At 33.0% G+C, this 69,383-nt stretch overlaps 7 protein-coding genes and 1 long non-coding RNA gene across 10 annotated transcripts in view; 4 read left to right on the top strand and 4 right to left on the bottom strand.

Annotated features, from left to right (window-relative positions):
* The first annotated feature begins 9,239 nt into the window (after positions 1-9,239).
* LOC122589118 (desmethylxanthohumol 6'-O-methyltransferase-like) lies at positions 9,240-12,207 on the top strand. The gene is made up of 2 exons (XM_043761365.1): positions 9,240-10,022; positions 11,908-12,207. The coding sequence occupies exons 1-2, from the start codon at positions 9,240-9,242 to the stop codon at positions 12,205-12,207; spliced, it is 1,083 nt and encodes a 360-aa protein (XP_043617300.1).
* Positions 12,208-13,460: 1,253 nt separating this feature from the next.
* Positions 13,461-15,139, top strand: LOC122589107 ((R,S)-reticuline 7-O-methyltransferase-like). Its single transcript, XM_043761354.1, has 2 exons — positions 13,461-14,231; positions 14,840-15,139. The coding sequence occupies exons 1-2, from the start codon at positions 13,461-13,463 to the stop codon at positions 15,137-15,139; spliced, it is 1,071 nt and encodes a 356-aa protein (XP_043617289.1).
* A 6,899-nt stretch (positions 15,140-22,038) lies between these two features.
* LOC122586143 lies at positions 22,039-22,504 on the bottom strand. Its single transcript, XR_006321880.1, has 2 exons — positions 22,428-22,504; positions 22,039-22,292 (listed from the first exon to the last, which is right to left on the bottom strand). It is a non-coding gene; the product is annotated as an uncharacterized LOC122586143 (long non-coding RNA).
* Positions 22,505-22,844: 340 nt separating this feature from the next.
* Positions 22,845-28,912, top strand: LOC122585713 (phosphoinositide phospholipase C 6-like). Its single transcript, XM_043757837.1, has 9 exons — positions 22,845-23,285; positions 24,094-24,290; positions 24,735-24,870; positions 24,956-25,150; positions 25,881-27,160; positions 27,720-27,837; positions 27,931-28,086; positions 28,160-28,246; positions 28,518-28,912. The coding sequence occupies exons 1-9, from the start codon at positions 22,920-22,922 to the stop codon at positions 28,806-28,808; spliced, it is 2,826 nt and encodes a 941-aa protein (XP_043613772.1). The 5' UTR covers positions 22,845-22,919; the 3' UTR covers positions 28,809-28,912.
* An 11,841-nt stretch (positions 28,913-40,753) lies between these two features.
* Positions 40,754-47,217, top strand: LOC122597113 (phosphoinositide phospholipase C 2-like). Of its 2 annotated transcripts, none has more exons than XM_043769746.1 (9): positions 40,754-41,163; positions 42,021-42,217; positions 42,366-42,501; positions 43,064-43,306; positions 43,393-43,604; positions 43,736-43,853; positions 45,817-45,960; positions 46,184-46,270; positions 46,675-47,217. In XM_043769746.1, exons 1-9 carry the CDS (start codon positions 40,855-40,857, stop codon positions 46,966-46,968), a joined length of 1,740 nt encoding a protein of 579 aa, XP_043625681.1. In that variant the 5' UTR covers positions 40,754-40,854; the 3' UTR covers positions 46,969-47,217. The 2 variants fall into 2 exon arrangements, with proteins under 2 accessions (XP_043625681.1, XP_043625686.1); XM_043769751.1 differs by lacking the exon at positions 40,754-41,163 and adding an exon at positions 41,584-41,663.
* A 1,375-nt stretch (positions 47,218-48,592) lies between these two features.
* Positions 48,593-51,230, bottom strand: LOC122587419 (putative serine/threonine-protein kinase-like protein CCR3). Its single transcript, XM_043759619.1, has one exon. The coding sequence runs from the start codon at positions 51,092-51,094 to the stop codon at positions 48,749-48,751; it is 2,346 nt and encodes a 781-aa protein (XP_043615554.1). The 5' UTR covers positions 51,095-51,230; the 3' UTR covers positions 48,593-48,748.
* A 9,366-nt stretch (positions 51,231-60,596) lies between these two features.
* LOC122585355 (CTD nuclear envelope phosphatase 1A-like) lies at positions 60,597-64,520 on the bottom strand. Of its 2 annotated transcripts, XM_043757482.1 has the most exons (7): positions 64,022-64,520; positions 63,163-63,222; positions 62,543-62,671; positions 62,315-62,435; positions 62,138-62,219; positions 61,778-61,931; positions 60,597-61,114 (listed from the first exon to the last, which is right to left on the bottom strand). In XM_043757482.1, exons 1-7 carry the CDS (start codon positions 64,337-64,339, stop codon positions 60,974-60,976), a joined length of 1,005 nt encoding a protein of 334 aa, XP_043613417.1. In that variant the 5' UTR covers positions 64,340-64,520; the 3' UTR covers positions 60,597-60,973. The 2 variants fall into 2 exon arrangements, with proteins under 2 accessions (XP_043613417.1, XP_043613418.1); XM_043757483.1 differs by lacking the exon at positions 63,163-63,222 and having other exon boundaries at positions 64,022-64,519.
* Positions 64,521-69,183: 4,663 nt separating this feature from the next.
* LOC122585511 (dual specificity protein kinase CLK1-like) overlaps positions 69,184-69,383 on the bottom strand; it is a 6,376-nt gene continuing 6,176 nt past the window's right edge. Inside the window, exon 7 of the mRNA XM_043757636.1 lies at positions 69,184-69,383. This exon is cut by the window's right edge and continues 373 nt beyond it. The gene's annotated coding sequence lies outside the window, so the exon portion shown is untranslated.

Raw genomic sequence — 69,383 nt, 5'->3', positions numbered from 1 at the left:
AATTCTCTGCTGCTCGTACCCCGCACAAATGGTGTCGTTGAAAGGAGAAACCGTACGCTGGTGGAAGCAGCAAGGACAATGCTTGCTTATTCCAAGTTACCATCAAATATGTGGGCTGAAGTTGTTGACACTGCCTGTCACACACAAATCGGTCCATCATCAATCAGCGTCATGAGAAGACTCCTTATGAGGTTATTAACAAACGCAAACCCAACATCAATTACTTCCATATTTTTGGGTGTGTGTGTTATACCTTGAATGATCGGGAAAATGTTGGAAAGTTTGAAAGGAAAGGTGACGAAGGTTACTTTGTTGGTTACTCAAAGACATCGATTGCATATCGCATCTTTAATCGTCGAACAAACACGATTCAAGAAACCATGAATGTTTGGTTTGACGAGATGTCTGGCATGATATTTGAACAAGAAAGTTTGCTACCAACAATTAGTGATCCAAGTACTTCAAGTGCTTCTTCAAGGACGTCTACCTTAGCTTCAAAGTTCAAGAAATATCCAACTCCAACAAGTGAAGAGCTAGATATTCTTTTCGAAGAATTCTACAATTCAAAACCGATTCAAGAAAAGGAACCTCAAGTCATCAATGAACCAATTCCGAACAATGATCGTATTCAAACAAATGAACCAGTTCCTGACAACAATCATGAATCATCTTCAAATTCTTCAGAGCAAGAAGAATCATCTTCAAGTGATATTTATTCTCAAAAGAATGTTCAAGAACAACCTTCTCAAATCACCCAAACAACAAATCCATCAAATACTCCAAATGTGTATGTACCACTGGATTTTGATCATTCAAATTTTGAGGAAAGAGTTCTTCCGAGCTATGATTCCATTTCTCAACAGAATTCTGGATTTAATGATGATAATGTTGACATTCATCAACAAGATCCTCTTCCTCATGACAACAAGTGGTCGCGTATGCGCAAAGATCATCCTACAGAACAGATCATCGGAGATCCACAAGCTGGTGTTTCTACCCGTACTACAGTCAATGAGTGTCTTGTTGCACTTTCGCTGAGTAACATCGAACCCAAAACAGTCTCTGAAGCTCTTAGTGATCCAGAGTGGGTTAAAGCAATGCAAGATGAATTAGCTCAGTTTGTGAGACTGAAGGTATGGAGATTGGTTCCAAATCCAAGGAAAGAAGAACCAATTCGCACCAAGTGGATTTTCAAGAACAAGAAAGATGAAAATGGAGTTGTAGTAAGGAACAAAGCTAGATTGGTTGCAAAGGGTTACTGCCAACAACCTGGTGTGGATTTCGACGAAACTTTCGCTCCTGTTGCAAGAATGGAGGCCATTCGTATATTCTTAGCTTATGCCGCATTCAGAAACTTCACAGTGTTTCAAATGGATGTGAAGACAGCATTCTTGAATGGAGAACTCAAAGAAGAAGTTTACGTGGAGCAACCTGAAGGTTTTGTTGATCCTAAGAAGCCAAACCATGTCTACAAGTTAGACAAGGCTCTCTATGGTTTGAAGCAGGCACCCCGAGCATGGTATGATTCCTTAACTACTTTCTTACTCAAATGAGGCTTTACCAAAGGCACTATTGACCCTACCCTGTTTATTCGTAAGCAAGGTAAGCATGTTTTACTTGTTCAAATATATGTTGATGACATTATTTTTGGGTCAACCAGTCAAACTTTTTGCCGAAACTTTTCATCTCTACTGGTCAATCATTTTTAAATGAGCATGATTGGGGAAATGAATTACTTTTTGGGTTTACAAATCAAACAATTACCAACTGGTATTTTTATATCACAAGGTAAGTACAAAAAGGATATGTTGAAAAAGTTTGATATGACTACATGTTCTTCAATTTCAACCCCAATGGCTGCTGGTACAAACATTAATGCTGATAAAAATGGGAAACCATTTGACCAAAAGAGGTATAGAAGCATGATTGGTTCGTTGTTGTATCTTACAGCATCTCGCCCAGATATAATGTTTGCAACATGTATGTGTGCTAGGTATCAAGCCGCTCCGACTGATTTACATTACCAAGCTGTGAAACGAATTTTTCGTTATCTGAAGGGTACACCCAATCTTGGTCTCTGGTATCCAAGGGATACTGGATTCAATTTAACTGCCTATTCAGATGCAGATCATGCAGGTTGTAAGCTTGATCGCAAGAGCACATCTGGTACTTTACAATTCTTAGGGGATAAGATTGTAAGTTGGTCATCCAAGAAGCAAAATTGTGTATCACTGTCAACAGTGGAGGCTGAATATGTGGTTGCTGCTAGTTGTTGTGCTCAAGTGTTATGGATGAAGACACAACTTACCGATTATGGTCTGAAATATAATCGTGTCCCTATCTATTGTGATTCACAAAGTGCCATTGCAATTGTTGTCAACTCAGTCAACCACTCACGCTCAAAGCACATTGATGTGAGATATCATTTTCTCAAAGATCATGTTGAGAAAGGTGACATCGAACTCTACTTTGTGGGAACTGACTACCAACTCGCTGATTTGTTCACAAAACCACTTGACGAAAAGAGGTTTAATTTCTTAATCTTTAAACTTGGTATGCTAAATCTTGATTCTTGATTCACTTTACCATGGAAGGAATTCTTGATTCATTTTTCAAAAATTATAAAAAGTTGAAAAACAAAAATCAAATACAAAAATATAAAATTTTGAAAAATAACAAAGATTTTCTTTATTTTTTTAAAAGTGGCTTACATATGCTATGTATGTAACCCGTGCTTAAATGATGTATTTATTACTTCGTGGCTTATGCACACTCAGTGTATAACCCGTGCTTATTTGTGTTATTTATTTCATAATGGCTTGCATATACTCTGTATGCAACCAGTTTTTAAAAGGAAAAATTATTTATGTTTCAAAGTTGGAATTAATTCATGTTGTTATACATATAAATTGATATAAGATAACGCGGAATTGAACGCCTTTGTGTACTTCCAAATGGTCTTATATGAATGTATATGTGTAATATATTGGATTTTCGTCATGATAACCTGAGTATCACAAGATGTTGATTGCCATTTTGTTGCACATGTTTCAAAAACTCTCAATTGTTGATATGAGAAGCAAAGGATTGAACGCCTTTGTGTACTCCTGGGTTGTCTCATCTTGAACAATTGATTGAGTACACTTTTAATAAAACCTGTTTTGATTTCACACAAATCATTTTTGCTCCACCTTTTCTATGAAAATCTTTTTGATCTATCTTTGCATAGATTAAGGGAGAGTTTGTGATTTCAAATCTCTTTCAAACTTCAAATGTGTTTTTAAACATTTTTTTCACATTTGATGATTTTTTCCAAAATATTTTCTTCAAAGGAAGTTCGGTGTTTAGTTTGCACATCGCCGATGAGTTCTAACCCAGGAATGTTCACTTCTTTCATTAGATAGTGAGGGTATTTTTGAGTGATGATGAATTCGTGCAACTAAGTTGGAGGGAGTACAGTCGAAAAGTGAATGGTTATGGTGATAATGTTGTGAGAAAAGGGTTAAAAGACTTGATACCCTTCTCTAAAATTCTCAAATCGCCGGGTAAAACACATTTCTATCGAATGTCATTTGTTGATATCTCGGTATTGAAGAAGCCTTCATGGACCCAGTGAAGCGATGCACATCTTTACCTAACCACTCAAGTGTTTCTTAACAAATGCTTGTTTTATTTCTCACGGAGATTTTCTCATTTCTATTGACTCTTCATCTGGAAGACGTTAATATTGAAAAAGGGTGACACTCTGCTCCAGTCCCCGACTTCATTTGATCACTTTGTGTCTAGAGCTCTCATGATTGATCATTAATTTGATCGTTATTCATTCTTTAGGACACATTTGCGTCATATCTTTGTGATATACATGCTTATCTTTGTGATATAGCCGGAACATTTGTAGTGATATCTTAATTGATATTTCATGATGATCAAATGGAAATCCTACCATTGCTAACATCATTCCCCGCTTTGAACGTAGGTCTCATAATTGCATTTGTGTAATTATTGAGTTAACAAGAAGTCTATTGTGACCTTGGATTTTTTTTCCTAAAAGTCTTTAAGGATAGTAGAACATGGTTATCGAACGCTTAGGTGACACTGACCATGGTTTACATTCTTTGAAGCAATCTTGAGGTTGGAAAGCCAAAAGACCAAACTATGTTAGAGGTTTGCTTTGTGCATTTCTCAATGATACATAGGAAATCCGATAAATGGTATACATTTCTTTCGGTCATTTCATTAATCCTTTCGATTTTTGAATGCAAACGGATCATTCTTATCCGGTTTCTTTTCTCATCACCCCAACACAGAAAACACCAACACCATAATAAAATGCTTATACCAACAACTTCAACCTTACATTTTAGTCACCCATAGGGTTATTTGGGTTGGATTAATAGTTTGGGTTGATGAGTTGTTGTTCATATATCTTTGTGTAAACACCATTGAGCTATGGTTCTTTTGATTTCTTTTGACATTCTATTCAATCAATGTTTGCATAATGACATTGGTTCCTAACATTGTCATTATGAGGGGGAGAAAATAGTATGATTGATTTTTGATTGAGGAAGAAATTAGAATGATTTTAAGGATAAGAAGATCAAGATCAATAATGAAAGGATGCTCACTCAAGATGTTACAAAAAGTTCAAAAATGCTCCAATCAAAGACTGTGATTACTCATGAATTGAGGAGGAGCATGATTACTTTCATAAAAGAATTTCCAAAACTTTTTGAAATGTTTACTCTCAAAAGTGTTCAAGACGATGTGACAAAGGTCAAAGCTTCAAAGGACAAAAGGCTGAAGATTCAAGACAAAAGAAGAAAAGCTTCAAAAAGAGTCTTCATCAAATTAAAGATCTTCAAGTCATACAACAACACTTTACCAAAAGCTACATTGCACATATCAAGGGGGAGAGTACATATTTCTGAAAATTCATTCCAAGACTTCAAAGAAAAGACTTCAAGATTCGAAGATTGAAGAATTCAAGATAAGTTCATACCTTCCGCATTTCAAAAGACAACTCTGATCTTTGATTCAACAATCCTCGAAGATTTAATACACACACACTCATCATTCTCTGTTCAAAAAAAAAAAAGACATTGAGAATCAACAAATGATTTAACTTCAAGAAGTCCAAGACCAAGACTGAATCAAGTTCTCCAAAGACAATGAGAAAGCTTTGAAGACTTGTTTCAACACACCAATTGTCTTCACCACCGGGCTCATCAAATTCATTCCTACAAGACAAAACAACACGTACTTCAGACCTTACAATATATCACTAAGGGAGAGAATGTTAGAAATCCAAAAATAGTGATACATTGTAATTTAAGTTATGGACTTACTTGTTGTTAAGTCATGTGTTGATGATTTCTAAGGTTGAGGGGCTAATTGTGATAATTATCATAGTTAGTTAGTTTAAACTATAAATAGCCCTCAATTCCTTAGAAATCATAACTTCGACATAACCTGATCATAACCTTGACACATTTTCATACCATTACATCTGAATAACACACACTTGATCTCAATTCTCTCTCAACATACACACAAACACTAAGAACACACACTAAACCGCCATTGTTGATGTGAATTCGAGTGATAAAATCGTGTTGACAAGCACTTTAATTTGGTAACCAAATCGTTATCTAATGTTCAACAATATATATGATCGCATCTTTTGAAAGTGATTGTAGCGGAATGCATTGTCGATCTGCAATAAGTACAAATTTTGAAATTCTTATGCATGTTTTTTTTAATACTATATGCCATGATTTATCAATAATATTTTGCCAGACATGTGATTAGCTCACATTTTCAAACCATCATTGCTTATAATTTGGATATGGTTGGTAGATGAAATAAAGTAATTAGAGAACTGGAAATGCTTTAATTTCCATCCTTCGTAATTTGGCAATACATGAGAATTAAGAACATGGGATTATGGGAAATCAATATCATGTAAAGAAAAGCTATATATTTTCTAACTTTAGGTTACATTTGGAATGGATAAATTCAAATGGCATCCGAGACCTCCAATGAAAGTTTGTTTTTTGGACAACCAGAACTCGAATCTAAAGGGCGTATGTTTTACCCCAAATGACATTCAATGCCGTAAATGTTGTACCATTTGCAGGGGCGGATGTACTTCATTAGAAACGGGGGAACTGCCCCCGGTAATTCTCCTATAACTTTGGAATGTTTAATGTAAATGTTTAGCTTTTAAGAATATATTGGCCCAAAAACTAGACATGGCCCCAAGCCCAAAATGACTATGCCCTCGTTTAATTTAAGATGTGATGAACCAGGGAGGCAAGGATAAACAAACATGTTTATGTGTTGGGCTTTTTTTCTTTTATCTATACTCCATTAATAACCAAACTACCTCACCCCTTTTAACACCTCTACCTTTAAAATATCTTTTATGCCCTCCTAATTTACACTACCCTATTTTTTCTCCATCACGCTCATTACAAACACATACGTTCATCCGATTTCCGATTTTCTCTCCCTCCCCCCTTCTCTGATTTTCTCCCCCCATAAACACCATCCACCATCGCCCCAAATACCACCATCCACCGCCGCAATCCACCTTCTATGTACGCTATCCCCCATAAACACCATCCACCACCGCCCCAAAAACCACCATCAAACCACCATCCACTGCCGCCGACTTATTTTTTTTTCCTTTTTCATCTTCGCCGCCCCACAAACCACCATCAAACCACCAGCGTTTTTTTTCTTATTCCCCGCTGCATCGCACGGGTACAACGCTAATAATCTAATATCTATATCTCTCTAATATATTTTCATCATTCAATGTGGGATTTAAAGAACTTTCAAACGAGACGCTAGCTTTATTTATGTTTAGAGCACAGACAAAACAAATAAAAGTAGTCAAATGTTGATTAAACTAAACTTAACATACTTCATTTAAGATTAAAATTGTGTTACATTTTTTTTCCTTTACACTTTACTTTGAAACATACAAGCTATAATATGTTTAGATTATACAACCAACTTCAGTCCACTAAGTTTACTTTTGTGAATTATGAAACTTTTATTACTAATTTGTAGTTCAAAACTTAAAAAACCAATTATTTTATTCATTATTTGTTCTTTGATTGTTAATTTTCGATTAATAGTACTACCATAGTTGTTAAACTCTTACGGGTCACGAGTCGAGTCAATTTATACTGAATAAGAGGGGACTCGATTTACCATAATTGTAGTAATATTGTATTACTATGTAGTACTACAATTAGTAATGTGGTTAATAACCTCTAATTCATTGATAACGTATGAACATTGTTTTAAGTAGTGGTTATATTTGTTGATAGAATTGAAAGTCCCAAGTTTGCAACGATTGTATGATAAAATGATTAAAGTAGATTAAACTAGAAATGTAAGACAAGAACGTAAACACGTTTAATCATATGTATTTATTAATTAAACAGTGAATACATGGTCGGTTTACAAAGAAGAAGAAGAGAAAAATACTTGTTAAGTTTTTGAACATACAAAAACTTAACTGTTCTACAATAAATGAAAGAACACACAAAGTGACAGTTGTAGAACAAAATCAACAAGAGTTGCGGCTAGGTCAAGTGATCCCTTATATAGGCAGAGATGAGAATCACATGACAACCCAATAGATGTTGACACATGAAGGTTGTCAATCATCTATTGGAGGATGGTTCAGATCTGCAGGGTTCTTCTTTCTTCATCTTGTTTGTTTCCCAAAACGGCATGAAAGAGAAACTCCATAGTACTAAATTTGTACAAGGTCACATGGCTTCATCTTGATCATGCACCACGTGTCCTTGGGACCATCCTTCTTATCTTCATTTTTCCTCCCATATTTGACTTACAAAATATGACGGTGAGTCATTGAACTTATCCTTTAACTCAAAGGTAATATAAGTCGCTGAGAGCTCGTTGATAAAGTGTCTCGCTGAGTCTCTCAGCGAATCCATGACTCAACTAGAATATTTAAGAGTTTATAAATCACAATAATACCCGTACTAAATTTTTTTAGTCAAGTTACAAAAATAATTCATTATATATTGTGTAAGTTATTTATAATATTTTTCAGAATATAAGATACTCTTAATATACTTTATAGTTTATAGAAAGTATATTGATTCCAAGATAAATAATTAACATAACTTTTGTTTTTTCCCTTGGTCGTTTGAATAGGAGTAAACTGGTAAAAAGTAACTTTGATCTACTTGCAAAGCTTCAACCATATTCGATGGGCTCAATTGCCGAACCATATCCCATGAATCTTTTATGCGTAGATCCTCAGAAAAACATTTCAACAAGCCCAGCCCAATATTGCATCAAACCCACTCTTTGTTTCTATGTTTTCTTCAAGTTTCAACTTTTAGTTCGGCTTTAAGTTCTAAGTTCTAATCTATAGTAAATCTAACTACTAACAGTTATATATATTTCAGTTTTTTGGACGCTTGTACCAAAAATGTAGCTTGAGCTAAAATATCATCCCGTCAGCTATTAGGCGAATAAGGCTTTGCCCTGCTCTAAGTTCTAACGATGTGCCTAAATGTGTATCCGTAATCCATTTAAATCTTGATACACAGTTTGCATAGTTTTTTTTTTCTTAACATGTGCTCACTATTAGACACATTTTTATGCCGGAAAATGATTAATCCTCTTAAAAATTAGCCTAAAAAATCCTCCTAAAAGCTTTAAAACATAACAAGTGTTATCCACTAAATCTCTTTCCTAATCTTACCCCTGATTTTGCCACATGTTTCAATCTAATTGTTAGGAGGATTTTTAGGTTATTGTTTTAGGAGGATTAATCACCTCCCAGCAAGAATGTAGGGCGCCGGCAAAGACAAAAGCAGTTAATTAGGAGAAGTTGTTGCTGCCAGTGCTTGTTGAGATATCTCCAAAGGGGATATGCTAGCTAGGCGAACAAGAAATTGTGGGTAGCTGCATAAAAACGCAGCAAAAAAGAAAGGATATTCTATATGTTAACTATTAACAACTATTTAATTTTCTAATTAAGATGTGGCCGGAAGGGCACATAATCAAAATCCCTTGTTATAATTATTATTAATACTAGGCCGAACGGGCACATAATCGAAATGCCTTGTTATTATTATAATTATTGTTATTATTATTACTACTAGTGTTTGTATAGTATAAGTATGTGTGCTTTCTTAAGATAATTCCATCAAACGGTGCAAACTTTTGAGCTAGCTAGTATAGCCATGAACACGTACCAAAATGGAATAGATGACCAAAGTCGTCATGCAATGTTGAAAGGCCAGGCCCAAATCTTGCAGTACATATACAGTGTTCTAGATGGCATGGCGATACGATGTTGTGTGGAGCTACGTATCGCTGACATAATCAAACATCGTGGCCGTCCTGCCACACTCTCTGAAATCGCTACTGATATTGACTCCCCGTCAATCAACATTGATGGGCTAGGGCGCCTCATGAGGTTCTTGGTTAGTAGAAAGGTCTTTGATCAATATTCGGATGGCAACGGGGATAAAGAAATGGTTTACTCATTGAACCATTGCTCCAAGTGGCTGTTATGTGACACTGATATGACACTGGCGCCACTAGTCATGATGCGGACAGACCCAGTGTTTGTTTCGCCTCTTCATCTAATGAGCCAATCAATTAGACAAGGTGGTTCGACGTTTAAGAAGACACATGGAAAAGAGTTGTTTGATTTTTGTAGGTTTAACTCGGAGTTTAATAAGGTTTTTAACGAAGGTATGGCGTGCACTGCAAAGATTACGACAGATGCAATTATGTCGAGTTACAAGAATGGATTTCTTGAGTTGAAAGGAAGGATGGTGGATGTCGGAGGTGGTATTGGGATGGCAATGTCCGAGATTGTCAAGGCGTATCCACATCTAGATGGGATCAATTTCGATTTGCCCCATGTTATTTCGACCGCACCAACATATGAAGGGGTTACTCATGTTGCCGGGGACATGTTTAAGGCCATTCCTCCTGCAGAAACTATCTTTATGAAGGTAATTAACCTTAACTAATCTCATATATATACATATGATGATCATAAAATATATAATGATTCTCGTTATATAACAAAGCAATCTGTGTAGTACTATATATTGAAAGAGAGGTGATAAACACACACTTAATTGTTGCATAGATAATAGACCTGGCAATATGAGCGGGTCGGGTGGATTTGGGTAACGGGTAAAAACGAGTGCGGGTCGGCTGTGGGTCAACCTACAAATTGGTTTAAATAAGATAAATTCATGTTACAAACTCATAATGTTTCATATAACTTTTGATTTAAAGGGTTAAGAAAAGAAAAGGTAAGAAAACTTTTGATTTTGTATTCTTGAGTTTTTTTAGTAAAGGAAGGAAGTTGAAGAAAAGAAAAGTGGAGCTTTTTTGAGCTAAAAATTTTCCAACCACTTTTGTCAAGATTTGGAAGGAAAAATTGTGAATTTACCAATATATCCCTCAAAGTTATGTATGAGATTTAATGACTATAAGGTTATAAATGTAAAATTATATCTTTTAGCTTTTCTTTTCCTTTCCTTTTAACTTAAGAATACATTTAACTATCCACTTTATTTTTTTTTCTTTGATTTTTATTTAAAATCAAGAATGCCATTATACATGTATATATTTTTTTTCTTTTCTTACCCAATCCTATCTTACCTTATTTTTTCTTATCTATAAAACTCGAGAATACATGTGTTACAAATATTACATTTATCATACTGTATATTGAATGTTACAAACAGAATATAAAATAAAAAGGAAAATATTATATTATTGTCCCTTTAATATTACCCTCTTAACTAAACAAAAGAATAAAATACTATATTATTATTATCCTTCCACTCTCTTTCAATCTAATCCCTTTTTAACTTTCCTTTTCACAAGTCACAACACACACAAAAAGAAAAAAAAAATGAAGATAAACCTTTCATATCCTTCATAGACCATAGCCCCACGTGTAAACCACTAAACCTATTTATGTTTATATATATACACGAGAGATAATGTTTGCGCTTTGCGGCGGTGAGATGGTGGGGTCATAGGTCAAGTCATAGAGTGTGATAGCTAAATGCCTTAGCCGTACGGGTTCCGCCATCAGATTTAAAAATCCGTCGAAAGTATATCGAATGATATCTCTAATGAAAGAGCATGAAATTTTAAGAACACTCATACAATTTTTATAATTCATCGACATGCGGTTTTTGAGATAAAAGATTTTGAATGAATTAGAGGAATAAAATGATTTATGGATGAGAGATAAAAAAAATTAGTTGTTGAGATTTGAGGAGAGAGAAAAAAATGTGTGGTTGAGATTCAAGGGTATTATAGATATATTAAGTAGAGTTGTTTAAATTAGTGAATAAAAAAGAGAGGTATTTTCGCCAATTCAAATCATATTTTCTTAAAAAAAATGAGCAAAATGTTTTATAAGATAATATTAGATATATATACACATACACACACAACAAACCTTGTTGGATCGATAGTCGGCAGCGGATCTTGGTGGTGGTAGGGTCGTGGGTGACGGACTGATGGTGGTGAAGAGATGCTAAATTCCCAACAGCCATCCACAACACATGCTCTTTCCTTTCGTTGTTTAATGTATATGTATATATAGATATATATAGATCTATATATCTATATCTATATATGTACTCCATCTTTATATATGTAAAAATTTATATATATACAAATTCATACAAAGTTTTCTCATACGGGATGAAAGTTTGAAGGATAGTACCCAAATCTACCCAATAGGTGATAAAATTTACCCAAATTGACCCGCGGGCTTGGATTGTCAGGCCTATTAGATATCAACAAGCAAATACAATGTTTAGCTTTATATATTTCTAACTAGTGCATAATGTATAATTATTGTAGTGGATATTACATGATTGGGGCGACAATGATTGTATCAAGATACTAAAAAATTGTCGAAAAGCCTTGGCTTCTAAAACCGGAAAGCTCATTATTGTCGAGATTGTTCAAATGCCGATGGGAGATGATATTTTTGACGATACACGACTTACATATGATCTGGTGATGTTTTCGCATTTTTCAAGTGGAAGAGAACGAAGTGAAAGTGAATGGACGAAACTACTCGTTGAAGGAGGCTTTCGTCGTCATAATGTGATCAAGACTCAAGCTCTTCAGTCGATTATTGAAGCCTTTCCACAATAGATTTCGATTTGACATATTACTTGATGATCATTTCTTTGCTAGCACTTTTCTAACTAAAGCTATATAATGTTCTACTATACACAGATTGGATCTTTTGAAAATGTATTTTGTTTGCAATAAGTTCACATTTTGTAAACCAATTTTTCTCTTGATGATCATTATTTTCTCAAAATTAACAATAAAAAAGTGTTTTCAAATTTCACATAGAAGAAAGTAGAAAACATTCTATTCTTTTTTCTTGTAAAACATTTTTGAAAAACTATGATTTAAACATTGTAGTTGTAGTTAGAAGGTTTTTAGAATGATTAGTTAGGATGATTTATAATTTCCCTAAACATAATTAAATACACCTATTCCTAGTTATTTTACTTGAACACACTTAAAGTAAATAGCTTGAAATTAGCTTGCTGTGCGAGTTCATGAGTAAATGCAACACTATCTTTGATCAACTTGATAATACAACGAACATATTTATAATACATAATTACTTTATAAGATTTTCCATCCCAACAACCAACAGGATTAAAATTAGGAAATTCTATTGGTGTTCCTAATTAAAGTATACCTTTTCGAGGTCTTAGGGATCGAGGAAGATACAACTTGAAAGGTCAGAATAGATAACTTTTAAAGAATCATTAAATGTTGAATAAATGAATCATATAATCTATTGTACATTATTTAAGACGAGGAGGTAAAATGATTAGGGTGATAGGTTATAAAGTGTGATAGGTCATAGGAGGTTACATGTCATAGAATGTCATAGTTAAATGCTTTAGTCGTACGGGCTTCACACTTGGATTTAAAAATTCGTCGAAAATATATCGAATGACGTCTCTAATGAACGAGCATGAAATTTTAAGAACACCTATAAAATTTTTATAATTTATCGATGTACGGTTTTTAAGATAAAAGATTTTGAAAGAATTAGAGGAATAATAAAATGATTTATAGAGGAAAGAGAAAGTTGTATGCATTGATGTGTGGTACATTATGCATTAATATGTGTATATTATTGAATTGAATGTTGAAAGTTGAAAAGTGAATTTATTATAATATAGTATAGATAGATAATACGAGTAACGGAACTATTTAATTTATAAGATGTGCCATTGAGGCGCATAATATAAAATAGAACACATACCAGAAATGATCCCTTATTTTATTATTACTGTCTCATTATAAGAGTATGTGTCTCTGGATGCTTTCCTGATTAAGATAATTCAATCAAAAGGTGCAAACTTTTGAGCATGACCATGAACACCCAAAATGGAATAGATGACCATGCAATGTTGAAAGGCCAGTCACAAATCTTGCGGTACATATACGGTGCTCTCGATGGCATGGCGATACGATGTTGTGTCGAGCTACGTATCGCTGACATAATAAACAATCGTGGCCGTCCTGCCACACTCTCTGAAATCGCTACTGATATTGACTCCTCAACGATCAACGTTGATGGGCTAGGGCGCCTCATGAGGTTCTTGGTTGGTAAAAAGGTGTTCGATCAATCAAACCAGCATCATGAGGAAAGAGAAATGGTTTACTCATTGAACCACTGCTCCAAGTGGCTGTTATGTGACACTGATATGACACTGGCACCACTGGTCATGATGCGGACAGACCCAGTTTTTGTTTCGCCTCTACATGTAATGAGCCAATCAATTAAAGAAGGCGGTTCCACGTTTAAGAAGACACATGGAAAAGAGTTGTTTGATTTCTGTACGTTTAACTCGGAGTTTAATAGGGTTTTTAACGAGGGTATGGCGTGCACTGCAAAGATTGCGACCGAGGCCATCATGTCGAGTTACAAGAACGGATTTCTTGAGTTGAAAGGAAGGATGGTGGATGTCGGAGGTGGTACTGGGGTGGCAATATCCGAGATTGTCAAGGCATATCCGCATCTAACAGGGATCAATTTTGATTTGCCCCATGTTATTTCGACCGCACCAACATATGAAGGGGTTACTCATGTTACCGGGGACATGTTTAAGGCCATTCCTCCTGCAGAAACTATCTTTATGAAGGTATGTAATTAAGCTTAATCTCATATTTATATACATATATATGATGATGATAAAAGTATATGCTTCCGTACAGTCATAATAAACCAAAGGGAGGTGATACATGTACTATAAAATTTGATATATCTACCACCAGTATGCATTACTGACTTATATAGTCAGTTATAAGACTTGTACAATGTAGTAGATTAATAAAAAACGATAGTACATTTATCATTTCCTAAAACGAAATGTGTATATTACGGATAGAGAGGTGATATACATACACATTAATTATTGTTCCATATAATATATATGCACGAGAGGTGATATACAAACACAACGTTCAAAGTGTGTGAATATTGACATTTAATTTAGTAGATTTACACAATTAAAAATGTGTATTAATATAAAAGTTCACACTTAAGCTAAGATGGAAAGAAAAAAAAAAGGTGTTGCAAAATCAACATAATTCTTAACACTTTAAATTTGAAGATGTTTAAACAAGTTTTTACAATTTCTAAGTGTGAAAATAGTTAAAAACTTATTCTCACATATTTGTTGTAGTGCGTTGCATGTATTGGTTTAACTACTAATAATAATGTATCACTCTTTGCATTATATATATGTAGTGGATATTGCACGATTGGGGCGACAATGATTGTATTAAGATACTAAAAAACTGCCGAAAAGTCTTGGCATCTGAAACCGGGAAGCTCATAATTGTCGAGATTGTCCAAATGCCGGCCGGAGATGATATCTTTGATGACACACGCCTTACATATGATCTAGTGATGTTTTCACATTTTTCAAGTGGAAGAGAAAGAAGTGAAAGCGAATGGACGAAACTCCTTGTTGAAGGAGGCTTTCTTCGTCATAATGTGATCAAGACTCAAGCACTTCAGTCGATTATTGAAGCCTTTCCACAATAATTTTTAATTTTACATACTACTTGATCATTTTCTTTACTAAGACTTTGATAACCAAAGCGTTATGTAATGTTTCATAACTATCATATCTTTTGAAAGTGATAACAAAATGAATTTTGTTTGCAATAAGTTCACATTTTTAAACCCTTATGCCTTTGTGTATGCCACAATAAGTTGTTTTGTTTTATCATAACAATCATATATATTGGGAGAGATGCGGATATTTAGAGTGAAATGACGAACGTGAGGCAGCTTAACCATGGATAATATCAATTGAGGCGAAAAATCCATCACAATGATAAAATGTTAATTTTTTTAAATTACTTCAGGGTTGTATTTAACGTGCATAAAAAAACTTTTACCTTTCGTATTAAAAGCCTGCTCAATGATTCTCATGTTAAATGTACAAACAATTTATGTACCTTAAACACAGTCCTAAGGGCTGTATTTAGCAAACCCCAAATAATTTTTGCACTTTACCCTATTAATTTAGGATGGAGATTTCCAAGTTAGTTCTCTAACTTAAGGCAAGCTAAAGAAATCTTAACCTTTGGATTAAAATCTAGGGTCGAGATTCAATGATTATCTTTGAATCTTGTCCCTTAATTATAATCCAAGGGCTACGATTTTTCTAACTTGATCCCTCAAGTTGTTTTTAACTTGAAGGAATAATGGATTATGTTTAGGTCTTTTTATCTTATAAAATAATAACAGAAACAACAAATTTTCTTTAACCACCTTTTAGATTTTAGTTTAGATTTATCTGAGCTTTTTTTCTTTTTTGTTTCAAAATATTATTATTAAATTTTTTTGATTGGTCTGGAACATTTGCTCGTAACAAGGGATCTAGTTTACGTTGTTTTAACCAAGTGCGTTAGAGAGCCCTCTCACCCTCAATACCTAGTAGGAAGAGAAACTCCCAGCATTTAATTGGGGTAAAACCATGCTCCCTCTGTAGGACTCAAACTTGCTTCACTGGAGAACTTTATTTGTGAAATTGCTTTAAATGTATTTAACATATCTCAAACTCGAAACCTCCTGTAAAGTTGGTGCTCAAGCACTGAACTATAATGAGAAATAATGACTGACGATAAACATTAACAGAGAAATAATATCCAAGTCTTCTTATCAACAATGATACTATCCAAGTCTTCTTATCAACAATGATACTCAATTCCAACATAAACGGAATATGAGAAGGTGAAAATCTTACCTCTTACACCAAAAATTGAAAAGTTATGTTTCCAAAAATACCTCTCACCAAAAAATAAAAGTAATAGTAGATATGTATGGTAAATGAGTACTCAACATAAACAATAGAGTTATTTGCAAAATTGGTCCATGTGGTTTGTACATTTTAGTAAGGAAGGATTTTTTTCGATAATCGTTGCAATGGGGACACTATTTTGATAAATTTTTGCAAAATTGGTCCAATCTTGATAGATCCGTTAAAAGTGGCTATCAAGTGTGCACGTGTGGGGGTATTAATGTACTTTTCACCTCACAAGGACTCCATTGCTAAAATAAAAAAACCACAGGGACCAATCTTGCAACTAACACCTTAATATCTTTTTTGATTTAATTCAAAAGATTGTAATGTACAATTATCTGCTCGTTAGGTCTCTAATAATAAATTTATGTACACTTTAAAGTTTTAATGATGGAGATATACCTTATATAAATATTTTTATTTTGAAAACTGATTTATTTAAAAACTTTTGTTATTATATAAGCTTAAATAAATAAAATATTGGATGTTAAGAATTTAATATTTATTAAAAAAAAAACAAATAGGTTCGAATAATATAAGTGTCATATATGGTATTTTAGTTATCGTATCAAATACACTGAAAGTCAGCAACACTTTTTAAAATAAAATAAATTATTAAATAAATGCAAATAAAAAAACTAATAAATTCTAGATTACAAGTATAAAAAAAGAGCAAATTAGTATTTAATACTTGCCTTAAAAAACAAAATCTTTGATGTATTCTTAGAATGTAGATATAACTTAGATATAACTTATTGAAGTATTTATATGTTTTAGAATTTTCAGTGAAAATATATTTTTAGTAATTTAACTATAAATAATCATGAAAAGCTAAAAAGTGTTAAAGATTATACTTAAATTAATTATTAATTAGATTTATTATTTTATGAAAAAGTTAAAGAGTATTAATTAGTGATGGATTTTTAAAAATTATAAGCTAATTAAACTTTTTCTACAACTAGTAATATAATTAATAATTAAAATTTTTTTAGTTCCATTTGTTTTGATTTATAATTTTAATTATGATACATGTAAATTTAATTTTTAAATCAACTAAATTTTTTAAATTGTTAAGCAGCGGTTAGGTCAATAGTCTTTTATTATAGGGGAGTGATATTGCTACAACATAAATTCCATCGACAACAATTGTACAAATTTCATTGTATAGTGTACAACTGTATAATGCAGTTATTCTTCTAGATGGTTAAATGTTTTTATAACAATATCATTCTCCTTTATTATATATAAAGAAGAGTTAGTTGCAAGATTGGTCCCTGTGGTTTTTCTATTTTAGTAATGGGGTTCTTGTGGGGTGAAAAGTACATAGATACTCCCACACGTGCTGCACACATGAACACTTGACGACCACATTTAACTGATTCGTCAAAATCGGACCAATTTTACAAAAACTTCTCAAAATAAGGACCCACATTGCAATGATTTTCAAACAAAGACCCTCCTTGCTAAAATTTACAAACCACAGAAACCAATCTTGCAATTAACTCTAAACAATAATATAAAAGATAGCAGCGCATAAAACATAAATATCACATAATACAGAAGTACATATACGTACGTATAATAAAAAGAAACGTATGAAATAGTTTAATCTTCTCGTAAGCTATAATTTTTATTTTATTGTTTAATAGTTTAAAAAAATATATAATATAAACATTTAAAATATAACGAGCAATAGTACCCGCACAATGCGGTGGTTAGATGGTGAGGGTGATAAGTCATAGGAGGTAATAAGTCATAAAGTGTGATAGTCAAATGCCTTAGCCGTATGGGCTCCGGTACTCGGATTAAAAATTCGTTGAAAGTATATCGAATGACATTTCTAATGGAAGAACATGAAGTTTTAAGCACACCCATATAATTTTTATAATTTATCGATATACGGTTTTTGAGATAAAAGATTTTGAATAAATTAGAGGAATAAAATGGATTTAGGTAGGAAAGAGGAAAAAATAAGTGGTTGAGATTTACGTGTATTATATGTATATTAGATATAGATGTTTATATTAGTGAATAAATAAGAAAGATAATTTAGATAGTTCAAATCATCTTTTGAGATTTTTAAAAAAGGCAAAATGCTTTATAAAATAGTATAGATATAGATATAGATATAAATACATTAATAAAAAGTTCTCACCATATCTAAAGTTTACTTTTGAAAAGATAATTTTAGAAAGTTGGTTTTGTATAATCTCATTACAAATTAGTTCAACCTATATATAAACTAAAAACAAAAAGGCAAAGAAATCTTTTTATAAAAAAATAAATAAATATAACTTTTTTTTCATAAAAGGTTTATTGTTTGTATCAGTATAGTTTTTTTTATTATATAAATTATGATAATGTAACTGTCAGTTATTTATTTTTTATTTATGTTATCAGTTATCTCATACAACAAGTGGATGTAATCTAGTTATGAAATATGTAACCATGAAAAAGAAAAGTGTAATATACTCTTACACAACGTTAAAAGACTTTGAAGGGACTTAAGAAGTAAGAACAAAAAGTTAACAATGTTAACAAAAATTACATGATCTGATAAACTTGAGGAAAAATTATAATTTTCTCATAATATGGTCAAAAAGTGAAAAACGTATCTCAAAAAGTGTAATACGAGAGGCCAATAGATAACTCCGCACATTATATTATATGTATACTACCAGATGGGAAGGACAGTGTGAGAGGGGAGTACTGTAGCTAAAGGTATTCCCTTTAATGCATAAGGTATAACTTGTTGTTACACAACCAAAATAATTTACGGCCTTAATGGTCATTAAGTGTTGTTTGGGTAACTAATGATCATTACAAAAGAGTACTTAACGGAGTTTGTTTTTAAGTTTAAGATTTTTAACTTTTGTCAATAAAGTTTTGCTTTATTTACTTTTTGCCACATAACTTTGGTTTTTAAGCTTTTCCCATCAAAAAGTTGATTTTTTTTTTATTTTAACAACATAACTTTTACTTAGTAAGCTTTCGCCATGAAGACGTTTTTTTTTACATTTTTTTTTTTACTTTTTACCAAATAACTTTTGTTTTATAAACTTTCGTCAGACAAACTTTGTTTTCAAGTTTAAGTTTTTTAACTTTTGCATTTTATTTTTCACATATCTTTGCTTTCTTTAATTCTTGCTCCTAAAGTTTTCTTTATTTGTTTTTTATCACATAACTAATTTTGGTTTCTAAATTTTGTTATAAAGTTTCATTTTCTTTACTTTTGACCACAACTTTTATTTTCTTAACTTTTGCTACGAAAATATTTTTTTCGGCTTAATATTTTTCAACCTTTCTCACAAGAGTTTTTTTTTTCTCCCGCAATAATGCCCGGACAAAAATACTTTTTTTTAAACTATTTTTCGTATGAAAGATTCCAAAACCAATTTACACTTCTTTTCTCCGTACTCTTGAACTTCTTCCATCTTGATCGATGCTCTTTCAGATCTTTTGCAGATCTTCATCCACACTTTGTGCGATACTGCGAATCTGCGATTATTCTAATTATATATATCTTGTGTCGATTTTCCCTGTTCAAAAATTAAAAAAATCTTGTGTCAATTTTCAAATATATATTTTCTCTGACTTTCTGCCATGCAACTTTGGTTGGTGGTCATTCACCCGATTGATTTCGTGTATCCTTTTTTATTCTGGGAGTTATCAAAGATTGTCTTGATTTTCGTATTATTTTTTTTTTTTATTATGAATAGATCTAATCATGTAACTTGTCTATTTTTATACGGAGTATATATTCTGGCCAAGCTTATTTTAAATTATCTATAGTTAAAATTAAAAAATTAATTATTAGTTTGCGAAACATGTTTTTTTGGCACATGGTGAAAAAAACCTTTCTTTTAATCATGTTTATTTCTTTGATTGCTACCAAACACGGTTGTTTCTTCGCTAGTTTCATAAATCAACTCTACAGCATTATCAAACAACAAAAAATATTAATTTTTTCAATATTTTTAGTTAAGCTATACTTTTTCTCTTCATCACTTAATTACTTTCATTATCCTAAGTCCCTACCAAGGATGCTCAAAACATATGTTCTTCGGTTTCAGCTCATTCTGTTGAAATGTAAAAATTTATTCATTCGATAAAATCTCCATTCCTTGGAAATAAGGGGAATTTCACTTTATTTGTTACTTACCTTCAAAAATTATAAGTTAAATTTTAATTCCTTTGTAAAATTTTAATTCTTCTGAAACCAAACGCGCTCTACTCTCTTCCTCTACTACGCCTATCACTTGAATCACAATATTCTCCACTTCAGAAAAGGATGATGATTCCGTACACCACCAATTTTTAAGTGTACAAACCACCAAATATGCTTTAAAATGTAATACTATATAATCATATTCTGTATGTTTGATAGTATACGACTAAAAGGTAAGATACATATAGTCATTTGACAAACTATCCATATCCTGTATCCACTTGTGATCAACATGACCACAGGCCACCTAATAAAGGTGGTGGGCTAAGCAGTCAAGGCATCCATTTTTAAAGAGCCTCTAATTTTGGGATTTATTAGTGGGCTTTGGGTATTACTTAGAGATCAATTAGATATTTTTATTTTATTCTTTTGAACGACTAAATTACTTTTTTTCTTTTTAAAGATTAAGCTTAGACAAATCGCCGAAGCAAAAGGAACCAAATATATACAATTACATTAGAATATGTTTACTAGGATCCTCTAATTGGCAAACACTGTCATGTACTCATGTGATTATTGACCTTTCACGAGCGTGAAGTAAATCTATTACGAGTATTTTATAACTTAGATTCTGCTTTTACTTTTAGACCACATATCTCCATCAGACCTATTGGTATGTAAAATCTAGCCATAAACATGAATTGGTCATCGATTTCAAAAAAATGTATCTCGCAAAAACCATGTATTGGAAACCTAATCTTCAATGGGCACCACCACACTTTAAAGATTGTGTTTCCAGTGCGTTAACGCCCACAAGACTAGTCATAGTCAACTCACTAGTCAAACTTTGACCGAAAAGTGTTGGTTTTGTTAAAGGTCAACCACTTTCAATAACCAAGCCATTAATCAAGATGGAGTCATACGAGCATTTTTGGGTTTTTTCTTTTTTGTTTTGTTTTTTTTTTCCGAGGTACGAATTACTAACGGTTTTCAATAACTAACCACTTCAACGATTGTGTTTCCAATGCACTCAAAAGTCTTCCTCGGGAGTGTTTGGTATGATGAAATGGAAAGGGGAGAAAGAAAATGGAAAAGACTTCCCTTGTTTGTTTGCGATGAAGAAAGGGAATGAGAAAGGGGAATTAATTTCGTTCTCTCCATTCTCTACAAATTGTAGTGAATGGGTGAGAATGGAAAAAAAAAAATTTTAAAATGTTATATGTAATAAATGTATTATTATTTAAAATTTTATTTTTTATATATATCATTCTCTGTGGGTACCAAACAACAGAATTTATTCTCTTTCCAAATACTCATTCTCTTTCTCACTATTTCCATTCTCTATTACATTTCCATTCTCTATAATTCCCTCTTACCAAATACCCTAAGTTCATATCTTCTTCAAAATGTAAATTCAAACCGTTTCTAATAAATTAAATAAGAACAACCTAACAAAAACACATATACGAGTAAATATATTATATATTATGTGTAGGGTCATACATGCATCAACGTGGCAAAATAAGAGCGGCAAATATTAAAAGAAAAAAAAAAAAAAAGAAAAAAAAAGAATAAGATATGATGATCAAGCTGCAGGTGGATGACGTTTGGAGGAAAGGTAGTCTTCCATGGCTTGAATCTGTTGTTTAGAAGGTGGCTGTTCATTGTTTTTTATTGATCTATGTACATCATAACTTGTTGCTCCAAACACCAGCATCCTACATATACATCATATATGCCCAATTAACTCTTTGTTTTCCTCATTGTTGCTTAATAATAAGATTAATACTAATATATTAACAAAAAAAAAATGAACTTATACTATAAATATATATACACACGTATGTACGTACCCTGCTGCAAATAGTATAATTTGTCTTGGATATATATGTTTCCCAAAAATCTTCATTGTCTTTCACTCTAGTTAACCCAGTTTTATTCTAAATTTTGTATTTCAATTTATTCTTTAAGCCCCTCCCAACACAAGGCCCACCCCACCCACCCGGCCACGTGTGTTTTCAATTTTCAATTTATTCTTTAAGCCTTGGTCATAACTTAAAATAATGTTTTTAACCTCGCATGATATATTTCATTGATTTTATGGCCTTTACAATACATGCACTATCCTACAAATTTTCACATGAAAAAAAAAAAAAAATTTTTAGAAATGTGTAACCATGTACATAAAAATTAAGATAAGATGATGATAACGCAATTATTAGTGTACAACCCAAATTAATTACATCCTTAAATAGTATTTGAACATTGATCTAGCTTCATGATCCCCCAAAAAATCACCACGAAAAAACGACATTTGTACGTAAAAACATACAATCCGACAACCCATGTACCAAGATGATGAAAAGAAAGATAGAAGAAGAAAAAATGTCATGGGAAGCTATAATTATTACAAAATGTTTGGATGTTTTAACCGAAAATTTAAAATTAATGATCTGGGTCCACCAGCTGACGTCGTTGATGTATTTAAATTGTATTGTGGCGGTGAATTGGAGATGTCACCTGATAAATTTTTACGGTTTTTGATAGAATTTCAAGAAGAAGAAGAATGGGTCAAAATTGAAGATGTGGAACGGGCTATGGATCGGGTTTTGAATTCGTCAAAAACCCATTTGACCCGTTATGTTTTTAGTGTTAATGATTTTTTTCAGTATTTATTACTTGATGACCTCAATGGGCCCTTAAAAACCCAGGTTGGTATACGATTTTGTTTTGTTAATTCTTTGTGCTTTTATATTGTTCATGCATTTTGAATTCTAATCTATAATAATTGTTTAGGAAATGTAAGAGCATATATAGATATTTGATGTTATAATAGTATCATGTGCCAATTGAGTTTGATATCATTTTTTGGTCAAGGCTTGTGAGTTAATTATATAGTTGTAAATTAGAGTAACATGGTCTTTGTCCTAGCTAGCAATATATACATGTACATAAGTTGTAGGTTTACACCCCCGTGTATGACCAAAAAAACATGTGGTTTACTTTAAGAAAAACATATTGAATATGGAGCAATTAGTGTGGATGGATAACGAGTCAGTTATTCATAGAAAGTCAAAGATAAAGTTTCTTGAAGGTAATGAAAAATGTGGTAGAGGTACCCAAGGACAAAGATAGTTTCTTTGCTAAATTCTTCAATGATTAAGTGAACAAATTATATGGAAATAGGCAATGTGAATATTCTAAAACAAAAAATTTCACCTGATACATGTAATGTCATGAACTATCAAGCAACTGTGACATGTTAGTATCATCTGACTTGGTATGTTGTTATTTGCATGTTGAATTGCATTAATGTTTAATTGCATTTTCTTGCTTGGTATGTTATTAAGCACCATTTTTTCATAAGATAAAGCTATATCATTAAGTTTGATGCATACCAACACATTTTTTGGATTTTCATACAAATACTAGATGGAGTTTTATGCATTTTATTCTTTGTTCAGTATTGGGTTGTTTAACTATACAAGCAAGTATATTTAGTAATTTGTATGAGTTCAGGTACACCATGATATGACCGCTCCGTTGCAACATTATTTTATATATACTGGTCACAACTCATACCTTACCGGAAATCAACTCAGCAGTGATTGTAGTGAAGTGCCAATCATAAAGGCTCTTCAAAGAGGTGTTCGGGCAATAGAGCTTGATCTATGGCCAAGTAGTTCAAAAGATAGGATACATGTACTTCATGGCAGGTATGCATATCCATTTTTGTTTCTGTTTAGAGTTGTCGGTTTTGAGTTTTCACCCATTACTTATGAAAGGGTTGAGTTGAGTTGCTTATGTCAATTCGAACAAGTCCTATGATAAAGAGAACTGGTCAATTTGTTGAACGGGTTGAAAGTCACCAAAAGTCTACATTTAATCTAGCAAGGCAGTAAGCCTCGGAAATCTTTTTTATTTGAAGATTTAGATTTACTTCCATGATAGTGATGTTTTTAAGACATCACTAACTTATTATATATTCATATCTGTTCTTAATTTTACAAATAACTGTTTGTGAGTAATCTTAACCCAAACTCATTACCCAACCCAATCTGCCCACCCATATTGTCAGCTGTCATCCATGTGAACAAGCTTTTATTCATGATATATCTATTATTTACATGGTTTTGTGTTCAAACTTTTGATGAAAATAGGACGTTGACAACTCCAGTAACGCTTAAGAAATGTTTAAAGTCAATCAAAGAGCATGCTTTCGTAAATTCTCCTTATCCTGTTATTATTACTTTAGAGGACCATCTAACACCAAATCTTCAAGCCAAGGTTGCAGAGGTTAGCTTCATATATCCATTTGATGTTTACCAGTTATAGCTATTTGTTCCATTTTAAAGACTAAATCATCATTTATAAACTTTAGATGGTTACAAGTATTTTTGGGGATATGTTATACTTCCCTAAGGCCAGTGACAAAGAGGAATTCCCTTCGCCAGATGCATTAAAACATCACATCATTCTATCAACAAAACCCCCGAAGGAATACCTTCAATCCAAGAATAAAGAACGTTCGTCACTGGATAAAGATTCTTCTGATGAAGAGTTGGAAGATCAGCAGGTGAGCTAAGAATATACTAATCTTCTCATCTTATATAAATAAGCGATTAAATTTTGAACTATTGTACTACGCTATATACTATTGAAACAAACTATCGATCTTCTGAAAGTGGTACTACACATTTAGATTTTCCATCAAAAGTTATAGAAATTGAATTCCAAATGTCATTGTCCAATGTACATCCCTTTAGAAAGAATGATAGAATTCGTATACAAGTAGAAGAATGCTGTATTGGAGAAATGGTTAAGATCAAGATGGGTTGGGGTTAGTGGTTAGTTAAGGGTCAAACACGATGATTTTTAGTGCGGCGTCATAATGGGCTGGGTCAGATTGGTTTGACCCATAAACTTATTTATCCACTCCTTTTTATTAATAGTTAATGTGTTATTTATGATAATGGTGTTCTTTTATTACAATAATATTGTACATGTGTGAATAAAAACATTTGGGAGATGCATCAATATTGATCTTTTAGCGAATTTTTACCTGTTGCCCTCTAAGCTACACAACCCAAATCATAGGTCAAAATTGTTACCACCAAATTTGTACTCAAGATACCTACAACAATGTGTTTCTTGGCATTCACTTCTCATAATTTGTACTAAGTTTCCCATTCTAGCAAACTGTAGATTCTTTTATGTCTTCTTTTGGGTAATTCTGAAAAAAGAAATCGTTTAATTACTTTTTCGATATTGGATCAGTTTATTTCAATCTGGCTTTTTAATAGCAGAGCCAAAGTGATCAAGATGAGGATAATGAGAGATACAGCGCAAGTGAAATGAATATTGCAAGCTCTAGCACAAGTCAACCCCTGTCAGAGATCCTTGGTGTTGACTATGAAAATGCAAAAATTAAAGATGAAAATTTTGGGCATCAAGCAGCCCCCGAGAGCCAGCAACTTCATGCCTCTAAACCAAAAAGTGGAACAACAAAGATGTTAAGAAATGAAACAGGGATACCCAACCGTCTTAGTGTGAGCGAAACAACCCTTGATAGTGAAAGCTTTAGCACCAGTCAACCGCTGTCAGAGATCCTTGGTGTTGACCATGAAAATGCAGATACTAAAGATGAAAATTTTGGGCATCAAGTATCCCCCGAGAACCACCAACTTCATGCCTCTAAACCAAAGAGTGGGACAAGAAAGATGTCAAGAAACGAAACTGGGATACCCAAGCGTCTTAGTGTAAGCGAACCAGCCCTTGATAGTGAAAGCTCTAGCTTAAGTCAACCGCTGTCAGAAATCCTTCAAGCCTCTAAACCAAAAAATGGAACAAGAAAAATGTTAAGAAACGAAACAGGGATACCCAAACGTTTTAGTGTGAGCGAATCAACCTTAGATAGTGAAACCTCTAGCACAAGTCAACCGCTGTCAGAGATCCTTGGTGTTGACTATGAAAATAATGATATTAAAGATGAAAAACTTGGACTTCAAGAAGCCCCTGAGAACAAGCACCTTCAAGCCTCTAAACCAAAAAATGGAACAAGAAAAATGTTAAGAAACGAATCAGGGATACCCAAACGTTTTAGTGTGAGCGAATCAACCTTAGATAGTGAAACCTCTAGCACAAGTCAACCGCTGTCAGAGATCCTTGGTGTTGACTATAAAAATAATGATATTAAAGATGAAAGTCTTGGACAAGTAGCCCCTGAGAACAAACACCTTCAAGCCTCTAAACCAAAAAATGGAACAAAAAAGATGTTGAGAAATGAAACAGGGATACCCAAACGTTTTAGTGTGAGCGAATCAACCCTTGAAAGTGAAAGCTCTAGCACAAGTCAACCACTGTCAGAAATCCTTGGTGTTGACTATGAAGATGATGATATTGAAGATGAAAAATTTGGACATCAAGCGGCCCCCGAGTACAAACACCTTATTGCAATTCATGCCTCTAAACCAAAAAATGGTACAAGAAAGGCGTTAAGAGATGAACCAGGGAAAGCCAAACGTCTTAGTGTGAGCGAACAGGCCCTTGAAAAAGCTTCGAATCTATATGGAGCAGATATAGTCAGGTAAACTAGTAAGTTGTCTTACTTTGGCTTCAGCACTAGGAAAACAATAATAATAAGTATTGTAAACTATAATAATAAATTCAGTACAGCTAACATATCTGAACCATTTACTAATGTTAATCGATTTAGGTGGTATTTTATCTTTACCAGGATAGAAAAAGTAGCTAAAGAAGATATAAATCAAATGCGTTGAATCGATTGAACTATTGAAGGCCACTCAAAGAGTATATTTAACGCAGAAAAATGTTTTAATCATTTTATTCATAAGGTTACATAAAATATTGAAACAAAGCTATTTTTGTAATCCCATTTTACTCAATAATCATCTGTTGATAGAGTAAAAAGTAAAATGGGTTTCACGTCAATCCAATCCAACCCATACATAACAATTACCCATGTTGTCCCATTACCCACCCATCAATTTTCTGACCTCTAAGCATCAGTGATAAAACCAAAATAATACGAGTACTTAGAAATTTGGAGAATACAAATTTGACATTCAAAGTGACAGCATGGAATTCATTTATTTTGGTACTAAAAAGACTTCATTGGCATCTAGATTCACTCAAAAGTATATTCTTCGGGTGTTTCCAAAGGGAACGCGTGTTACCTCAACAAACTTTAGACCACTTACTGCATGGATGCATGGTGCTCAAATGGTTGCCTTCAATATGCAGGTGAGTGTTTTAAGTGGAATTTGTTTATGCTTTAATCGCTTCTTGTTTTCCAAGCTCACCTACATGCTAATCTTCCCCCTTTCTCGAAATTAGGGGTATGGGAGATCACTTTGGATGATGCACGGGATGTTCAAATCGAATGGAGGGTGTGGTTATGTTAGAAAGCCCGATTTTCTTATGGACCAGGGTCCCGATGGAGAAGTTTTTGACCCAAAGGCAAAATCATTACCCGTGAAGAAAACTTTGAAGGTAGAATAAACCATTTTGTTTGTCCTGAATTTCCCTACCTCCTCCTACAAGAGTAATTCTTTTGAACTGTCAGGTTAAAATATATATGGGAGACGGGTGGCGGCTGGATTTTAGCCAGACTCACTTTGATGCATTTTCGCCACCAGATTTCTACACAAAGGTTAGTTAGTACTTAACAAACAGCTAAAGAAACACTTTAGTATTTAACATGAACCTGTTATCATTCAAGTTCAAATATCTAGCTTGGAGTGGTGATTAAGTGATGTGGTCAATAATCCTAGTATAATAATCAGTTGCAATAAAAATGTTCGTATTCCATAAAGAGTAATGATACATAAGTCGCAAATATGGACTTCAAAATGAACCTAAAGTCAGAATTATCAGATTTAAAACAGGATTCACTTTATCTAATGATAAAATGTGATCAACAGATTTATATGGCTGGAGTGCCAGCTGATGTAGCCAAGAAGAGAACCAAAGTGATAGGAGATGATTGGACGCCGATATGGAATGAAGAGTTCACATTCCCATTAAGAGTCCCTGAGCTAGCTTTACTTGAAATCGTTGTACAAGAATACGACGTAGACAGAGATGACTTTGCTGGTCAAGCATGTTTGCCCGTATCAGAATTGAGACCCGGGATTCGTGTTGTTCCACTTTATAACAAAAAAGGAGAGAAATTTAAACATGTGAAGCTTCTAATGAGATTTCTCTTTGTATAACCACAAGTCATGTTTTAGATCTTGTTATATACATATAGAGGTTGCATTCTTGACCTTATTGACAAAAATGCATTTTTTCTAAAAGTTCTGGTCAGTGTATATAACAGAGTTTTGCTCACAAGATTTGTGCAATGCATAGATGTAGTTTTTAATAATATTTGTTGAGGCCTTTCCTTGAAGTATAGATTGTCAATGGGTTAAAACTTGAAATGAGACAAATAGATATGGCTGGTTTTGCATATGAAAATCAAAGCTTTTTTCCTATCAAATGCGAAAGAAATGATACTTTTGAGGGTTTTTTTTGTTATTTTCCATCAAAATAGAATGTATCCCCGTCTCAATTTAATGTCCAAGTTTTAAAGAACTTCTAAAGAATGATGGAACAACTTTTACCAAGAATTTATCAAAATCAAACACAGTAAATGATAAAGTAAAAAGTTAGTGAATTTACCTATTTTGTATTGAAAGTTTATGTGACCTTTTTAACCATTTTCTTTATAACTGACTTATGCCTCTTACAAGCACCGGTCCCCTACATCTTAGTTATAATTCTATACACTAGGAGGGGCTACGCCCTCTATTGTCTTAACTCTTAAATTTAAGCTTTATTGACTTTAAATGTTTAATGCTCTGTCAATTTAAATGTACTACATAAAATTATAGCATTCAAGGCACTTTAAGTATGATGCCGTAAATTGAGCTATGCATAACCATTGGTTGGTTTACGATAATACATACACCTGGATCATTTAAAACTTTTTATTATGTCGTTAGTTTTATATATTTTTTATATGAGAAAAGTGAGTATAGGGCTGTTATGCACCTAATTTGGATGAAAAACTCCTCACATACCAATATTTTAATATTTTGAATAAATATTTGGTCTTCCATGATTTTTATGGTTTAAAAAAAAGTATGTGAGGAGTTTTTCACCCAACTTAGATGCCTAACAGCCTCATATTCTCTTCCCTCTTTTTATATACTTGTAATACATATAAATATAAATAATATCTAAGCAAAAAGAAAAATTTTCAATATTATTCTTGATGGGAGATTTTTTATTATACTAAAACACAGTTGCTCTAATAACTTATCGACCAATTACATCTCTCGATTTCTTAATGTTGACTTTTGTTTTTAATTTTGACTTTAATTTACATTTTTTTGTTTTCCATCACAAATTTACACTTTTTACCCAATAATTTTAATACAATAAATAAATAATAATAATAATAGCTAATATATATCCGATCGAATAATATTTAATATTTATCCAATTAAATAATAACTAATATATATCCAATAATATGTGCAATCATATATCTATAATATAACTAAAAGATGTGGTTAGGGGTACACTTGGCACCCCTAATCCACCTCCTTGAGTTTAATCCTCCCTCCTTATTAATTCTCTAATTTTTTTTAATATTAATCTAAATTAATTTACACTTTTTGGTTTTTCATCACCAATTTACACTTTAACCCCAATCTAAAACAATTAATTTACACTTTTTAGTTTCTCATCACCAATTTACACTTAACCCAATTTAAAATAATTAACTTAAACTTTTTGATTTTCCATCACCAATTTACACTTTAACCTAATTTATATTTAATTATACTTTTATAAATATAGTTTACACTTTTAGAATATAAGAAACTGTAAATTTTTTATTTAACTAAAGTTGAAAAAAAAAGGGTAAACTGAAATCAATATTTATATGGAGTTAATTTTCGTATGTTTCTTCGTTGGGCGGATAATTTTTGGAGTAGTTTGACCGATAGAGTGGCTATTCAGCTAGTAAATTTTCAAGTTGATTTCGGTATATCTATTTAATATATTTGAAATCCAATTTTTTATCTTTGATTAATATATTTTGAGACTACCCGTCCATTGGACGGGCCTGACCACTAGTATATATATATATATATACACATAACTAATTAAAAATACATTAAATTTAATGTAAATATTTAACATCTTAATAATAATTGTACTATTTTAATTCTATTTTTTTTAATATATACTAAAATAAAGTAGAACTAGTATCTTATTAACCAATCATATCGTTCGATTCCGTCAAATTGACTCCTGCTGATGTCATCATTTGATTTTTTACATAATTGTATTTAATTAATAAAAAACAAATAACTAAAATAATTATTTTTACAATGTTAATAAAATTGGTTTCTATCTACAAAGCCCAGTTTTCACACACGAACAATTGTACATTACAGTATCTTGAGTTAACTCGAGAAGGGCTTTAAAGTGTTAAATTGTGACAAAGATGAGAAGACCAAAAAACACTACAACAAATTTCATCTATAAAGAAGTCTTTCAAATGCTGAAGGAGGGTATATGTTTCCAAAGTTCTTTTATTACATTAGTTTTCTTTATATTAGCTTAACATTCTTGACATTTGAATTAAACATTTAGTATCTACTTATATCTTCAACATTGAACTTATAAGCTTTTATGAGTTATAAGCTTTTATGAGTTATATGTATTAATATCTAATATTAATAATGTCGTAAGTCTCGTGTATAGTGTTGAACACGGGTCTAAAATCTAGTTTATATATATATCTCACTTTTGAGATACAATTACATATCTATCCAAACCATGCTTTAGAAACATTGTATTTATGTATTAAAAACTTGCATTTTGAATAAATATGTAATTATATATGTCTCTTAAGTAGGATATATATATATATATATAGTTATTTTAATATTTTCTATAAAGATATGAAAAGTAATCGTGATTATACTTTTTTGACTCGTCAAGTTCTGAATCCAAAGCTAACTTGTGTAATCCGTGTACAAACATACAAAGAAAATGCATCGCATTTTAAACACTTTAGTTTTGAAAAATAAAGCGTGGTTACTGATTTGGAGAGATTTTGTTAATTACAAAATGGATGTCGCTAAAAGAAAAAGTTAAATGATGGGTGATGATGACTAGTATCCTAGTAGTCCAGCTGGTCCGAGTCATCACAGGTTTTATCCAATGTCTTGAGTTAGATCCATAGGGATAACAAATCTTGAAGTTTTTCCTCTGAATACTTATAACGGCCCATGATCAACATCTCGTTTGTCTAAGGTACGTGCAATGTTTTACCATTATACTGTGAGGTTTCACTAATATCACATACCGACTGAATGTTCGAAAAAAAATATAATAAAAAATGATAGGTGATGATATGTATATCAATCACCATTTTTAACTATACACCATAAAACATGTTTCATATAATTGTATAATGGAACACTATAATTTAGTAGTGTAAAACTAAACATGGTGGTGTATGTATAATTAGCAATATCTAAAAAGGTTTTTATAGTTAGTTGAATAAATGACAAAATTGGTGTTATAGAGAAAGAAATTTTATAGTTGAATAGAAGTCTTCATTTGAAAAAAAGTATTTCTATAATTAGCTACAAGATAGACCCATTGGCGGATCTATATGGAAACTAAGGGGGTCATTGAACCTCCTTAAGAAAAAGTAATACTCCGTATATACAAAGCCTATATCTCTCTACCTATTAAAGGAGGAGGGTTCTTTTTCCAATTGTTTATGTGTCACCTAATTAACATATCTTTCCAATTTTCTTTTATTTACACACATGCCCCAAAATTTTAATATTTATTTTTTTACATACATTTTATATTTAAAATTAGATTCTGTCTAATGGTTAGTTTAAAATAATTTTACTTTACGGAGTCCGTGTGTTAACACGGGACTACGTCTAGTTCGTATTATGTTGAACCTCCTTATAAAAGCTAAATAAACCTCCTTGGACTTTAAGATTGAAAGGTAAACCCAATATCACTTAGAAAGGCCTAAAACCCAAACTTATCTTATTTCTCTACCACTTATTTTGATTCCATAGTTTCAAACGTAAAATCGACTTGCATTCAAATTCAACTTTATATTTAAAAATATATTTTAAAAAAATGACTTTCATTAATATTAAGATTATAGATAAAATTCATAACATTTCATTTATAATAACTAATAATATAAACACAAATAATGTAATTTGTAAACAAAGAATTATTAATCTTTCACAATTTTCAGATAAACCAATAAAATTTAAACAAATAACGTAAATTTTTACATAAAAACGAAAAACACCCTAAACTCCTCTATAGTCTATAGTTCTATACGATTTGGTACTAATATCACCACTCTTTATATTATTAATAAAAAAAGTCTCCCAAAAATTATTACTCGTATTATTTTATTATCTATAAATATAAAACCTTGAAAAATCTCTCACATATTATAAACTCCAAAAAAATACGGCAAAAAAAGAGCTACGATCGATTACCAAAAGGGGTTTTTTTTTTATATAATTTGTTCATATTTAATCATTATTATTATTTAATATTGAATTCTTATGTTATTGTTATTATTATCTCTTCTAATTTATTTTGTTATCCATTATAGCTTCATTATGACTTCTTGTTCAACAACAAAAAATAAAACTACATTAGTTTATCTTGAAAATCTTAAGCCAACACATGTTAATCATCATCTACGACTCCGTGTTGTGCATGTATGGCCTGTTTTGGAGTGGAACAACCCGAAGAAAATCAAAAAGTTCGAGATGGTCTTTGTTGATGAATTGATATGTGTTTTCAAATTATATAATATATACTTTTTGTTTCTCTTGTTTGTTGAGCCTAACTTTAAATTGTTTAGTATAAAATTGTTGTTTATGTTTGTAGTAAGTTTAGATATAAAAAACTGCAAATTTTTTATTTAACTAAAGTTGAAAAAAAAAGGTAAACTAGAATCAATATTTATTTGGAGATAATTTTCATATGTTTCTTCTTTAGCTTTCGTATTGATTAATAAAATCGTTGCGCAATATATGTATTATGTACACGTTATGATTTGGTAATGAGTCTTGACGATCATGAGCTGATTCAACATTGGAGATAAAAGTATTATGAACATTTTCTTGAAATTTGTTTTGGTTTACCAAGAATCAATTTTATGGTTCTTTGGGTATGTGATAACTTAATTGTAGTATGCTTAAATAACAGAATTTATCATTATTCATTACTTGACATATCTTTAGTTCTTTTATCATGGTTTTATAGCTAATAATGGTTTTATCATGATTTTGATATGTATAATAGGTCTTTCCCGAAAGATTAATTTATTACGCATTAATTCTTCAATTTTTTGCCTTATTTTAATTGTTTTATGTATTATTTTATGTTTTTTTAAAAAAAATTTTCGGTATCTATTTAATATATATTTGAATTCTAATTTTTTAGCTTTGATTGATATAGTTTGATACTACCCGTCCATCAGACGAGCCTGATCACTAGTAGAGTAGTAGCTTTATATAAATCTAGTAGGATTTGTCTAATTAGATGCTTTGCAACCTTGAATGATAAGTTACAAAGATAACGAGTTTGAAACACGTTAGTATATGCCAAGGACTTGTAGTAGTACCAAATGGTATAGAACTATAGACTATAGAGGAGTTTAGGGTGTTTTTCGTTTTTATGTAAAAATTTACGTTATTTGTTTAAATTTTATTGGTTTATCTGAAAATTGTGAAAGATTAATAATTCTTTGTTTACAAATTACATTATTTGTGTTTATATTATTAGTTATTATAAATGAAATGTTATGAATTTTATCTATAATCTTAATATTAATGAAAGTCATTTTTTTAAATATATTTTTAAATATAAAGTTGAATTTGAATGCAAGTCGATTTTAAGTTTGAAACTATGGAATCAAAATAAGTGGTAGAGAAATAAAATAAGTTTGGGTTTTAGGCCTTTCTAAGTGATATTGGGTTTACCTTTCAATCTTTAAAGTCCAAGGAGGTTTATTTAGCTTTTATAAGGAGGTTCAACATAATACGAACTAGATGTAGTCCTGTGTTAACACACGGACTCCGTAAAATAAAATTATTTTAAACTAATCATTAGACAGAATTTAATTTTAAATATAAAATGTATGTAAAAAAATAAATATTAAAATTTTGGGGCATGTGTGTAAATAAAAGAAAATTGGAAAGATATGTTAATTAGGTGACACATAAGCAATTGGAAAAAGAACCCTCCTCCTTTAATGATTAAATATGAACAAAGTATATAAAAAAAACCCCTTTTGGTAATTGATCGTAGCTCTTTTTTTGGAGTTTATAATATGTGAGAGATTTTTCAAGGTTTTATATTTATAGATAATAAAATAATACGAGTAATAATTTTTGGGAGACTTTTTTTTATTAATAATATAAAGAGTGGTGATATTAGTACCACACTTTATTATTCATTTACCACAATGTACAACTTTTAATACGGATTGTACAAGTTAACACTGCATGATTGTGGTATATTAATCAAATGTTGTGGTATTAATATCACCTCCCTAATATAAAGGTCGGCCTTAATAAGTATAACTATTAAAAAATTAAAGGATTAATAAGGAGGGAGGATTAGGCTCAAAAAGGGGATTAGAGGTGCCAAGTGTACCCACAACTAGGGTTGTCAATCTCGACCCAACCCGAAAAAAGTCAGGTTAGGGTTGGGGATTTTCGACCCACCAACCCGTCAACCTGGATTTTTTTGGGTTGGGTTGTTAGGTCGACCTGCCAACCCAATATCTTAAAAATATTTGGTTTATATATAGTATCTTATACTCCACAATCTACTTATCCATATGTTCCGTTCTCATATTCTATATATCTAATCAAACCTAACTTCGCATATAAAATAAGAGGAGGATTTAAAAGTTTGTGAGATGCTGATGTTGGGTGACACACTATGTTTATCAACTTTCTGGCAAGTTTTAACAATACCCTCAAATTTCTTTCTTTTTTGGTACTTTTTGTTTTCAGCATACACATCAATAATAGAGCTTTATATTGGTTGATTTATTCTGTTATATATTTATATATATTTGCTTATCAGGTCATATGGGTTGGGTCATGGGTTGACGGGTTGTGGGTCAGGGTTGAAATTTCTAATCTGAAATTTTTAGTGGATTGGGTTAGGGTCAAAGTTTTTCAACGCACCAACCCGTCAACCTAAACCCGAATCCATTGATAGCCCTACTACCCACAACCTCATCTCTTAATTAATGATAACGATAAATCAACCTAATTAGTATGCTTAAAAATCAGCCTAATTATAAAATGATGACAAGTGAAAAAATCAGAAGGCAAATTCTTAAGGTATTAGGAAAGAGAATCAGTGGAATCCACATGTTAAATTGTTAAGGTATTAGGTTGATTGTAGGCACATAAGTTAGATTGATTAATCACTTTTCTTTAATTATATTATAGATATAGATACTCGTATTAGTTTCCACCGGAAGATATCAAAATTTATAAGTAAAATAAGCAAGACATCTAATTCAATATAGAAGAACAAAGCAAGGTTGGCCATTTGCCATCCTGACTCCAATCATATATAAAGCATATTCCATATGCCAAAGAAACACTTGTCATTTGCATTACAAAGAAACACTTTTTTAGTTATTTTTTTATATAGTTCTAAAAGTTTTAAAACATCATATTTTTATCATTTGAGTGAAAAACGACTTTGACCATATGTACGATATTTTAAATCGATTTCATTGATTGAAAAAAGACAGCTATCCCTGTCTATGTTTCCCATGGAGAAATAAAGAAACAACCTTTGTTTTAGTTTTATCTTCTTTAAATGTATAATTTCGTCTCTGTATTTTAGATTCCTGCATCAAAGTTTTTTTTTTTTTTTTTAACAGTGTATTCGAGATCGGGACACCTTACCGTATAACGGTGAATCTCTTCCCGTACTCTAGACTACGAAGTGTCGACCATAAGCCGTTACAGGTGATTTAAAGGAAAAAACCCCTAAGAAATGTCACTTTAAAGAATAGAACCCATGACCAGGGTAAAACCAGGGATGACTATTATTTATACGTTTGATAATGCTTATACAACTATTGTGCTTGAATTATGACATGTTTTATCAAGTGTCATCACCTGTCAGATCTTTATGTATATGTGTAAGTTTGTCAAATTAGTTACACTACAAGAAAAATATGGATTAGGGACGAAAAACATTTGGTCACTAATTTATCATAATGACCAAATTTTCGTCATTAACAATTAAAATTTGGTCACTATTGTGGTTAGTTACCAAATTTTTGTGGTTAGTTACCAAATTTTGGGTGGTCAATTTTCGTCACTAAAGCTCCGTCACTAATTTACCCTATTTACTAAAAACTAATTGGTTTTTTACAAGACTTTATGCATAATGTACAACTTACATGACTTTCAGCATAATGTACAACTTTATTAACTTTTTAGATATATATTAATTAAATTTACACACTATTTTCTCATCTTTTTTTTTTTTGCCCTTCTCTTCTTCCTTTTCATATATCATGAGGTCTTCAACCGCCACTTGAACTCGGTAACATATGCGCTGATAGGTCGATAGCATCAATCTCGTACTCAAAAAACTGCACACGATATTTACAAAAAAATTTTAAAAAAAAAACAGCCTTATACCTTGGAGAAAAAATCAGCTCTGGTAAAAGAAAGGAATTAACTTACAGTGGAAATCACAAGTGTCGTCTCTGTTAGCTTTTCCAATCATCCATTCAATGAGATCGAGCTCCGGTAGCTTCCCGTTCGATTTTTCGTCATCCACGCCGCATACGATGAACCGGCTGGTGACAATCGGTTGTGACAACCACCGACCACCTACCAGTCTCCTATCTTCATGATCTGCCGTTACGACTGTGCGTTTGATTCGATGAACCACCTCCTCCGCCATACATCTAACCAAAAAATTATCAAATGCATCGACATCTACATCTATCTAAATCTATATTGCTTTAAACTTGCATTTAATTGAAAAAAATTGGATTTAAATGTAAAAAGCTTTTATATGAGAAGAAAATTAGGAAGAAGATGTCAAGAAAAATATTGTTTGTTAAAAGATTAAAGCTATTGTGAGATTGGAATGAGTATAGGAAAATTATACTCTGTTGTCTGTTTTTGAGATATAGAAACCAGCCATGTGAAATTGCTAATGTATAGATGAGATGTAACTTTAAAGATTTTAATCATAGTCGTTAATTCAAAAGTGAATTCCAACCTTACCCTGTATTGTGAAAGTAAAATAACTCCATGTGTAAAACTGTGCAAGTGCATAGATACGAGTCATGCACTCATTATGTAACACAACAGAATACTTTACAAACCATGCTATTGTAAGTTGTAACTGCAAGCTTAAACTAAGTTCTTAATTTGAAAAAAGTTAAGCAAGTCAACAACAAATCAACTACGACAACGACAAACATATCATATATAATCGAAAATTTGGTCTATGTCTAAATTACTTTTTCTATATATTTTTAAGAGTTATATGACAATTACATTGCTTTACGTAAGTATCATTGACATTGAACATTTTTACTACAAAAAATGTTTCAATGGCATATGGGTTAATGTTGCTTAAAATTATGTTAGCTAAAAGTATTGTTATTTTTCTCGGGGCAACGCCGGGACAATATATATGCATATATGTCTTTGGAAAACCAACAAATATGACTCTTCGTAATTTCTATGTATTGTATGCGTTTTACTTACGTCTTTAGAGTACTTAAAAGCTACAACACACAAAATCTACGAGCCCCGGACAACGCCGGGGCACACTAACTAGTTTTGTCTGGAAACAAAAAAATTGTTATTTTTTTGCCACTAATTTTGTATAATGATCAAATTCAGTTACCACCTTTTTTTAAGGGAAGTGATCTGTACACCACCACATTTTGACCGTACACCACCAAACATGCTATATAGTATTGTACTGTAATAACACTTTAAAGCACATTTGGTAGTGTACAGATCATCTCTTTTTTTTTAATGGTAATTAAATAAGTTATTGATGACCAAATTTTAGTTGCCACTAAGAAAAATGGTCACTAAAGAACTTTTTTCTTGTATTGTTATATTTATCATTTTATTTTATTTGAATTTTTGTTTTTTTTTTGCAAAAGCTTTTAAGCTTTTATGGGCAAAACACAACTTTTGAGCTTAGTTTATATATTCAAAGCTCTCAAAAACGCTACACCAGCCACACAATTATAACAAGGGTAATGATCAATCTTCCTAATTGGTTAGCCTAAAAATCCTCCTAATTAATAGTATCGTGACATGTGGAAAATCAGGGGGTGAGATTAGGAAAGAGAATTAGTGGATTACATGTGTTAAAGTGGATATATTAGGAGGATTTTTAGTAGGATTGGTTAAGAGGATTTATCATTTTCCTTATAACAAACAAGTATTTAGGCGACACCAAACAATTCATGCGCTGCGACAACATCACAATTAAGGAGTACTAATGAAAAACAAACCAGGTTATACATAAAAAATAAAGTGTCTTTCACACAACCTATATTTTCTTTCATCGTTTTACATGTATCTCATGGTTGATTTATCATTAACTTTTTGTTAACGTCATCTATGTTTCCTAATCTTGATTCTTGAAGTTTACAAATATGAAATATCTGATACGTATTGAAGCTAGTTAGTGGTATCATGGTCCTTTTGTTTAACGGGGAAAAAACTAATTTTGGTACGGGTCTAGGTTGTGTTTGACAAGGCTTAAACGAGTCATACAAGTCATGTTACTCGAAAGCTACGAGCTCGGTTTTTGGAAAGCGCTATTCAAGCAAACTTAAACGTGTTAGAGCCTAGTCTACTAAATAAACTAGCACGTTACCCGAATACCCGCGATACGGCGATGGTCGCAATGGCGACGATGTGGTGGTGGGGGGCGACTGATGGTGGTAGATGAGACGTTGAGTGGTGTATATAATTTGATGTAAAGGGTTAATGAACATATTTTAAAAGATAAATGATTGATAGTGTAATTTAATCATTAATGTCAACGGGGTAGTGTAAGTGAAAATATTTTAAATTGTGCTAAGTGAACATATTACATATTTTTTTAAAACTTCCAAATATAAAATGTTATTCTTTTTTATAATACCATATAGAAGTATAGATATAGATAAGCTTGAGTTAGAGTCTCAAACACTAAATTCATGAGTCTAAAGTGTTGGGGATATATAGTAAAAAACAAACAAAACCGGATATTAAATTATCTTTGAAGGCGTGAAACACTTTTATTCAATCAATACGGTGGTTCACCCCAAAATATTCAATGTGATCGATACAATCAGAAATTCGTTAATTTTTGATATGTTTGTGATTGAGAGTGTGTGGACCAAAGAGAATTCTGGTGAGAATTCGTAATGAATAGAATGAAGGATCCAAAGCCCATAAACGACCTTTTAAGCAATTATAATTGTAACTTTACAAGGTTGGCAATAATGGCTCCTCATGTTTTGAAAATAATTTCTGAGACGTTTCGAAAAGCTCGACCCCAGCCAAGGGCTTCCCCTTGGACCCCGTCGATGGCTGCCGCCATTTTCGACCTCGCTCCCGGACTCCCCGTCCCTTAGGGGCTTAATGTCATAATATAGCGTGTAAGAATCAGTTGTCAATTTCGTTAAGTATAATCTACAAAAGAGATCAACAACAAAACTGACAAACGGTGCAAATATCTCTAGTAAATTATGAAGGTAACTATCATCATTCATTGTTTCGAACCAAACACCTCTATGGAGTTGACCGTAAGACTCATGAACATGTAGTCATCGCGTTCCATCCGTGTCACTCCTCCTTCACACACCAGTACACACACATATATATACATACACATAATACACCGGGTCCCACCATGAGGACTATATATGTATATCCCAAGTTCCCAACTGCCTCGCTGTCTTATATAAAAATACAAACAAATCAATAATAACAAAAATCAATAAATCATCTCTAAAATCTTTACTAAAATTAAACTAAAACTAAATAAATACTTTCCCATCCATTCAAGCAAAAAAAATAAAATAAAATAAAACCAAAATCCAACTTACATAAATCGATCCTTTTTTTTTTTTTGAACAAAGAAAAAAACAAAGGCAGAGTCAGAGTCAGGCAAGCAATAATGTCGTCAAACAAACAAACATACAAAGTATGTTTCTGTTTCCGGCGAAGATTCCGGCTAGCAGCCACAGAAGCACCGGCTCAGATCAAGTCATTATTCGATGAGTATTCAGAAAACGGGATAATGAACGCTGAATGCTTTAAGAGGTTTTTAGTTGAAGTTCAAAAAGAAGAGAAAGCTACAGTTGAAGATGCACAATCCATTATGCATTCAACTGCCCATATTTTTCATAGAAAAGGATTTAATCTTGAAACCTTTTTTAAGTATCTTTTTGGTGATCTTAATCCTGCACTTGATCCTAATCCTTCGGTAAAAAATTTTTCTATGATTTTTTTTACCTTTTACTGCGTGTTAATATATTTTTATTTATATTAACCTTTTACTGCGTGTTAACTTTTTTTGTTTCTGGATTTGGTCTGTACCATAATTATAGTTATGTTTTTGTCGGCTTTCTATATTTAGAAATTTAGAATTTTTTTTTCTTCATTTTGTTATCTACAGTTTGAGGATGAGGATTTTACTGGAAATAACTATGTGCTTTTTTTTTTCTTTCTAGATATAAGATTTTTATATATGATTGGTGAATTGATAATTGGTCAAGTGTATTAAAATTTGTCACGTGTGTGTAAACAATATCTAAACAGTTGATTATATCCATTAAGTTTTCAATACATTGGTATTGTTTGTTTATGGTTACCTCATTATTATGTAACCGGTAAGCAGTGATTTCGCTGACATGGCAACCGAATAAGTTTTCACGTCTCATCAAAATGGTGATATTTACTAGATATGGAACTTCAATACACACGGTAATAAAACATTAAAACGTGACTAGTTTGATACATTTTGTTTGGGTGGTGATCTGTATGCCATCATTTTTTAACCGACATCACCAAACATGTTTTACATTATTGTACTGTACAACACGTTAAAATATGTTTAGTGGTGTATGGCCGAAAAGTTAGTGGTATATAGATCACCACCCATTTTGTTTAGTTAATAGACAAAGTGTTGATGTTGTTTGTAAGTGTGTGAAAATTGGATGTTAGATTGCACCAAAAGAATAACTTGAAAGAATGGATAATGTTTTGGTTGGAATAAGTAAGTTACCGAAATGCTTTTCTTACTTAATTGGTATGATGGTGAATATGTTTATTATGTTTCAGGTTCATCATGATATGAATTTACCGTTGTCTCACTACTTTATCTTCACCGGTCATAATTCCTATCTAATTGGGAACCAACTGAGCAGTGACTGTAGTGATGTACCGATCATTCAAGCTTTGGAGAGAGGTGTAAGAGTCATTGAGTTAGATATATGGCCTAACTCGGCCAAGAATGACGTGGATGTTCTACATGGAAGGTATTGTGAACGCACATTATTGCTCATTTTCCAAAAAAGAACGAAATTGGATTATTGTTATAAAAGCAATTGTGTTGTTACATCTAGTCTAGAATTAATTTGTGTGGCTTGTGAGGCAATGTTATTAATTGTTAGTTTGGTTTTGTAGGACTTTGACCACTCCAGTTCAATTGATTAAGTGTTTAAAGTCTATCAAGGCTCATGCCTTTGTTGCATCCGAGTACCCTGTTGTAATTACCCTGGAAGACCACCTTACTACAGAGCTTCAAGCTAAAGTGGCTAAGGTGAGTAACTTCTCCTTAGGAGGTGTTTGGATGTGCGTTTTAAACCTGATTAGTTAGTTTTTGAATAATTATAATCAGATAATTAGTTATATTAATGGACCCTTAGAAATAGTAGTTCAACTTGCTTTTGTTGTATTAAAAGTAATACTCCGTAAAAGTTTTGATGGAATCTTAGAAATTAATAGATCAAAACTGATATTCTGCTGGAAAATGGAAAAGATACGGCTTGTGAGATGACAGTAAAGTTTTCCCAAATTATGTTAAAAGAATGGGTAGTTATATTTTACTATTTGGTGATAAGCTTTGTTGCAGCTAGAATGAAACTGATTATCTAAAATTAATTAGACAATGAGAAGCAAAATATGTTTAAATAAACATCTAAAAGTGATTATTGTGATTACAAGCTGCAACAAATTATCAGTTTCAAAATGCAAATTCAAACACTTCCTTAGTTCCTCTTATTTGGAATATATTGAGGTGTTGAATCCCTCTTCTAAATGACACTTTTAAGGTCTTAAGAGTTTTCTTGATCTCATTATTTTCCACTGTGACTAAATTGTAGATGATTACTGAAACATTTGGAGACATGCTTTTTACTCCCGAGACAGAAAGTTTAGCGGAATTCCCATCTCCTGAAAGTCTGAAAAAAAAGATTATTATATCTACTAAACCTCCAAAAGAATACCTTAAAGCAAAAGAAGCCAAGGCTGGTGGAAATGGTTCGCAGAAGGAGAATGACTCGGCTGCGGAAGCTTGGGGTGGTGAAATACCCAGCTTTAAATCTAGAAGTACTGCTGATTTTAAGGTACTTATTTATCACTTGCTTACTGATCCAAATTCATAATCAGGAAGACAAAGTTGGTTTCATGCCATCTGACTTGTCTTTTACAGGAGGATTTGGAAGAAGAAGTGGAAGAAGAGGAAGATATTCAAGATGACCATTGTGCCCCTGAATATAGGAATCTGATTGCTATACATGCTGGAAAGGGTAAGGGTGGTTTAGACGATTGGTTGAGAGTTGACCCCGATAAAGTTAGACGTCTTAGCTTAAGCGAGCAAGAGCTTGAAAAGGCGGCAAAAACTCACGGGCCGCAGATTGTCAGGTATTGTCTAATCTATTCATGAATATTCTCCTAGTATTGCTAATAATGTATTTTTAAAGCTGAACATGTTTGGAGCATATATCAATTTTACTGTTGTTTACAAAGATGTGCTAAAAGCTGGCTTTCTTCAGGTTCACCCAGAGGAATATTCTGAGAGTGTACCCCAAGGGAATACGGTTTGACTCATCTAACTACAACCCACTGATTGGGTGGATGCATGGAGCTCAGATGGTTGCATTTAATATGCAGGTTAGTCCTCGAGTATCTTAACTTAATTTCTGTTCTATTCTTTACATTTTGCAAATCTTTGTGGGTTAATTCTTTACTTTTTTGCTCTACTTATCACGACTACCATACTACGCCAAACCTAGACTGTATGTGGTTACTTAAGAAGATCGGATGGGTGGGAAATGGGTCACACGGATTTATATTGGAATAGGACATTATTTGTTATGTTGTAAAACAGGCTGGTCTTTTGAGCTACAAATGCCTTTTTCTCATTTTTTGATGTCTTTTTATACTTCATTGGTTACAAAAAACAATATTATCACAATGATAACTAATTTTGATGAAAAACGATTTAGGAGGTTGTATCTTGACTTTGGCCAAGTTCTGACCCATTTACCCCCTTATTATGTTGATTTGAGATTTGTTTTTTTATATATATAAAAAAAAACAACGCAAATTGACCCATGTAATAAGTTAATGGATAGAAATTGCTACATCTAATCTGATGTTTGTAGAATATATAAACTAGGTGGTGATTTTATATTTATTGATATATCTGCATATAAATTGAGTTTAGTAAAGTACTAATAATAATATAAAACTGCAGTACGAATGGAGTTTCCCTTGTTATGTCAGCCACCATGTCTTGATTTTCTTGCTTTACTTTTTATGAATCATACTTCATGGACAATCCATGGTATTTTTATCTATATGTAGTTGCAACTCAAAATCTGAAGACAGAAAAAATATAGCAATATGAATTCTTCCTTGTGCTTCGTTGGTTATAATCCATCACTTTCTACATCTTCGATATACGTTCCTGGCAAATTATAATAGCTACATGCACTAACATCATTCTGATAGTATCCAACTAACATTCTATCGGTAGTGGTCAAATTACAAACATAATTCCCTGCCTTGTTATCAAAACTTAACTTAACCTTCTTGATCTTCTGTACAGTGCTAATCTTTGCTATTAGTCAAAGAGGATATATTTCTTATATGGCAATACTTGCCATTTTGTGATTCAGACTGGCGTATTAGTTTTTATGCCATACAAGTAGAATTTAAACTCTGAAAGGATTAAACCTAAAACCAAGCATAAGTTTGGTACCCACATGTATCTGTAGTTGTTTGCCAACCTTCTTGCCGTGGCCTGTGTGGCAAATAAAAATCACCCAACAAAGTGACACATTAACAAGTCAAAAATTGGTATAAAATTAAAATATCGTGTCAACAGTATTTCTGCTCACCCACCACTGCCTGAGCCTTTGTAACTTGTTAGCATACTACATTCTTTAATTATAGGGCACTCTGCCTTGCCCAAACCAATAAGCCATATTACATCTGCCAAAAAGGGTACCTTCCAACCATAGTCACATGGAGTCTCCAGCACACAAAACCACCAGCGTGGTGAGGGCACAATGGGTGAGTGGTCGGTGGGTTAGTAACTGGTCATTGGTAGTTATAATATCAACTCAAAAGCATAACGCTAATAAGAAAAGAAAATTTTTTTTACCCATAGGAAGCTTTCCGCATGCATTTTTAAGTTGTCATCTATCAATTTCTACATCTTTTATATACTCTTAGAGTACGTGTAGTACCATTGTTATTTCTTCTTATTTGCTAATTCAAATGACGTGAACTGGATTGTATGTTATTAAAGTTCGGTTGTGTTATGAATTTTACTACTTAAGGAAGTAAGTTTCCATATTTATCTGTATGGTTGGCATTTTCCTTGCCTTGGTTCAGCCATCATCTCCAATTTTAAGTTAAAAGGTGAGGTTGAACTTCATCATCATGCTTATAAATGATGTAATTGTGTATTCTTTATGTAGTAAAAAGACCCTTTAGTCTCGGTCTCCATTAAGTCGGTTATCATGCTGACAACTCTGAAGCCTTGTAGTATGACATAATATACTCGGTATAAAAATATGACTCATTTTAAAGTAGCTAACGACGATTAGCGAGTTTCTGTTTGCAGGGCTATGGAAGGTCGCTTTGGGTGATGCAAGGAATGTTCAAGTCCAATGGTGGTTGCGGATATGTTAAGAAACCTGAAATCTTGATGAAAAATGAGTCCATCTTTGATCCTAGAGTCAAATTACCTGTCAAAGTAACCCTGAAGGTAAACAAGAAACCAAGTCTCTATCTCTTGTATGTTTTTCAAATTTCACCCATTCATATATTGTGGGGTCCCATCTCATCGCATCCCATTTTCACCAAGCCAAATTTTTTGGACCCACAAAATAAAATTTTAAATTACCTAAACAAGCAGAATCTAGATTTTCTGAATGCATCTGGTTTAGCGTCTACCGTCTAACTAATTGAACTTCATTAATGATTCTCAGGTGACTGTGTATATGGGTGAAGGATGGTATTTTGATTTCAAGCATACACATTTTGATGCATACTCACCTCCAGATTTCTACACAAGGGTAAGACATTTTCTGTTATGGTCAAGTATTGACCCTTTCCTGTGATTTTCTTTTAATTATTTCTGTAAAGTGTAAATTAGTTTAAACAAAATTGTAAGCAACCATTTCACTGGTTTTAAGGTTCCAATCACTCAAATTCTCATGCTGTGATATACTTTCCACATGTGAAACTCTGTTTCCTATATCATTTTATTCAAGAAGTCAATTGTTATTCCAATAATGTAGTTTTAATCATTTTTAATAAGCTCAGTTTTTAAATAAGTATCGGGACAACAAGTGTTTTGGGTCCTGACTTGGCATGTTCTCTCATACAACTGTCCGTTTTGACGTTGTTACCCAATTTCCCGAACCCATCCATTCCCCCCATCCTCAAACATTTCTTGAACGCTTGATACTCTATGCAGGTCGGAATTGCTGGAGTGCCTGCTGATACTATAATGAAGAGAACAAAGGCAATTGAGGACAACTGGATCCCGGCATGGAATGAAGAGTTTGAATTCCCATTAACAGTTCCTGAACTTGCTCTTCTCCGAATTGAAGTTCATGAGTATGACATGTCAGAAAAGGATGATTTTGGTGGACAAACATGCCTACCCATTTCAGAGCTGCGTAAAGGGATCCGAGCTGTTCCACTGCACAGCCAGAAAGGTGACAAGTATAAGTCGGTAAAGCTACTTATGAGCTTCGACTTTGTTTAATTTAATTCACGTGCCATTCAGGTATCAGTAATGGGTTGCCTTTTGCATTTATTGTGTTTATGTGTCAGCATGTTGATGAGAACCTTGTGTACAATGTTTGTATGTATGTATGTATGTATGTTATATTGTTATATGTCGGAGTGATTTATATGTGAATATGTCTGAGAAGTGTTGTACAAACCCACGAGAAAATATGTATGTTTTTGACAGTTACAATGTGTTTCCTTGTATATATGATTGTTCCAAACATTTTTGTCTTTTTCTTTTTAATATCTTTACACAGAATTTTTTTGATTTAACTTGCCGAAAGATGGGAAAAGGGGATAAAAGGGGGAGGTTTTCAGGAATGACGAGTCTTTTTGACATATTTTAAGTATTCAAACGTTCAACATGACATGATCATTCGTAACTCTCAACTCTTTTGAGATCGAGTCTTAAAGCAGGATGAGACTTGGGTGATGTATCTGGAATTTACAACCTGTACCTTGATCATATGTGCGGTCTGGAGTCTTTTGATACAAGTTATCTGTTAACAAACTGAAAAGTGCAGGCCTTTCGGATTCAGCAAAAATCTTTGACTTGGAAGATGTACTTTCATTCACACATTTGTATATTGATCTAATCGGATAAATGCTCCATCTACTCATCTACCAGACATTTTCTCTATGCGATTTCAGTCGAATATGAGTATATGACTGATTAAATTTTTCTTAATGCTTACATGTAACCGGCTGCCTGTTTGTATAAAGAGATGTTTGTATAACCCAACTTGTACATGATTTTACCGGCTGTCTATTTGTGTCGGATATGGGTTCGCATTTACCCAACCCGTATATGATTCGGTTACTCAATTGGGTTGAAACTTGAAAGTTGATCTAACCATCTGAATCTGTAATGTTTAGATTTACATATCTATAAAATATAAACCCTACTATACTATATTTTTTGAACTCAATGACAGATGCAGCAATTATGTATCTTTATTCACAAATATACCATCAGCAATGTTTAGAAAAAACAAACATAATTTATTTTTTCCAACATAAAGTTTATTTTATATACATCTCTTTATTTATAAGAAAAATAAAATAAAAATGAAGATCACGTGGGATTAAAAAGAAACACAAGAAAACAACCCCTCACCGACTATAAAGACAGAAGATGAAACAATTGACAACCACATTCACATTGTTAATATTCAGTGCAGGTGTTCAAAGCCACTTCGGGTTTTATCAGGGTCTTTGAGTTTTCATGAGGTTTTTTCCCTCAAATACTTGTAATGGTCCATGGTCAACATCCTGTTGTCTAGCATACATACAAAACTTCACCATTATACGGCGAGGTTTCCCTTATATTGTATGTGAGGTTACCCGATGAAAAGAAAACTGGATGCATACAATAGCTAAAAATTATAAGTTTGATACAATAAGAAAACATGAAAAAAACAATGATGGATCCCAGTAATCTATCAATAAAAATCTTAATGAATATGATCTTGTTTACATAAAGAACTTGCCATTTGAAACCAAAATCCAAAATAATAAAATGAACTGATGGTTCAAATTTTTGTGATGAAAACCAACCCACTGTATCCTAAAAAACAAACAAATGGTGACTTATTCCCTTTCAAGAATCTTGATGATACCTTCAAAGAATTGCATTTGCAAAATGTTGCATCCAACATATCTACAATCTTTACAAATATACTCTCAAGTCCAAAATACTAAATAAAAAAAAATTCAAAAATCATTAAAGATAAAGTAAAGAAATTGGAAACTAATCAATCTGAAGGTACTGAAACACCACTAGAGATACTACCATGGCTGTCACTGCATAGTCCTAAAGCTCTTTCCAAATTTGACACAATGTCAGTCATAGTTGGTCTATAACTACCTTCTGAATGCACACAATGTAATGCAGTGTATGCCATGAGCTCAACCGCTTCCGCCTCATTATCCTCAGGCGGCCCAACCCGTTTATCCAATATCTTCTCTAATTCACCCGTCATGATTATTGGGACCGCGTAGTCCACCAAGCTAATAGGTGCACCGCCGTTTACTTCAGTGCTCTTGAATATTGCTCTTCTTCCAGTCAAAAGTTCTAGCAATACAACTCCAAAACCATAAACGTCACTCTTGGCAGTCAACACGTTGAGTCCATAGTATTCTGGATCAATGTAGCCAACTGTCCCGGCTGCTTTTGTGGGTTTAAATTCAGAATCAGAAATAGGACTCATTAGTGATAACCCGAAATCAGAAACCCTTGCAACCCATTTAGCGTCTAACAGAATGTTGGATGATTTGATGTCTCTGTGTATTATAGGTGGAACTGCATAGTTGTGAAGGTATTCGATACCTCTAGCAGCATCTAACGCAATTTTGATCCTCATTTTCCAAGAATTCAACAAACTGGGACTCTTTTCGTTGTTTTTAGTCCCATGTAAATGATCATACAATGCTCCATTTTTCATGTAATCATAAACTAGTAGTCTTTCATCGTTTTCTTCGCAATACCCAACTAGTCTTACCAAGTGCTTGTGGTTTAGTCTAGACAAGAATGCCAATTCTGAATCAAACGCGCTTTCTTTCTCTTGAAATTTCTTGGTTTTATCAGTTGCCTCACTTCTTTTAATGGCAACGTCACGACCATCCAACAATTTGCCTCTATACACGACACCAAAACTCCCTTCACCAATTTTATTTTCTAAAGAGAAGTTGTTTGTAGCTAAAGCAAGATCAGCAAACGTGAATTCCTCTTCTTTTTCTGCTTGTTTAGTAGATGGGCCACTTCTTTGTCGCCTAAAACCTCTTGAAAACTGTCGCCTAATTGTAGCAGACCTTGAAATCGGGCTACCATTAGTATGTTGAGGGGCGTTTATTGTAGGCTGAACAGAGTTATGTATCTTCTTTTTACCAAAACAAACACCAGTCCATAAACAATAGATAACAGTACAAATACCAGCAACACCCCCTACCGATCCAACAATAACAAACGCTAATAAACCCTTTGTCAACTTTTTTGAACGAACAATCCTTGGGGACGTTGGAGGTGGTACTAATTCCGGAGTTTGTGGAACCAAAGTAGTTATATCACAAGGTCTACATATACTTCCATAACCAGAACAAAGTGATTCTGATTGCGGATATATACCACATTCACAATCAGACTGAACACAAGGCCCGGGAAGTATTTGATCAAAACCAAGCGGGTTAGAATCATTTCTAACCCACCCATCTCCCCAACAAATCACCGAAAAATTATTAGTTGTCAAACCACAAGTAAAATTCAATCCAGTAACTATAGTTTCAAACGAAACCCTTTCGATATTGCTATTCATAACACCCGCCCTACCTCCCCAACACTCTACATAACCATTTAATCTCCTCAAAGCACAAGTATGGTTAGCACCAAGTGCAAGTGCAAAATATTCAAAAGGCGAATGAATCGGTACATTAAGTTGTCCATAATCATTATTACTACCTCTACATATCAAAAAACCGGTTATATTCACTCCACAAGCATGATTACCACCAACAAAAATACTTATCATACGAAAATTCGAAAACAAACCTTGTATAGAATTTGCCAAATTTGAATTTGACCCGAAACAAACAACCCCATTAGTCTCATTCACACCACAAGTATACCCCAAACCCGAAGAAATAGACGAAATCGTATTTCGTTGATTCACAAAGTCATCATTGCCTCTCCAACAATAAACATTTTGGTTATTTGTTGAATTCATAAGTGCACACACTTGTGTGTCACCTATCGTTAAGTTAAACAGACGAACAGATTCATTATAATAAAGTCTTTTTGGGACGATATTATAATCCCAACACACAAGTGTTGAACCACCCGACCTGATCCCACAAAACACGTCACGACCACCTGCGATGGACTCAAAAGAGACGTTGGAAAATACCGAAAAGATGTTCCCGTTTCGCCAACATTGGATACGTTGACTTGGTTGACCGGCAACTATGCCACAAATGGTGGGAGTATTACCACCATAGGTTATAGAAATGGTTGTGGCGGACCCACCAAGCCCATCGGCTGATGAAAAAATGTAACATGTTAATGTCACAACAAAAATGACGGCAGTGGATGACAAGGGTGACGTCATGTTGTGTGTGAGTTGCCGGAGGTGATGTTTTTCATGACCGGATCGGAATATAAAAGTTTTTTTATTTTTTTTGAGGGATATGAAAAAAAGAAAAAAAAAACTGTTGGGATTTTTAGAATCTAAAAAAGACCGGATTATTCTAACGGAACGTAATTGTTTGTTAAGAATTGGCGTCTACAAGGTGGCAACTTTGACCGATTACTACTTTTGAGTAGTTAGAAAAGAGATAAGTAAGTTACACAAATAGTCCTTCTTCTTGTTATATTATACACTTACGTAGTTATACTTATAATACTTCATTCATATCATTGGTCTTGGTTCGAAAAAATACACAGAGGCCCCGTTCGTTTTTCGTATAAGATTTGTATCTGAACTTGAATATTACTTCTGAATGTTAACAGGTAACAATAACGGCTTGTTTTCAAAATGTGCACGACTCTATGATGGTTATACCTAATTAAGACTTAAATTGTTTGTTAACATATTTAATAAATTTAGCTTATTTGTAACCCTAAAATAATACATTATACATATCGAGCCATAGTGTTACATTAGCATATAGTATCCCAGTATTCGCGCAATACAACGATGTTAGTGGTGTGGTGGTGGGGGACGACTGTTGATGGTAGAGGCAATGTCGAGTAGTGTAGATAATTGATGTATAAATAATTAATGTAAATAGTTAATGTTAAAAGATAAATGATTGATAGTGTAATAAAATTATTAAGGTAAACATTTAACTTTAAATATGAAGCTATTTTTTTATTAGATATTATATAGACTGTAATATAATGGAAATACTACTAAATTCACTATCGTCATGAGAAAATTCTGAAGTTAGAATATCTCCAACTAGAAAATAATCAAAGAAAAACCGAACATTCAAAACTCATGATTTTTGTCATTTTTAAGTATATTCATCATCTTCCTAATGGAACCAAACATCAAATCATGGTTAAGTCAATACATAAAAAAGAGAAGCACTTTTATTGTCGACCTCTAGCTAACATTCATTGAAAAAAAGCCATGTGGGAATTACGGTTGGGCTTTGAATTCAAATTTGAGTTCTAAGGAACCGAGCTATAAATCTGTAACAACATTACAAAGTTTTCTATCACATACGACATATATAACCTCACATTCAATATGCTCTAAATGATTACCGCTTTGGTGCCTAGGGACGAGTGGACATGACCTTAATTGCCAATGATTGTTGATCGGTACAGTATTATAAATTGATATTGAAGCGGCTAATATATATAGAGTGTAACGAATATGAAAATTTCTGATAAAAAGGGCAACAAACAAATGTATGTATGTGCTATGCACATTATATGTTTTGAGATGTGACAGTGTTTAGACAACATGACCAACATGGACCCTATGAACGACTATCAATACAAAAGTATATAGATATATATACAATAAATTAAAGAAACAAAGATTTTGGACTAAAGTTGCGAATAAACAATGTCTAGGGACGATCCTCACAGTTTACTCTAGCGTGTATGTCTCGTTCCATTTAATACATCGAACTTACATTTCAACGAAACCCGAATTTCTATTGAAGAAACTTTTTTGTAGACTTGACATTATTATTGTAATACCTTTAAATGTAGACAGGTGTTAGATAAATGAAAGGAAAATGACATAGAACTATATAAAAGTCATTTTGATTAAGTATATATAAAATTGTTCTTTCACCATAAATCGATATCCAGAAACTATATTATTAATTAGACATGTTTTTTTTTTTTTAAAGGCAGTAACGGATAAATAGCTAACACCCCCCACGCGGATGCGCCACGCCGGTTCATCTCCTGGCAATGCCCTAAAGGATTTGCTCCTCATGTGTTAGATGAGTATAGCATTGCTAAGGCCCCCCTCACAACATTTGCATGTGGCAAGATTCGAACCTGAGACTCCCCAGGAGGAAACCACTTTGTGGAAAACCCCCTGACCACTAGGCTAACACCCCAATAGCTAATTAGACATGTTGAACCAAGACCTTCAATCTATACGACCATATGAAGATTATACATAATTGTTATATATAAAAAAAAAGTTATGAAGTGATAATTCTATCCTTAATGAATTAATTTACACCATTAAAATTTTATTTTTTCACATATTTTTACTATCTCTTTAGATCAATTACCTTTACATCAATTACTTTCATCATTCGCCGCCATCCCCACCGGTCGCCACCACCAGCATATCACCGCCGCATTGCGCGAATATCCGTCTATCTTCTAAAATATTTCAAATACTATCTTTACATCAGTTACATTTACATCAACCTATAACACTTGACACCACCACCACCACCAATAGTCACCTCCGTCACCACCAGTCGCTGATACCACCAGACCGTCATCGTGGCCACCACCACCGCATTGAGCGGAAACCATGCTAACATAATATAATTATTTGACCTTAGGGGTGGATTAATATGGATTTTTCAAAAAATCTCGGTTTCATCCCAGGCATGCGTGTAATTTAAGAGTACTGATAGATTAGAATGTTGTTCTAATATATATATATATATATATATATGAAATCGATAATGTAACTACATTTCAAGTTAAAAATTTTAATACAAAATTTAATTAAGTTTTACAAGCCACGACATTGTGATGAATCTTTTATATATCATCACGCATATAACTATTTAAACTCTTTCAACGTTGTTCTATTAATTCAAGTGGTCCCTGCCTCAATAGCACAGTCGATATCCCCTTCTTGCAATGAAGTTTGGGCCTTGAGAGACCGAGATTCAAATCCGAGCAAGCAAGGTTTTTCCCCAATTTAGCGTCATGCTTTTTGTAGCGGCTAAATTAGTGTAGTTTTCTCTCCCCTGTGGTTCCCTGACTTCGTGGATCGGTCGCTAGTAACTGCATGCCCAATTGAATTTAACGGTTAACCGTCCCGTGACACGAACGTTAAAAAAATTCAAGTGTATACAAAAGAAAAGAAAAAAAAAAAAAACTAGCTATTTTGTAAATTAAGAAAGGGAATCTATTCCCGATTTAGTATAATTTCGATGAATTCAGTTTAACTTTACAGTCATGAATATTTGTCATAACGTTAGAAACAAAATAACATCTTCTTGTTTGCTTTGAACTTTCGTAACATGGGGAAGAAACCAAACTATTCTCGGTGATAATATGTGCAAATAGAAAAAAACAAAACATATAAAAAAGGACAAAGTTGTTTGAAAACATGGATGAATATTATAATTGTGAAGTAGATAAAGTAAAATCACAAGATAACTATTTTAAATGTATTTATATATCATAAAGCAAGTAATAAGATAAAATCGGGAATGTTTTTCGGCTGAGAATATGGTATTGTAAATGAACATTTAAAATACCTTATGTAATGTGGAAGCCAAAGATCGTTACCACTGTATAAATGTTGTAACGGAACAAAGTCGGAAGATTCCAACAGCCTTGTCACTTTCTTAGAAAAAGGTCCTATTATTGTGATAAATAGACTTGGTTTTTCGACTTTCAACAAGATCATAATAGATGAAATATGTCATGATTAGAAGAAAAAAAAATGTAGACGAAGTCAATGATACACAAGGACCACACCAACCAATATCAAACACATGGACCTCTAGAGTGCATTTGTCAAGATCACGGGTCTCAGATTCAAACCAGGTCTCTTGCGGTACCTTACTGTGTTACTTACCGTAATGTTAGTGACATGGTGTCAGGATGGTTTTGTCCCGAACTCCCGTCTATCTACACCTTTCTGTCTAGATCTCTTGCGGCCAATGTTCACACTGTATTATCACATTTGTCTCGCATTAGAGTCAAACGCATTGGTAAGTCATCTCAATGACCACTAGACCTTGATAATAATCCATCAAGTTTATGTTAATTGCACATTTTACATAAAACTGGACAATTCTTCATCTATGAAGGCGGATATAAGACGTCAAAAAGTAACTTTTCTAAAAAGAAATCATATGGGGTTTGAACTTAAAACGTCAGTTAATTTGTTACATATTATTAGAATTGAAGGTCAAATTAGACAAGTTTAATAATACAGGGGGTCTTTTGTAAATATTCAAAAGACTGTTAGGCGGGTTGAATGGGTTGAATTAGTTTGGGAAATTAGTTATATTGTTGTTTAAATACCGAATTCAGTGGTAATGGTTAGACAGTCATGAAATAAACAAAATCATTTCTCTCTTCTCTAAATCCTCTCTAACAAATTGGTATCAGTGCCAGGCGATTCTCGACGGTTACGATTCCGGTCATCTACCCCGGTGAGCTCTGTTCTCCGGCGAACCCTAATTCACTAAATTCACTAAATCAATTCACAATTAACCCATGGGAACCAGAAACCAGACTCAAGAAATGGAGAAATTATCAAGAGACAATGAAAGGTTGACGAAAGAGGTTTTCAACTACACAGAATGAGGTGATTTCGTTAAGATCCACTGTTCAAACCCTATTATCACAAATGGCGGAACTGGAAAAGCAAAGGGCGGTGGTAATTAGACCAGAAGGAGAAAGATACAGTTATAACCGTCTGGCAAAACTGGATTTTCCTCGATTCGATGGAGATGATGTAGAGGGTTGGTTGTATAAGTGTGAACATTTTTTCACCATTGATGATACACCTCAAGATCGGAAAGTTAGGTATGCTGCTATCCATATGGATGGAAGAGCTTTGTCATGGCACCAAGCTTACATCAAATCCAGTGGGAAGGAAATGCAGGAGATACAATGGGATGAATATTCAAGATCTGCAGTTGCAAGATTTTCTGTTGCAGCCATGGAGGATGCTATAGGAGCTCTGAAAGCTTTGACACAAACTGGAGAATTGGAGGACTATTGTGATGAATTTGCCAGGCTGCTTAATAAGTTAAATCTATGCGAAGAATACTCTGTTAGTTTGTTCATTGAGGGATTGAAACCGGAAATTAAATGTCCATTGAAAATGTTTCAACCAAAAACTCTTAAGGGCACTCATAACTTGGCAAAAATACAAAATCAGGCCAATAAGACTTTAGGAATGAAATCTTGGGGTGGGACTACTAATAATAGGAATTATATGTCAAGAAATGTGGGAAGTAGCACAAGTAATATGGGTAATTTGTCAAAACCACCCATCTTGGCCACACCAGTTAATGCAGTTCCTTCTACTGCATTGGTTCCCAAATCTGTGACAAGTACTTTTATGCAAGAGAAAGGAAATAGAGGGGAGTGTTTTTATTGTAATGAGAAATGGGTTGCTGGTCATCAAAAAGTTTGTAAGGGTAAGAAACAGATTTTTATGGTGACTGTGGATGAGGCTGCAGAAGAACTAGCTTTGACAGAACAATTAAATGTTCTACCAGTGGGACCAGAACCACCCCCTGAGTTAGACATGGTAAATATAGTTCAAGGGGAACCTCACATATCTTTGAATGCTATAATGAGAATTCCTTCTTATTCTACCAGGCAAGTAGTGGGGTGTATTGGAAGCAGAAAATTGCATATTTTGGTAGATAGTGGGAGTACTCATAATTTCATGAGTAAGAGTTTGGCTTATAAACTAGCTTGTTCCATTATTAATATACCTAATGTGAGAGTTTTTGTGGCTAATGGGAACAACATGTCATGTCTGAATCTGTCGAAGGATTTAGAATGGTCCATACAAGGTCATTGGTTTAAAGATGATGTGTTATTGATAGATTTGAATAACTATGATCTAGTATTGGTGGTCCAATGGTTAGAAACTTTGAATGACATTGTCTGGAATTTTAAGAATTTAACCATGAAATTGCAAAAGGAAGGAAAAATGATTGAGTTAAAAGGGGTTGGACAGCAAGGTATTAAATTTTGTTCAATGGAGAAAGTGAGTCAATGGATGGGAAAAGGGACAAATATGGTTGTACAAGTTGAGTTATTAACCTTGCAGACTTCTGTAGAACCAGCAAATTTGCATTATCCTTTGTTGAGTGGATGTAAGAATAATAAGGAGTTAGAGTTATTATTAGAAGAATTTAGTGATATTTTTGAGGTACCAAAAGGTTTACCACCACTCAGATCTTGTGATCATAGAATCAATCTTAAGGATGACAAGGTGGATTTGAACCTTAGACTAGACCATATAGATACCCAAGAGTGCAGAAGGATATCATAGAAAAAATGACTCAAGAGTTGATTGATTCTGGTATTGTGAGGCATAGCAATAGCCTTTTTGCTGCACCTGTGGTATTAGTTAAGAAGAAGGATGGAAGTTGGCGTATGTGTGTAGATTATAGGAGATTAAATGAAGCTACCATCAAGGATGTGTTTCCAAATTCCATTGATTGAAGAATTGTTGGATGAGTTGGAAGGGTCTACTATTTTTTCTAAATTGGATTTGAGCTCAGGTTATCATCAGGTTAGGATGTATGGACCAGATGTATACAAAACTGCATTTAAACCCCATCAAGGGCATTTTGAGTTTCTGGTACTACCCTTTGGTCCTACCAATGCACCTGCAACCTTTCAGTCATTGATGAATACCACTTTCCATTCAATATTAAGGAAATGTGCCTTGGTTTTCTTTGATGACATTCTAGTATATAGCAAAAGTTGGGAGCAACATTTAAAGGATTTGAAGGCTGTTTTAGGGTTAATGAGAGAAAATTCATTAAAAGCCAAAAAATCAAAGTGTGCTTTTGCAACAGATTAGATTGAGTATTTGGGGCATATTATTACCAAGGAAGGAGTGTCAACCGATCCAAAGAAGATGCAAGCTATTCAGGAATGACCACAACCTATTAATATCAAACAGTTAAGAGGATTTTTAGGGTTGGCAGGATACTACAGAAGATTCATTAAAGGTTTTGGTATTAAAGCTAAACCTCTTACTGAATTACTCCAAAAAGATAATTTTAGGAGGACTACTGAAAGTCAAAAAGCTTTTGAGGATTTGAAAAAGGTTCTGGCAACTCCACTAGTATTAAGATTGCCTGATTTCTCTAAGACTTTCACAGTTGAAACTGATGCATCAGGGAGTGGATTAGGAGCTGTATTAATGCAAGAGGGTCACCCTATAGCCTTCATTAGTAAAGCATTGTCCATGAGACAAAAGTCATGGTCAGTTTATGAGACGGAATTGTTGGCTATTTTGTTGGCAGTCAAACAATGGCACCATTACTTGGCTTCAAATCATTTTGTCATCAAAACTGACCATGAGAGTTTGAAGCATTTATTGGATCAAAAGATTGTTACACCCCTGCAGCAAAAATGGTTGGCCAAATTAATGGGGTATGATTATGAGATTAGCTACAAAAAAGGATCAGAAAATTTGGTGGCTGATGCCTTATCCAGGATTCAAGGTATGGAGATTTTTCAAATAGGAATCAGTTCAGTAGATGCAATGCTGTGGGACAGGATCCAGCAATCTTGGCAGCAGGATGTTGATACAAAGTTATTAATTGATAAATTGAGTCAAGGGGTCACAATTCCAAACAAATCATGGGATGGTCAGGTTTTGAGGAGGAAGGGAAAAATCATGATTGCAAAAGACACAAGTTTAAGGAATGATATTATTTCAGTATATCACTCTTCACATATTGGAGGACATTCTGGCATTGTTCCAACTTTAACAAAAATTAAAGAGATTTTTTATTGGAAAGGTTGCTCTAAAGAAGTGAAGAAATTTGTCAGAGAATGCACAGTTTGCCAGAGGTCAAAATATGAAGCTGTAGCCTCTCCTGGGTTATTGCAGCCTTTACCTATTCCAAAATCCATTTTTACAGATATTTCCATGGATTTTGGATCTGGCTTACCAAGAGTTCAGGATAAAGATACCATATTGGTAGTGGTGGATAGGTTGACTAAATATGGACATTTTTTGCTACTCAGTCATCCATTCACAGCCACTTCAGTAGCTCAAGTTTTTATGGACAATATCTTCAAGATTCATGGAACTCCAGTTACTATTGTCTCTGACAGGGACCCATTGTTTTTGAGTAATTTTTGGAAAGAGTTCATGAAATTACAAGGCATCCAATTGGCATTCTCTTCAGCTTACCACCCACAATCTGATGGGCAAACAGAAGTTCTTAACAGATGTTTGGAGTCATATCTCAGAAGCATGTGCTTGGATGCTCCTTTAACTTGGGTGAAATGGGTACCACTGGCTCAATGGTGGTACAATACCACTTGGCACTCTGCCATTAAGATGAGTCCATATGAAGCTTTGTTTGGATTAAAACCTAATCTGCATATCTCATACATTCCAGGAGATACCAATATTGCAGAGTTGAAGATGTTCATAGAGAAAAGGAAAGCATGATTCAAAAACTCAAGATTAATTTGGAGAAGGCAAGGAACAGAATGAAACAAATGGCAGATTCTCATAGGATGGACAGAGAATTCCAAGAAAATGATTGGGTGTATCTTAAACTCCACCCATTTCAGCAAAAGTCTATGAAATCACACTTTAATAGGAAGCTTGCAGCCAAGTATTTTGGGCCATTTAAGATTTTACAAAGAATTGGGAAGGTAGCTTATCAACTGGAACTGCCTGCAGATGCCCAAATTCATTCAACCTTCCATGTTTCACTCTTGAAAAAAGCTCATGGTCCTCCACCAATGCCTACCCAAATTCCTACTGGTCCTAAATTTGTTTTACAACCAAGGTCAATTGTTGATAGGAAGCTACTTAAAAAAGGTCACAAAGCTAAGGTCAAATTGCTGGTACATTGGGAAGGACTTCCATTGTCAGAAGCTTCTTGGGAGTCAGCTGAGGACATCAGAATCGTTTTCCTAATTTCCAATTTTGAGGACAAAATTCTTTAAAAGAGGAGGGTATTGTTACATATTATTAGAATTGAGGGTCGAATTAGACAAGTTTAATAATACAGGGGGTCTTTTGTAAATATTCAAAAGACTGTTAGGCGGGTTGAATGGGTTGAATTAGTTTGGGAAATTAGTTATATTGTTGTTTAAATACCGAATTCAGTGGTAATGGTTAGAAAGTTATGAAATAAACAAAAGCATTTCTCTCTTCTCTAAATCCTCTCTAACATAATTTGAAGAACTTAAGCATCCAACCATTGGTAGAACTACGCTACCACATTGGTTTCCGATCCTGTTCTCTAGCTAGATCAACATGAGTGCTGATACGGTCTCTCTTTAGAACTTGTACTCCAAGAAGCCGTATAGAAACCTTTGACGGCTTCTTGGTGTGGGTCTAAATCCATGGAGATAAGTAGAAACCATGTGTCATTGAGTTATAAATTACAATAATCAAAATTTATGACCCTAGACAGTAGCCCACCTTTCTAAGCTTTTATCCCTTTTTTTCCTTCTATTTTTTCCTTTTTTTTTCCTTCGTCATTTACATGCGATGATATCGATAGATACTCGAGTAAAGAATTAGCATTACACACGTATCTTTAAATTATGCTATTCGGACCTTAGTAATTAGTGTTGGTAAGAGAATAATTTAGCAACTAGAATATATAGGGCTGTTGCAATCAGCGGTCACTGCACAACAATTGTTGAGCCAAAAAATTTTGATGGGCGATGTGAAATATTAATAGATCTAACACATTTTACAGAACTATAAAAGTGGAACCAGAACAATAGACCCACAATAGACCCCCAATGTAGTAAACTATATACTGAATCCGTTGAAGAATACAGCCTAACAAAACGATTGTTACTGACCTAGCAAGCAAACTAATAACTGTCGATCTGATACCTATACAAAATGTGATACTTCCAATAAATTATGCTGCCCTTTGAATGAATCAGCCTGTGACATCCAAAATATCACCATCTCAAAATAGATGTTTGATGGTGAAGATTTTTCCTGTAATTAGGTGCCTCTGATTTAAAAACAAAAAGCTTCTAATCTGTACAGATGTATTTAACACTATCCATGTGTTGCCCACCCAGAAACAGGGATCCCGTGTCTATGAAACCATTCAGGCATATGAAACTTTTCATACAGCATGGGCCGTACATCCCCTTGTCGAGAAAGTTGTTGCAAAAGCGGAAGAAGAACCTCAAGAAGCTGATCATAATGATAAACAAGGATAGTGGTGACTGGTGAGTATGTGAGCAAAAACAATCAAGAAAGCATAATGAAAGAGGGTAATGGATGAAAAGCCACATAACTAATTAAATGTTGATCATGTATCTCGTATTATTATTGTATGATGACAGAGAAAACTAGGAAAAGATATAGGCATAGAAGAAAAGAGGAAAGGGTGCATCAGATTTTGTTTTTGTGCAATTTTGTGTAATGGTGGCACCAGAAAAGATGTCCTTTTGGGTAAATTTGCATTTGCGGAATTGCATACAATCAAAGTTTTCTATCTGAGGTGACAAAAAGGGCTAGTCAAGTGAGTTGCGGGTCAACACAGATAACTTGGTGCTGGTCAGACCCAAAATACTTTTTGTTCAGGTTTATACTTCTCGAAAAAAAATTACCGTCAGATGTGGCTGCAAAAATTATATAATTTCAGAAAAATACATATTTTTAACAAAATATACTATCAGGTTTATGCCTGCCTATCTATACTTAGGGGACTTATGACCCATTTCTTTTTTCTTTTAAGCTATATTGACCAACTAATAACTAAACCGTCTAAATGGGACAAAAGAAGATCATAAATATTAAAATTCATGATAGCAATGACCTACCGTAAATGTCTGAAATAGTTAATCTAAGTACCTGATCATCATGCGGCTGTCCAGCAGAGAAAGGTACGCATGGGATTCCATTAATTGGTTGCAATAAGAAACTGAACGGATTATTGTCAACAATAACAATTCTACAAAAGTTAGTTGATATACAGGCAAGATCTTTCACGTGCTCCCGAAACTCCCTGCGAGCCACCAAGATATGAGTTTTAACATAAGCTTAATCCATGTCTAGGGGGTGGAAGACGTAAATGCTATTAATGAGATGTTATGATGGTGTCATGGATCATCATTTGTGAAGTCGCGTTATATTTGTAACATATGATTAAGTACTAGTGTTAGTTCTATAATATCTCCATAACATAAAAGTTGCAAGCACCAAAATACTTACGTGGAACTTGTCGAAGGTCGATAAAGTCTGCGACTAAACCTGTTTTCCGCATCTATTCTATCAACAAGTGGTTTAGCGTAACCTGCAATGGTGTAAAAATGAAAGCTGAAGAGTTTTAACAGGTGTTATGCAGCGCATAAAAATTTTAAATAATAAAAAATATTATGTATGCCAGACCTTCAAGACCAGCAGTAAAAAGCACAAGTTCGGCAAATTTACTAAGTTGGTTTAAAAATTCATCCAATCCAGGACGTTCAAATACAGTCACAAAGTTGACTTTGGGTTTGCCTTCACATTCCTTCATATCAGAGGTGCAGATATTATGTTAAATTACTTACTTTGAAATAATACGTATACGATAAGAGAACATTAATAGATGATAAAAAAAAAAGGAGACATTGTCACCTTGTCAGAAGATACACATTCTAGCTCAAACCACTTTAATCCGGCTTCTATGGCTTGATTACGAACAATGGAAGGCAAACTAGAAGTCTCATAGGCACATACCAGAGTTTCATCCAAATCAAGAACAACCTGCATCCATATCCATCATTAACTTGTCAGAATTATAAATTTCATTGATTAACCAAGCTGTAAAAAGCTTTAAACAAACAAACAATAACTAAAACAAATTGCCAACACTAACTACAATCCTATTAATGTAGCAAGGCCAATATTTGGATATAAGACGTCCAATATATAGCCTTCTTTTTCTTTTTTTTTTGTCTTGATGCAAATCCTACCATTTTGAGATGCATCCAACTTGACCATTTTTCTTTGTTACTAGCTTCTCATAGCAACATCATACATACAGCTAGTATACCCAAAGCATTGTATGCTTGTAATAAAAATTATTCACATAAAAGGAAAAAAGCAGAGCTAAACAAATTTCACATTCTGTTATGATTAAGACTGGTTAAGTACAAGAACTTATTTTAACACACTTGAACTTTCAGGTCCTTAATCAGCCAATATGTGACACAAAAGAATTTGCAGAAAATAAAAGAAATTAAACAAAAACATACCAATTTATAAGATGCCAAAACCCAGTGATGCACAAGCAAACCAAACCTCGCAAGATAACACTACAATTATCATCCATCTTTGCTAACTAACTTTAAATAGTAGCATCGAAGTTGGTTCTCCGGATTTTATAATGTTACTCGGTTATATTGTTAAATATAATCTAAAAATCTGATCTTTGAATGTTGGGCCAAAACCAAAATTCTGCTTTTTTGTTCAATTACTTTCTACATCAAATTATAAATAAGAACATATCTACAAATAGCCATATTAGAAAGATCAAATGTTCCTCGTGCTTTATTTATAATTTTATAGCATAAACATTCTCCTAATTTCAGATAACCAATTTCAAAACAAACCAACTATGTTTTATGCATCTGCGCTTTCATTGAGGATGCCAAGATGATCATGTGAATTCCATTTCCCACTTACATCAATCTCAGTAAAACCAGTACACTTTATGGGTGGGTAATCATGTAAATTACAATCATTCAGTAGCAATTATGTTGTAAGCCTGCTTAATCTGATACTCGGTTCTTTGGTAGTGAATAAGGATAACTAACATGATTAGCCGCACATTTATTAAGTAATTGCCTGAATCCCAGAAGTCATAAATAGCTCAATCAAAATTTTGACTACTACGGAGTATTTTGATTATTTGGTGCGTTAACATGAACCGTAAAATCCTAGATTCTCCGTTTTATTGTTGACTATGTTCTTATCAGTTACACTACTATATTAGTCAAAATTAGTCCACTCCATAATAATAAGTCTATAATATTACAGCCATACAATGATCTATATTCAAATATATACATATATATACAAAATAAAGAATAAAAAATAAAAATAAAAACTTACAATGAGCTTTTGAGAACGATCAAACTCAGCACCGGGAGACGAAATACAAACGGCAGATGATGTGGCGGCAGACGGCGGGGAAGGAGGTTGTTGAGATTCCGGCAGCTCGACGACCGGCAAGGGATCAAAAGACGGCGATGAAGATGAAGAATAATAATTGATCAAAGAAGGAGTGGCGGCTCTAATGATTTGAAGAAAGATCTGAAAGAAAAAAGACAGCCAGTTCAACAGTGTTTTCCATACTTGAATTGTTTTTTTAGGCTGCGGCGCGTATACTTCTGTTGTTGTTGTTGTTTTTGTTTCTGTTTGACCCACCATCGCCCAGCTACACACACAAACACACAGTTGAAGGTTTTTGTGTTTTTGTTTTGTTTTTTTGGGAATAAATATGATGTGGGGGGAGAAGGAGAGTGAGGGGTACGCGCTGTGAGTGTGAGTGGGGGTGGGAGTGGTATTAAAGTTGCCGTGAAGATGGGTTTGGGAGTGGCTGGTTTTTTTGTTTAGCCAGTTGTGGAATTTTATCGTTTTTGTGTGTTTGTTTCTTCCAAATTTGGGTTTGACTAATTTACGTACGTGAATTTTGGGTCGTTTAAATGAGGTCACAAATATGTCACCATTTATTATTGTAACTTTCGTTTTAAAACTACATACAAGACGTAAACAATTCATTTTATTGAACCCAATTAGATAATCTCAATATCAAAGACCTCACCAGTAGACTATCAATTCTATTGATACAAATATATCATATTTTGATTTGGACTGGCATTGTATATGAACCAAACGGATATAGAGCAAACCTTTTTCTTGTCCGTTTGTTTAATTTGATGATATGTTTAATAAACAAATAACAGAACATATGAGTGTGTTAACTAAACAAACACAAACGAATGTAAACGGCCACAAAAGAACAATAACACAAAATGTATAACTACAAAATGTACATGTAAATGAAGACTACAAAATAACCAATTTCCTGTAAAATGGTATCAATTGTATAAAAAAGAGAGCTGACACGTCATAAGAATATGCAATAACAAAAAATTAACGTTTAAGAACAAACAATCGAACGTTTACAAACAAGTTATCTAGAGTTCACGATCATGAACCATGTTCATGTGTCTTCATATAACTAAACCCTACGGATTTTCTTTAGTCATATTCATTCATTTAATGATTTCTTATGACAAGCTTTTCGACTAAGTAATTCATTTACAGCCCCAGTTCGCACTAAGTTGTCTATTTAATTAGCTTTTTAGTGTTAGCAAAACATATTTTGTTTTTTAATAACGAGTTGACAATTAGTAGTTAACATTTGAGACATCATACTGACATCCAATTGGGCAGTATGCAAACCTCGAACACGTATTTTTGGGATGAAATCTAGGGTTAATTCGCTCTTACATATGTAAGAAATAACATTCAAACTCAGTGGCCGGATTAACCCAAAGTATAGTATAAGACTTTGCTTTTGCTATTAATCTTCTAAATTTGATTAGAACTTTACTTATCTGGTTTTTAAAATGCATTTTCTTACAAAAATGCAATAACATGTATGATGATCATGGAAATGTTGTCTTTCTTTCATTGAGAAATTAGATCATTAATTTTGCAATTTTTACAAGTTATCGTGTATTGTCCTTATTAGGTGAAGAGCTTGTATCTTGTAGATTCTTATAATTTTTGATAAAACTTTTTAAATAGCTATAACTCCTTTTGGTTTTGTACAAATTTTCATTCTTCTTAGTTTATGTATATTTTTATTCATGCTAGGAACATTGTTATTAATTCTTATTTTTATTTTTGTCAAACTGGTTCGTGGAAGAAAGGTTCTATAATCAATTTGAATTGTCTAATAAATTGAAATAATAGAAAGTGATAGAATATCAGTAGGACCAAAAGTGGTTCTGGTCCTTCCAAAATTTTCGGATATAATTAGTAATTATTTTATGATGAAAAATAACATTTATGTGTATTTACTCTCTAAAAATTTAAGATATATTATATAGGTTTTAAGTAAAACAAAACAAGTATTAAGGTAAAACAATAGGTTTTTTTACACTGAAAATCACTGTGCATCATGAAAATTATCATGTATCAATTACTTCGTGAATCTTCGTGTATTAATTTATCAATGATCTAAGGGTCAAGATCTTGTCTTATTTGTTTTACTTTAATACTTGTTTTACAATACCCAACCCCTAACTATATATTTATGTATCTGATTTAGAAAAATTTTGACCCTTTCTGTAATAATGTTCAAGTTCCGCCGCTGATAATAGAAAAATGATTATTACTTATGGATGTAACTAACTATGACAAAATGTATATGTAATGTAAAGATATCGTAAAATGTCTTTGTAATATAATGAACTTTCAAATACCGATTATTGATTGTTATGATTTAAAGTTATGGTGGTGGTTTTGAAGATATTGCAAAACATTTGTGGTAAAAAATAAAGTTATCAAACTTGAAAAGAAACTCTAACTCGATGGACACGCCCAATCAATTAGACGTGAAAGAGGAAACCGAGGGAGAGGAGTAACTATATGTTGACCAAATAAATGCATATCGACGTAAATATAATAGATTTTATGGAATTTTGCTAAACGATATCGGTGGTGATTAGTATGTCACTTTCTCTAATTGTAAATCATCAAATATGTTTTCTATTGTGATATATATACAATATATATATACATGTTTCATAACATACTTCTAAATATGATGGTATATAAAACCTCATCCAAACAATATAGCTAAAAGTGTAGTTAAATATGATGTATGAAAGTTGTTGGAAGTAATTCTTATATTTTTTTAGAGTTTTTTTCAAAACTAGTATATTAAATAAACTTATTTACTAAAATAGTATATATAGTTTCAAAAATATTTACCATTATAGATAAAACTTAATTTAATTTTAGATTTATTGTCACAAATGGTCCTTAACAAACCCACTATTACACTAACAAAATAATCTACTAAATTGGCCGCATACTGGACTTCCACACACTTTCTCGACTTTCATTATGTATCACTGGTTCAATATCATGCCACACTGCATGAATATTAAGTTAATTATGTTCATTGATTTGTAGCTTATATAACTTGGAAAAGAAAAAAAACTTCAAATTATAATAACAATTTCGAAAAATGTGAATAAAATATACAAACAACAATTTATTAATGAAAAATATCAGATGAACATTATAAAAGGAGAAATGATATTAGTACCATTCTTTTCAATCAATCTATCATTAAGTATAAGAGCTATGCTAGAGTGATAAATATTTCACAAACTAATTTTCACAAACACAGGTGACAGTTGTGTTTGTAAAAATTTGTGTTTGGTGAAAGTTGTGTTTGTAAAAACTTGTTTGTAAAAAATTTGTGAATCTAGAATTACTTTAAGTATACTATATGTAGCAGACTGTATAAGTCAGTAATGTAGTGTTGTGGTAAAAACATCAAAAGAAATGGTACGATAATCACTTCCCTTATAAAAGAAATACAATAATGGCTAGTCCCAATACGAGGACTTCAATTTCTCATTTGTCAATCTTGATTAAAAGCAGCAGTTCAACATTGACTTGGGATTAGTGACGGCCCAGAGAAATCAAATGCCCAGTTCGAGCAGAGAAAAAAAGTGCCCCCTAACTCTAAGGAATCCAATTATATAAACAAATTTTTTTTATATAATTGAAACATTATAACATTAACAAAATGATTGACATTATAATATTATACTTTTACATATATTGTTTATTTGTTTTACTCTAATAGTTGTTTTATTTTACCTAAAACCTTTACATATATAATATAATATATAAAATTTTTGTACCCCTCAAAATTGTGCCCCGAACGGATGTCTTGCTTGCACTCCCTTCAGGCCTCCCATGCTTGGGATAGACTACGTTCATTACCTTAATACAAATCTAAAGACATAAATGAATTGGAAATTCAAAGTGGTGGTGCATGTATTGATTGAAGTGATATTCAAATATGGGTAGAAACTAAAAACGATTAGAATATTAAAATAAAAGAAAATAGATGGAGAATGGATGTGGAAAAGATTATTCATATATCACCTTGAAAGAATTATTCATACCAAGTTTTGTTGTTAAGATTAGGCTTTATTAAGATTGATATTAAGTTAGGAATTTGTAATTTTGAAGATGATGAAAGAAAAAGAAGATAAAGAAAAGGGATGTTTGATGTAATAAGATCAAATTGTTTTCATTATACTAATTTGGTAAATATTTTTGAAACTATACCATTTTAATAAATAATTTTATCCATTATACTAGTTTGGAAAAAAACTCTATTTTTTCCACCAAATAACAATAACCAAAAACTGATAAATTTAGACATTTAGCCTCCAAATTTTATGTTGTAATTCTCTTTTGAAATTAGGTACGACGTACGAGTATAAATACAAGAGTATAATAGTTTCATTCATGTCATAACAATTTAACCATAATTTCCGATACTATCTATGTCATTTTCCTAAACATTTTATTTAATCATGTAATATATATGTGAATTTGTAATATTATTAATCAATTTAGTTACTATATAAAGTTTAATCAGTTAGCACATTCAATGTGGCCTTTCTATCACGTAGTGCAATGATCCATCTTTGGATCACGTAATATAGGGATGACAAGCCACACTTAGTGATGAACATATTTTCTCAAGTAACGATCTCGTCTCAGTACCGTCCCGATCCTGTCTCGGTACCGGGAAGTGGTACCGAATGGGGCTTGGGACCAGGACGGGTACCTATATTTCTTGGTTCGAGCGGACTTGAGACCGCGGTACCGGGAAATGGTATCCTAACCACACTAAACCCTGATTATTCACCTCACCCAATCCATGTTAGTGGATATACCCATATAGAGGAAGTAACTGAAAATATATATGAAATGAGAGAATTTTTCATACAAAGATTATTCATTACCACCAGAAATGAAATTTTAAATACATATTAAAAATTGAATGCTATAAACTTATGGTCTGGAAAAAACACAAATGGAGTATCAAATATTACAAAATCATTGTTTTTACACTTTCTATCTCTAAGTATCTAACGAATATACAAACGATATGCATGAAGCATGATATTGATACGCTTACATTATACTTTGACATGTGTATAATATTAAGAAAAACTCAACAACTTGTATACATATGTATCAAAACTTTGACATGTGTATATATTGAATTATAAGGAATTTACATGGTATGCCAACAAAGACAAGCGAAACGAAAGGGGTCACAACTCACAAGACCAATTATGTGCAACAAAAAAAAAAACCATCAACGGGCCGACCCTGGTTTAGATCAGGATTTACATGAGCT

The sequence above is a fragment of the Erigeron canadensis genome, chromosome 1, assembly GCF_010389155.1.
Source record: "Erigeron canadensis isolate Cc75 chromosome 1, C_canadensis_v1, whole genome shotgun sequence".
Classification (NCBI taxonomy): domain Eukaryota; kingdom Viridiplantae; phylum Streptophyta; class Magnoliopsida; order Asterales; family Asteraceae; genus Erigeron; species Erigeron canadensis.
This window is presented reverse-complemented; position numbering and strand designations above follow the sequence as displayed.

What these genes read in the sequence shown, in the direction of transcription:
- LOC122589118 (XM_043761365.1), top strand. Translation starts at nt 9,240, where the DNA reads ATGAACACGTACCAAAATGGAATAGATGACCAAAGTCGTCATGCAATG. An exon ending in CAGAAACTATCTTTATGAAG is followed by an intron (nt 10,023 to 11,907) that starts GTAATTAACCTT and finishes TAATTATTGTAG; the next exon opens with TGGATATTACATGATTGGGG.
- LOC122597113 (XM_043769746.1), top strand. Translation starts at nt 40,855, where the DNA reads ATGTCGTCAAACAAACAAACATACAAAGTATGTTTCTGTTTCCGGCGA. An exon ending in TGGTTGCATTTAATATGCAG is followed by an intron (nt 43,854 to 45,816) that starts GTTAGTCCTCGA and finishes TTCTGTTTGCAG; the next exon opens with GGCTATGGAAGGTCGCTTTG. An exon ending in CTCCAGATTTCTACACAAGG is followed by an intron (nt 46,271 to 46,674) that starts GTAAGACATTTT and finishes TACTCTATGCAG; the next exon opens with GTCGGAATTGCTGGAGTGCC.
- LOC122585355 (XM_043757482.1), bottom strand. Translation starts at nt 64,339, where the DNA reads ATGGTGGGTCAAACAGAAACAAAAACAACAACAACAACAGAAGTATAC. An exon ending in TTTTACTGCTGGTCTTGAAG is followed by an intron (nt 62,220 to 62,314) that starts GTCTGGCATACA and finishes ACACCATTGCAG; the next exon opens with GTTACGCTAAACCACTTGTT. An exon ending in GACAGCCGCATGATGATCAG is followed by an intron (nt 61,115 to 61,777) that starts GTACTTAGATTA and finishes CATTATGATCAG; the next exon opens with CTTCTTGAGGTTCTTCTTCC.
- LOC122587419 (XM_043759619.1), bottom strand. Translation starts at nt 51,094, where the DNA reads ATGACGTCACCCTTGTCATCCACTGCCGTCATTTTTGTTGTGACATTA.
- LOC122589107 (XM_043761354.1), top strand. Translation starts at nt 13,461, where the DNA reads ATGAACACCCAAAATGGAATAGATGACCATGCAATGTTGAAAGGCCAG. An exon ending in CAGAAACTATCTTTATGAAG is followed by an intron (nt 14,232 to 14,839) that starts GTATGTAATTAA and finishes ATATATATGTAG; the next exon opens with TGGATATTGCACGATTGGGG.
- LOC122585713 (XM_043757837.1), top strand. Translation starts at nt 22,920, where the DNA reads ATGTACCAAGATGATGAAAAGAAAGATAGAAGAAGAAAAAATGTCATG. An exon ending in TTCAAGCCAAGGTTGCAGAG is followed by an intron (nt 24,871 to 24,955) that starts GTTAGCTTCATA and finishes TATAAACTTTAG; the next exon opens with ATGGTTACAAGTATTTTTGG. An exon ending in TGGTTGCCTTCAATATGCAG is followed by an intron (nt 27,838 to 27,930) that starts GTGAGTGTTTTA and finishes TCTCGAAATTAG; the next exon opens with GGGTATGGGAGATCACTTTG.